This window comes from Pectinophora gossypiella, unplaced genomic scaffold (genome assembly GCF_024362695.1).
Source record: "Pectinophora gossypiella unplaced genomic scaffold, ilPecGoss1.1 Pgos_30, whole genome shotgun sequence".
In the NCBI taxonomy this organism is placed as follows: domain Eukaryota; kingdom Metazoa; phylum Arthropoda; class Insecta; order Lepidoptera; family Gelechiidae; genus Pectinophora; species Pectinophora gossypiella.
The window spans coordinates 1,410,525-1,482,613 of record NW_026063240.1 but is presented as its reverse complement, the minus strand read 5'-3'; the positions used below and the strand labels follow the sequence as shown (position 1 = coordinate 1,482,613).

General features: G+C 41.2%; 3 protein-coding genes across 3 annotated transcripts; 1 reads left to right on the top strand and 2 right to left on the bottom strand.

Moving 5' to 3' along the window:
• Positions 1–6,423: 6,423 nt before the first annotated feature.
• On the bottom strand, positions 6,424–11,437 carry LOC126380892 (WW domain-binding protein 11-like). The gene is made up of 5 exons (XM_050030472.1): positions 11,074–11,437; positions 10,585–10,782; positions 7,239–7,420; positions 6,669–6,727; positions 6,424–6,538 (listed from the first exon to the last, which is right to left on the bottom strand). Exons 1-5 carry the CDS (start codon positions 11,435–11,437, stop codon positions 6,424–6,426), a joined length of 918 nt encoding a protein of 305 aa, XP_049886429.1.
• A 20,754-nt stretch (positions 11,438–32,191) lies between these two features.
• Positions 32,192–33,862, top strand: LOC126380891 (uncharacterized). Its single transcript, XM_050030471.1, has 2 exons — positions 32,192–32,213; positions 33,210–33,862. The coding sequence occupies exons 1-2, from the start codon at positions 32,192–32,194 to the stop codon at positions 33,860–33,862; spliced, it is 675 nt and encodes a 224-aa protein (XP_049886428.1).
• A 17,015-nt stretch (positions 33,863–50,877) lies between these two features.
• LOC126380889 (uncharacterized) lies at positions 50,878–52,005 on the bottom strand. Its single transcript, XM_050030470.1, has 2 exons — positions 51,514–52,005; positions 50,878–51,399 (listed from the first exon to the last, which is right to left on the bottom strand). Exons 1-2 carry the CDS (start codon positions 52,003–52,005, stop codon positions 50,878–50,880), a joined length of 1,014 nt encoding a protein of 337 aa, XP_049886427.1.
• Between the last annotated feature and the right edge of the window lie 20,084 nt (positions 52,006–72,089).

Genomic DNA, 72,089 nt, shown 5'->3' with positions numbered 1-72,089 from the left:
GGTATAGTGCATCGTGCAAATCTACGAGCCAGCATGTTACACCGGACAGACAGCGACCTACGCTCTCTCTCGATGTCCGCGTTGTCACATAAGTCATCTGTGACCCAGTGACCCAGATACTTGAACTTGGTTACCCTATTCAACGTTGCGCCACAGAGAGTTATAGGTGACGTTAAAGAGTACGTCTTATTGCCAGATTTAAAAATCATGTACTCACTCTTAGTAGGGTTGTATCTGAGTCCATGGGCATCAGCATAACATTCACAGATGCTCAGGAGCCTCCGCAAACCACCGATCGACGGGCTCAACAGTACCATATCATCCGCGTAGCTAATGTTGTTAATTGGCATCCCGCCAATAGAGCAACCGACATTAGCACTGCTGAGCCCGCCGATCAACCGGTTCATGTACAAGTTGAAAAGGCGGGGCGAGGTTATCCCCCCCCTGCCTCACCCCGCACTCCAACCCGTACACGTCCGAGTGCTCCCCGGCCCATCTCACGCTGTTCTGCTGGTGACCGTACCAGTACCTGAACAACGATACTATTTCACCCGGTAACTGAGTCTCCTCGTGTAGCTTACTCCACAGCTTATCGTAATTTACTAAATCAAAAGCTTTTGAGAGATCAAGGTAACAAGCAAACACAGGAGTATTTCTAGACGTGTAGTACTGCACAGTCTGCTTGAGACAGAGGATGGCACTCTCGGTGGACAAACCTGGTGTAAAGCCAAATTGTGAGTCATGTACGTGCAGGTGTTCATCCAGCTGTTGGTCAAGCAGTCTGTCCAGCACCTTAGCTATAACAGTAGCGAGCGAGATAGGCCTGTAATTAGAGACGTCAGAGGCATCGCCTGTTTTGTTAAACAATATAATTATAATATATCAAAAATAAATGTTGCAGATAATTTTAATATAATAATTTAGAACAAAAGAAAATTATTAAAATGTTCGGGCCCATCGATAACCCTGCAGCGCCATCTGTGATTTCCTGCGGGTAAAATATAAAACAACGATATATCGCCAGAAACCACAAGATGTCGCTACAAGGCTCGTTGGTCCGAAATGCTTCGTTACAATACATACGAAGTTATGTATTGTGTATGCTTATATGCACATGTGATTCAGGTTGTGCATATTATGGCAATACGTTATATCTATATTGGTTTCTAATGTAATGTTTGTGTACACATGAAATTCAGGGTGTGTATACTCAGTCGTTACACATAAGTAATGTATCGGTACATTTGTGTGTGCACGTGATTCAGGGTGTACATCCATGTAACAATATGTATAAGTGTGTATATGGCATTTAAGTTGTACACGTTTACAAAATTCAGTCAGTTGCAAGAGTCAGTAAATAATTTACACACAGTTATTCAAATGTGAAAGAATACGTGTATGACTCTGGTCAAAAGAGATTTATAATACTTATAATATGCAATGTAAAGTACCTTATTTATAAAGCAATGTTAAGTTTAAAATTTATTATATCAGTAATTTTATCTTTGCATTTTTCCCATAACGAGAGGACTCGTTGTGATTAAGGATGGCCGAGCTGTAACCGTTAATTATTAATAGTACGTTAAGTCATTACTTATAACTATTATTCATAACCATTATTTGTAACTATTATTTGTAACAGTTATCTTGCTACGTTAAGGGTAGGTGGCGCCATCTGCGATGGCTATAAAAGTCCGTTACTGCGTATTTCGGATTGATTGTCGGTTGTGAACTTGTACGAATAACATACTTGCAGAAATTAATATAAAATACACCAAGATATCGTCTTTTACTTGCGACTTCATTTTACAATTGTAAACTGTCTGTCGTAATAAAGTGCTTGCTGGGAATAGACGTTTTTATTTAGCTCCTACATATCAATGGCGAACGAGGATAATAACGAATAATCAGTGTGCAGTGTAGTGAAAAGAAAGAAACGGGTAGTACCAAATAACAAAAACAATGGCAATGGGTCAAATCCGGGAATTTGATGTGCAGACCGGGAACTGGTCGTCTTACGTGGAGCGGCTCGAAATGTACTTCATTGCGAACAAAGTCCAAGATGACACAAAATTACCAGTATTAATCACAGTGATGGGAGAACGAGCTTACGATCTTTTAACTGCATTAGCAAGTCCAAATAAACCTACGACATTAAAATACACTTCTCATCAAAAAAATCGAAACACTTCCGTTTTCATTGTTTCTGTCCGAATTTAACACAAAAAAGAATTCATACGATGAAAAAAAATACATAAATGTATAGCTGGCAGTTTGGCCATTACAGTAATAAGCGAAAATTCTAAATTCAAAATTAGAATTTCATTTGTTTATCTTATAAACGAAATGAATCACTGTTTTGAGACAAATGTGTGTTTAGGGTTGGAGTACATTTAGCGTTTAAAAACTAAAAATTGGCGCCTATCCTTAAACTTTTTGTTTTTTATTTCAATACTGTGACTTTGGGACGTCTGAAAAAAGGTTTTTTTTCTAAAACGTATGGATACTTCGCCCACAGAAGCCGCCCAAGTTGTGGCATTGCTGGATTCTGGCCTTAGTCAGCGTGTTGTGGCTGCAAGACTGCATGTAAGCCTGTCATCTGTTCATAGAGTCTATAAACGTTATCGGGAGACTGGTTTGTTCACGCGCCGTTCAGGATCTGGCAGGAATCGGGTCACTTCTGAGCGAGATGATCGATTTATTGTAACAACTTCTTTAAGAAATCGACGCCTTAACGCTTTTCAACTGCAGCAGCGGCTTCGTGTTGTACGAAGGGTGGCTGTAAGTGACTCTACAATTAGAAGAAGGTTGAAGGATCGTGGACTGGTACCGCATAAGCCAGCAAATGGGCCGAAATTAACTGCAGACCATCGAAGAGCGCGCCTTAACTTTGCACGTGAGCACCTAAATTGGTCATACCTACAGAACCGCCACCATAGCTGACCTTTTCTTCAATGCAGCATTGTGCATAGCGTTCTCCGTCTCTTCTGTAGACCTTGTTCCTTCCGTCGTTACCATACAGCATAATTTTACACTCATCAGAAAAGAGAACTTTGCTCCACTGTAGGTATGACCAATTTAGGTGCTCACGTGCAAAGTTAAGGCGCGCTCTTCGATGTTCTGCAGTTAATTTCGGCCCATTTGCTGGCTTATGCGGTACCAGTCCACGATCCTTCAACCTTCTTCTAATTGTAGAGTCACTTACAGCCACCCTTCGTACAACACGAAGCCGCTGCTGCAGTTGAAAAGCGTTAAGGCGTCGATTTCTTAAAGAAGTTGTTACAATAAATCGATCATCTCGCTCAGAAGTGACCCGATTCCTGCCAGATCCTGAACGGCGCGTGAACAAACCAGTCTCCCGATAACGTTTATAGACTCTATGAACAGATGACAGGCTTAGATGCAGTCTTGCAGCCACAACACGCTGACTAAGGCCAGAATCCAGCAATGCCACAACTTGGGCGGCTTCTGTGGGCGAAGTATCCATACGTTTTAGAAAAAAACCTTTTTTCAGACGTCCCAAAGTCACAGTATTGAAATAAAAAACAAAAAGTTTAAGGATAGGCGCCAATTTTTAGTTTTTAAACGCTAAATGTACTCCAACCCTAAACACACATTTGTCTCAAAACAGTGATTCATTTCGTTTATAAGATAAACAAATGAAATTCTAATTTTGAATTTAGAATTTTCGCTTATTACTGTAATGGCCAAACTGCCAGCTATACATTTATGTATTTTTTTTCATCGTATGAATTCTTTTTTGTGTTAAATTCGGACAGAAACAATGAAAACGGAAGTGTTTCGATTTTTTTGATGAGAAGTGTATACTGCTGTGATTGAGTTATTACGCAAACATTTGGAACCGATACCGTCAAAGTGGGCGGAACGTTATAAGTACAGACAAAGAGTACAAAATGAAGGCGAACTCATCAGCAGTTATGTAGCGGAGTTAAGGAAATTGGCATATAATTGTGACTATGGTTCGGCTTTAGAAGATAACCTGTGTGAACAAATTATATTGGGAGTTCGTAGTGACGTCATCAGGCAAAGGTTAATAGCGGAGCAAGACTTAACTTATAGCAAATGTATTAGTTTGGCTAGTACTTTGGAGGCAGCGCAACGGGATGCGGCATTAGTGCAAACAAATAAAATTGATGTGACGTCACCAGTTATGAATCAGATGATTGACGGCTTGCATACAATGCGAATTGGACACCGGTCGAGAGGACGCGGCGGTAGCAATGCATATCGAGTACCGGCGGCGCCGCGCAATAACAATCGAGATTGCCGTTCATGCGGAGCGCGTGATCATTGGGCAAATGAGTGTAAGTTTAGAAACTACGTGTGTAGTAAGTGCGGAGTTATGGGGCACTTGCGGAGAGTGTGCAGGGGAAATATTCAAGCCGGAAATAAGGGCAGGAACGGAACGGGGCAACGAGTACCGAGCGAAGGAGCGACGCGAGCCCCACCCGGCACATATTACATGAAGGAGGACGGGCCGGACGAGGCCCGGTATCACGCGCAGACTGCGGAAGACGGCGGCAGCGACTACGAGGAGCCGGTGATGCAGATGTCACTGAGCCAATACAAGCCGGTTAGAATTCCTCTTTTAGTTGCGGGAAGGGAACTTTTAATGGAAATAGACACGGGTTCTGCGTTATCTTGTATAAGTAAACAAACATTTGAGACGTCTTATAGCGATTTGCCCAACCTTGTCTTTTTATAATGGAACCAAAGTTAGTCCGTTAGGATATGTAGAAACTGTAGTGTGTTATAATGGTTTGAAAAAAAAGTTGGATCTGTACGTAATCAATAACGGAACTACTACATTATTGGGACGGCAGTGGTTATCGGAATTAAATATAGAAATACCGAAATTTCATGTAAACAAAGTGGGTGAATCGGAATGTACTGATGATAACAATGACATATTTTCCAGATATGCTAAGTTGTTCGATGGAGGCCTGGGTCGGTTTACGGGCGGAAAGGCGACGCTGCACGTGCGGGAGGGAGCCGTGCCCGTGTACTGCCGGGCGCGGCCGCTGCCCTACGCGCTGCGCGAGCGCGTAGATGCCGAGTTGGACGGCATGCTGCGCGCCGGCGTCGTCGAGCCCGTCGACTGTTCCGACTGGGCAACGCCCCTCGTCATTGTCAGCAAGCTCGACGGAGCCATTCGGTTATGTGCCGATTATAAGGTGACTTTAAATCCTGTCTTATCTGTCGATAAATACCCGGTGCCTAAAATAGATGCTTTGTTTTCCAAGATAGGGCAAAGCAAGTATTTTAGCAAAATCGACCTCTCACAGGCGTATAATCAGATCGAGCTGGATGATACAAAGAAATATACAGTTATAAATACACACCGCGGTTTATTCATGTACAATCGCTTGGTATACGGTCTCGCATCGAGTCCGGGAATTTTCCAAAGATTTATGAGTAATATGTTCAATGATATACCAAATACAATAGTGTTTTTAGATGATGTATTAATAGCTACAAATTCGCGTACTGAACATTACGACATTTTACATAAAGTGTTGAACAGACTGTGTGAGTACGGGTTAAAGATAAAGCAAGAAAAATGTTCGTTTTTTGTTGAACAAGTGAAATATTTAGGATTCATTCTAAATAAAGATGGTATTAGTGCGGACCCGGAGAAAATACAGTCAATTTTACAAATGACTGTACCGAAAGATGTGTCGGAATTACGATCTTTTTTGGGGATGATAAACTTTTATGGTAGGTTCATAAAAAAATTAAGTATGCAGTTAAAATTATTGTATGCACTTTTGAAAAAGGAACAGTCTTGGCATTGGGGAAGGGAACATCAGGAGGAATTTGCAAATATTAAAAAGATGATAAGCGATACAATAATTTTAACGCATTTCGAGCAGTCGCAACCTCTGGTGGTGACATGTGATGCGAGCTCGCGCGGGCTGGGGGCCGTGCTGGCATAGCCCGACGCCGCGGGCAGCAAGTGCCCGGTCATGTGTGTGTCGCGCGCGCTCACTGCAGCCGAAACTAAGAAATTACCATTAAAGAAATTACCAATGAAGAAAGTAAGGATCTTCCCGAACAAACTTATTTACACTTCGCATCCGAGGCTTTACTGTTGGACTATAATAAGTTAAAATCAGAAACGACGCGCGATCCGATACTAAGTAGAGTATTGTACTATATTAGGGACGGTTGGCCACAGGAGCTAGGTATCAGGGAGTTACGACCATATTTCAATAGGAGAAATGAAATGTACGAGGAATTAGGGTGTGTTATGAGGGGGCATAGGGTTGTAATACCGAATGCCTGTGTCGCAAAGGTTCTGAAGGAACTACATGACTCCCACATGGGAATAATTAAAACGAAACAATTAGCACGCAGTTATGTATGGTGGGCCGGCATTGACGAGGCTATCGAGCGCGCATGTCACGCGTGTGACGTGTGCGCAGCCGCGGCCGCAGCGCCGCCCGCGCATGCGCCGCGCCCCTGGCCGTGGCCGGACCGCCCGTGGTCGCGGCTACACTTAGATTTCTTAGGACCCCTAAGAGGAAATACGTATCTAGTCACAGTTGACGCTTGTTCAAAGTGGATTGAAATAACGAAAGTGGGTTGTACTTCAGCAAACATTGTAATAAGTAAATTAAGAGAGATGTAGTCGCGATTCGGATTACCTAGACAGGTCGTGAGCGATAACGGCCCCCCCTTCACTAGCGAAGAGTTCAGTACGTTTCTGAGTAACAATGGCTTTGAACATATATTTTCAGCACCCTATCATCCTGCGTCAAATGGGGCGGCTGAAAACGCGGTAAAGATTTGTAATAGGGTTATTAAAAAGGCGTTATCTCAAGGACTAGACATCGAAATTGCACTTCATAGGTTTCTACTCATTTATAGAAATACCGATCACTGTACCACGGGAGAAAGTCCAGCGAAAATACTACAAGGTCGATCGTTACGAACGAGGCTAGACTGCTTGCGGCCGCAGCGCGAACGCCGAGTCCACGCCGCACAGGCGCAGCAGCAGGCGGCGGCTAGCGGGGGCGTACGATGTGTTGCGGAGGGGGCGCTAGTATGGTATCGTAACTATCGACCTGGGGGCGCAAAATGGTTGAAGGGAAAGGTAGTTCAGAAAATGGGTGAAACAGATTATCGATTGTTAGATTGTAATGGCACTGTAATACATAGGCATATCGATCAGATAAGACAAAGATTGGAAGCACAGTCGGAGCCCGATCACCAACCAGCGACACAACCCATACGCGGCTCTTTGTTGGTGTATCCGAGTGGTTCCGACGAGGCGGTTGTGTCGGAGCGGTCGGCGGACCCGCCGCCGGTGGCGGCGCGCAGTGACGGGCGATCGGCCGCGCTTGCAGTGCCCGGCGCGGCTCCTTCACGCCCGCCAGCGCAGCCGGTTGGACAGCCCCTATCGGGTATTGACGTAACGTCCAATGAGCGGCGCTATCCAACGCGTATACGTAGGCCGCCCTTACGATTTGGCTTCGAGATAGATTAAGTTTAGTTCTTAATTAGATATTACGGTAAATACCATTGTTTAGCATAAGTATATATACACTTCTCATCAAAAAAATCGAAACACTTCCGTTTTCATTGTTTCTGTCCGAATTTAACACAAAAAAGAATTCATACGATGAAAAAAAAATACATAAATGTATAGCTGGCAGTTTGGCCATTACAGTAATAAGCGAAAATTCTAAATTCAAAATTAGAATTTCATTTGTTTATCTTATAAACGAAATGAATCACTGTTTTGAGACAAATGTGTGTTTAGGGTTGGAGTACATTTAGCGTTTAAAAACTAAAAATTGGCGCCTATCCTTAAACTTTTTGTTTTTTATTTCAATACTGTGACTTTGGGACGTCTGAAAAAAGGTTTTTACTTATACTTCGCCCACAGAAGCCGCCCAAGTTGTGGCATTGCAGGATTCTGGCCTTAGTCAGCGTGTTGTGGCTGCAAGACTGCATCTAAGCCTGTCATCTGTTCATAGAGTCTATAAACGTTATCGGGAGACTGGTTTGTTCACGCGCCGTTCAGGATCTGGCAGGAATCGGGTCACTTCTGAGCGAGATGATCGATTTATTGTAACAACTTCTTTAAGAAATCGACGCCTTAACGCTTTTCAACTGCAGCAGCGGCTTCGTGTTGTACGAAGGGTGGCTGTAAGTGACTCTACAATTAGAAGAAGGTTGAAGGATCGTGGACTGGTACCGCATAAGCCAGCAAATGGGCCGAAATTAACTGCAGACCATCGAAGAGCGCGCCTTAACTTTGCACGTGAGCACCTAAATTGGTCATACCTACAGTGGAGCAAAGTTCTCTTTTCTGATGAGTGTAAAATTATGCTGTATGGTAACGACGGAAGGAACAAGGTCTACAGAAGAGACGGAGAACGCTATGCACAATGCTGCATTGAAGAAAAGGTCAGCTATGGTGGCGGTTCGTGGACGGTTTGGGGAGGAATCAGCGCCGACGGTAAGACAGAGCTTGCTTTCGTGTCTGGGCCACGTCTGCCTGCACTAAACTGTCATCGGTACGTCGAAGAGTGTCTCGAGCCTCATGTGATGCCCTATGCACATTTTATTGGCAACGGCTTCATATTCATGCACGACAATGCTAGGGCTCACACCGCGGGCGTCGTACGAGATTATCTTAACGAAGTCGATATCTCTATTATGGAATGGCCAGCAAGAAGCCCGGACATGAATCCCATTGAACATCTGTGGGATGAATTAAAGAGACGAATTCGAGCAAGAGATCCTGCCCCAGAAACACTTGGCCAGCTGCAAGATGCAATCCAAGAGGAATGGGACAATATACCACAGCATGTGATCGTGACTCTCATCCGATCGATGAAGAACCGTATGGAAGCAGTAATTAGAGCTCGGGGAGGGAATACAAGTTATTAAATAAACGTTTTTTAGCTTTTTTTTTCATTTACGTGTGTTGTTTTATCCATTTCCTTTATACTCCATACGGAATAAAAATGACTCATTTAACAAAATACGAAACCTATGAAAAATTCATTTAAATTTAGAACATTAACATTAAGATTTGATAAGCTCATATTACTCACTATTAAACGACATTTAACATTTATTCCTAAAAGTACACATTTTTCTGATAATCCTGACAAAACGTAAACTTGCAAGGTGTTTCGATTTTTTTGATGAGAAGTGTATAAGGGTGGAGGTGTAATGTAGGTAGTTTTAATTTAAATTTTTGCACATTTTTAAGTACTGGAAAACTAACCAACTGCCCACTGTGATCAGACTTAAAACAGTTAATCTGTTATCTTGGAAATCACAATTGCAAAAAAGGTTATCTAAACATGAGGCAGTTGTTTCTGTAATTCTAGTTGGCTCCATAAATATATTAAACAAACTAAACAAACTTAGAAATCTAGTAGTAATTGAATCTACTTCATATAAATCAACGTTAAAATCTCCACACACTATAATGGATTTATTACTTTTGGATATGACCTTCAGTACATTTTCCATCACTGATTCAAAAACTGTGAAGTTAGCACTGTATGGGGGTCTGTATACGGCTACAACAATATGTTTCTCTGTTTCTATACATGAAATCTCCATAGTGCCCTCTATCGAAAGTCCAGTAATATCTTTGCGTTCTTTATATTTTAAACTATTTCTGATAAAAATAAGGGAGCCACCACGTATTTTGATCTTTCGACAGAAAGCGCTAGCCAAACGATAATTGTCAAAACCGAATAACAATTCATAATACTTTAACCAATGCTCAGTAATACATAAAATGTCAATAAAAAATGTCTCTAAAAATAATTCTATGTCCAATTTTTTGCCAGAGAAGCCTTGAATATTTTGGTGAACTAGTTTTAATATTCCAAGCTTCTCTTTTGTCTTATTGTCTAGTTTAAAGATGAAGTACCATTCGTGGTACATGGCTGACCACCGTCAATAAAAGGTTTTGTACTGTAGAAGACAGTACAGTTAATAAGTTTACTGCCTGGTCTGGCAGAAATGTCTGTAATATAAAAAACTAGTACTGAACATATAATTTTTTTAAAGTACTTAGATAGATATATATTATATCTGTCGTTATTAAACAATTTTGAATAAACTTATTCAAATCTAAATAAATAATATTACTGTGATGACAGGTTCTGTTGTAAAGGTGTTGGTTGAGAGAAAAAATATAATTATTTTCCTCACTAGCTAATGAATTTGAGTATGGAAACGAACAAATAATTAAGTTTCAACACTCAACAGTCATTAGCGACCTATGATACTTAGTTAACTGCTGTTTTGTGAGCCCTGTACTATTGCCTACTAAAAGAATAACGGTAGTGTTCGCATCATATTTACACTGGAATAGTTTTGTGATAATTTGTGAATATGACGCGCCAGGCATGCACACATTAATAATGTCATGATCTAAAGAGTTTTTTAAAAGTGGTCCTAAACCTATGCCTATATCGTCCGAGAACACAACAGTCTTTTTCGTTAGACGCGGGACAAAGTCTTTCTGGGGCGCGACGTTGTCCGGCAATGCGGTCGCGACCTTTCCGGGCCCTCGCAGCGCCCCACCTGGCGGCGCAGCGGGCGGGGGCGCCGCAGGCGCTTGCGCCGCGGACGGCGGCACTGCCGCTGACGCCCCACGCCTCGAAGCTCCGCGGACTCTGATCCTCCGCGGCTCGGCTCCCGGCGGCACATCACCGGCCGGCGCGACACTCGGCAGCGCGGCACACGGCGGCTCGTTGTTGGGCGGTGCGGTGTCGCACATCACTGCGGACAGCGGCGCACCGTCGGGGTGCACGGCACCGCGTTTCGCAGCTCTTCGCGGTGTGGCCCTTGCCGGCGCAGCACTAGGCAACGCGGTAATAGGCGGCGCGGCTCTGCATGTCGCAACCCTACGCGATGTGGCCCTTGCCGGCGCAGCACTAGGCGACGCGGCACTGGGCGGCGCGGCTCTGCGTGACGCAGCCCTACGCGATGCAGCCCTGGCCGGCGCAGCAATAGACGACGCAGCACTGGGCGGCGCGGCTCTGCGTCTCGCAGCCCTACGGGGCGCGGTACCTCGCGGAGCGGTCTCGCGCAGCGTGGTACATGCGGCGCTAGTGGACGGTGAGGCTCCAGAAATTACGACCAACCCCCCGCGCTGCAAATCCTCGCTAGACTCGCTGCTTGTTTTGGCGCGGAGTGTTTCCAGCTCCAGGTTTCGGTCGTGCACCAGAGACTCAAGCCGTTCCGTATTAATAACCAGGGACTCTGTTGCCTTGATGTGTTCAGTGATTTCCTTCTGTGCATTCCCATATAGTTGCTGTAAACGTGCTAATTGGCGTTGGAGCTCACAATTTTCTTGTCTCAATTTATGTGTTTCTTCACAACCTTCATCATCATCACTATATTTATCACTCATTGAGGTGAGATCTATGGTCATGGACTCATTATTTTGGCAATTTTCTCCACGGACTAACTCATTGTATAACGCCATAGTTTGTTGTGACTCGTTGATGGAATGTTGGTCCTCATGAGCTTTTATTGTATTGTAGGCTATAGCAACCTGTTGCTCTAGTTCTCTGATACGATTTAGAGCAGCCTCATGGTTGTTTCGATATTCATCCTGTGAGTTGATCACGGATTGTAAGTAGTCCCGTTGGTGTTGCAAGTCCTTATACCGACCATCTAACTCGGTGAGCTCGTTCTTTAAAGACAGTATTCTATTATTAAACGGTTTTATTTAGCTCACCCCGTTTGTTTTATTCTTGGGTCAAATTTAGTAATTCAAATTTCACCCTCTTCCTGTCAACCGATTAATCTGAAATTTTGTATACACTTTGGATTTTGGTGACAATACAATTATGTTTATTCATTATCATTATAAATCCAAGATGGCGGCCGCTACAAAATGGCGGATAACGTAGGTTTTATCAATCCCATCAATATGGGTATCAAATGAAAGGGCTCAACAAGCAGAATACAATATACTAAAAAAAAATTAAATCCAAGATGGCGGCTGCTACAAAATGGCGGATAACGTAGGTTTTATCAATCCCATCAATATAGGTATCAAATGAAAGGGCTCAACAAGCAGAATACAATATACTAAAAAAAATTTAATCCAAGATGGCGGCCGCTACAAAATGGCGGATAACGTAGGTTTTATCAATCCTATCAATATGGGTATCAAATGAAAGTGCTCAACCAGTAGAATACAATGTACTATATAAAATTAAAATCCAAGATGGCGGCCTCTACAAAATGGCGGATAACTTAGGTTTTATCAATCCCATCAACATGGGTATCAAATGAAAGGTCTCAACAAGTAGAATACAATTTACTATGCAAAATTAAACGGTTTTATATTTAGCTCACCCCGTTTGTTTTATTTATTCTTGGGTCAAATTTAGTAATTCAAATTTCACCCTCTTCCTGTCAACCGATTAATCTGAAATTTTGTATACACTTTGGATTTTGGTGACAATACAATTATGTTTATTCATTATCATTATAAATCCAAGATGGCGGCCGCTACAAAATGGCGGATAACGTAGGTTTTATCAATCCCATCAATATGAGTATCAAATGAAAGGGCTCAACAAGCAGAATACAATATACTAAAAAAATTTAAATCCAAGATGGCAGCCGCTACAAAATGGCGGATAACGTAGGTTTTATCAATGCGTCGGATAACGTAGGTTTTATCAATCCCATCAATATGGGTATCAAATGAAAGGGCTCAACAAGCAGAATACAATATACTGAAAAAAAATTAAATCCAAGATGGCGGCCGCTACAAAATGGCGGATAACGTAGGTTTTATCAATCCTATCAATATGGGTATCAAATGAAAGTGCTCAACCAGTAGAATACAATGTACTGTATAAAATTAAAATCCAAGATGGCGGCCTCTACAAAATGGCGGATAAGTTAGGTTTTATCAATCCCATCAACATGAGTATCAAATGAAAGGTCTCAACAAGTAGAATATAATTTACTATGCAAAATTGAAATCTAAGATGGCCGCCGCTACCAAATGGCTTATAACAATTTTTTATCAATCCCACCAATATGGGTATCAAATAAAAGGGCTTGACAAGAAGAATACAGTGCACTATACAACCTCAATATTTAAGATGGGCGCAGCCACTAAATGGCGTATAATATTAAGATTAAAATTTAGAAATTGAATCTGGGATGACGGCTGAAAGAAGAATGTTGCCTTTAATACTATCATGGGCTTCTACAATACATAAAATGCAGGGCAGCACTGTGGATCACGCAGTCGTATACTTAGGTGCGAAACTGTTTGAAGAAGGTCAAGCCTACGTGGCTCTTAGTAGAGTAAGATCTTTGCAGGGACTACGTGATGATGATCTCTCCGACCGATTTCGGCCATGGCGACCACTTCGACTCCTAGTCTGCACGACGCTGATGCGCCCGAAGATGGCTTATGTAGCCTATCTTTACAGTGAACTCCCGCGCACAGTGAGGGCACGTGAGCCCACCGTTTTGGTAATTATAATGAATAGCGGCAGGGGGACGGGCCTTCAACTCATCACGTTTAGCGTCGAGGTCTGCCGTGCGCTGTTGCTCGAACTCGTGTACTCGCCTCATCACTAGCCTGCGCCATTCTGGGCGCTGTGCTGCCAAACCCTCCCATTGAGAAGGCTCTATGTCGCATCTTTTCATATGCCGCTTCAGAACATCTTTATACCTGAGGAGTTGTCCGCCATGTTTTCGCTTACCCTCCTCAAGCTCAGAATAAAAGATGCGCTTCGCCACTCTCTCCTCCGCCATACGTGTTACGTGACCACACCACCGAAGCTGCCGACGCATCAAATAGGCCTCAATACCACCGATATTGGCTCGTCGCAGCACTTCGGTGTTACGTATTCGGTCAGACCATCTGATCTTCATGATGGCACGTAGGCATTTTAGATGAAAATGATCCAGCGTTCGAATGTGGTGGCGATACACGCACCACGTCTCGCAGGAATATAGAAGGTTTGGCAGCACAACCGCCATGTATACACCTATTTTTGTGGCCAGCTTTAAGTCGTGCGAGCAGAAAACCTTGGAACGCAACTTCCCAAAGGCTGCAGCTGCAGCACTAATCCTATTACTGATCTCGGCATCAACATCGCACTTGAATGTTACAGTACTCCCCAGGTAACGGAACTTCTCCACCTGCTTCAACATATCCTCACCAAGCGTAATGGCCAGTGCCTCTTGACCATGTGTGTCTATAGACATTACTTCCGTCTTTTTGACACTGATCTTCAGGCCGAACTTACAGCATACTTGGTGAAAAACGGTCATTAGTTGTTGCAGGTCACCTGGGGATTCCGCAACGAAGCACAAGTCATCAGCATACATGATGTCGGTGATCAGTGCATACGAAACTTTAGTGCGCGCCCTAAGTCTGGCCAAATTGAAAAGATTGCCGTCAGTGCGGAAACGGATGCGGATTCCGACAGGGACAGTTTGCAGGACCTCCTTGACTACGACTGCAAAGTAGAGAGCAAACAGTGTGGGTGCCAGAACACACCCCTGCTTCACCCCACAGGTAACGGAAAAGAAGTCTGACTGTTCACCGTCAACAGTGACGCAGCATTGCATATCATCATGCAGGAGTCTTAAAAGGCCTACAAACTTCTCCGTGCACCCTAATTTCCTTAGCACTATCCAGAGAGCTTCACGAGGTACGCTATCGAAAGCTTTCTCCAAATCAATAAAACATAGATACAGCTGACGACCCTGTTCTCTACATTTTTCTAACAATTGACGCACTGAGAAAATAGCTTCACAAGTACCTCGGTCGGGCCGGAAGCCAAACTGGGTTTCGGGCAAAATCCTTTCTGACAAATCCTTCAGACGGTTTAAAAGAACTCTTGCAAAGACCTTTCCAGGGGCCGACAGAAGCGAAATACCGCGGTAAGAGCCGCAGTCAGAACGATCACCTTTGTTCTTGTAGAGGGCACTGATGCGAGACACTTTAAAATCATCCGGAACTCGCTCCTCCTCCCACATACGAACAAAAAGTTCCCAGATCACCTTAAGCAACTCGTCACCGCCCCGCCCGCTTGTTATGCTGCTGCCTGATTGCAGTGACAACCTCATCGCGCGAAAGGGGCTCATCTAGCTCGATAGCCACAGGGGACTGAGCAAGTGAGCTGATATAATGTAGATCAGCTGATCGATCTACGTTGAGCAAAGTATTGAAGTGTTCAGCCCAACGCCTTAGCACATCCTCCTTGCTTGTCAGCAACTGCACCCCGTCCATGGACCTCAGAGGCACCTTCGCTCGGAATGATGAGCCAATCAACTTACGCACTTCGCAGTAAAAGTCCCCAAGCTGGTTTGTGTCAGCGAGCCACTGTATATGACAAGATTTGTCCCGCCACCACTTGTCTTTAACATATCGAGACAGCCTACGCAGTTCAAGGTCACTCTCTTTTACCACCGCAACGCTTCCTCCTCGCCTACTGTGCTGTTGCAAGAGATTTCGATGTTTGTCGAGAGCTGCTCTGAGAATTGCATCATTCTCGTCAAACCAGTCTTCGTTATGTCGATTTTTTATACCCAGGACAACTGAAGCGGTTTCCATGAGATGAGAGGACAACGTTTTCCAGGCAGCAACGACATCACCTGTCTCGGTAACTGACAACAGCCTTTCGGACAAGGCTTCAGCATATTCTTCCTTAACCTCGCGATTATTCAGCCTTTCTACGTTTAAGAACGCAGGCTTTTTTACTTTAGATCTGCGTGGTCGACGGAGGCAAAGTCGTAACTTGGTGACAATAAGTCGGTGGTCAGTCCAGCAGTGCGCACCGCGCATGACGCGGGTGACTTGGACTTGACTAATGTCTCGTTGCCGCACGACAGCATAATCGATCAGATGCCAGTGTTTGGACTTTGGGTGCATCCATGTAGTCTTATGTTTGGCAGCAAGTCTGAACATAGTATTCGAAATTGCAAGCTGGTATTGAGCACAAAGACTGAGTAGCAACAGACCATTTTCGTTCATGTTGCCAACACCGTGTCTACCCAGAACTTCAGGCCAAGCCTCATAGTCCCGACCAACTCTGGCATTGAAATCGCCAAGCAGTAAGATCTGCTCTCTAGCGTTTATACTGTTAAGACATTGAGACAGTTCACCATAGAATTTGTCCTTAATATCATCAGACTTGTCTAGCGTAGGAGCGTAGACACTGATGACATTAAGGTAGTTGTCCTTGTCCAGGTGAAGGCGCAATGTGGTCACGCGGTCCGAGATGTGTACGGGATACTCCTCAAGACGCTTCACTAGTCGATTCTTGATGGCAAATCCGACACCTGAGCGTCGCGGTTCGGAGGAAGCGGTACCTTTCCAGAAGAAAGTGTATCCACCTCCATCTTCCGCCAACTCTCCTTCATCAGCAAGATGCGTTTCGCAGAGCGCAGCCACATCCACATCATAACGATGAAGTTCGCGAGCTATTATCGCGGTTTTCCGCTCAGGACAGGCGCCACCATCACGATCGATAAGCGTTCTCACGTTCCACTCGCCGAATGTCATAATGGATGTTTTCATATTTTTATTTTTTCGATTGTTACGTCGACCACGAATTATGTGATGCGATGGCAGCCGCGGTTACTACCACCATTCAAGTGGGGACGAGCATTTGTTTAGGGCACCTTTTCTAACCCCCTCTCCGGCTGAGCGGAGAAAGCAGTACCTCCCTGAATAGGGCTGCTTTGTCATCCCAGGTGCTGCCGGATCCGCATTGTCGCCCCAAATTTGCAATGCAGAAACGACCACGGTGTGTGCTCACACCCCCAGGACCGCCTATGTGTAGAAATCAGACAAAGCCTAGCCTGCATCAAGCCAGACCTCTCTACCTCATCCCATCGCCACAGGTCTTAACGTTATCGGAGTCGAGTAAGCGGAAGCGGTCAGGTACGCAGGATATATTAAGGTGCGCAGACGTTCGCGCAAAACGCAGGCGCACACACTCGTCTTACCCCTCCTTGCTTCAGTGGAACGGAAAACCGATACGACTGAAGGAGAGTCCAGATGATGTGTCTGGCCGACGATAACTATTTGCCCTCTATCGTCGCCCTAGGCCATCCACCTTGCCTTGCTGAGTCGCCAAGTCAGCCAAGCCCTTTTGCATATCTGCATTGGGCTGCCTTTCTCACCGAAACAGACTTTATGCGCTTTGCGCGAGGGAAGCGCATACGAAACTTGCCTACCGAAGCAGCAAGCCCCTCATCCAGGTTTAGCCCGTGCGCCGACACAGTTTGCCAGGGTGTGGCCGCTGCACGCATCACAGCTACTTGGAGCCACTGGAGAGAGTTTGTGGTCTAACAACGGAATTAACACATCTCTGTCACTTCCATAGAAGTCGGCTGGCAGAGATAGGCGTTATTAACCCACTACACCCCAGGGACTACGTATAGAGGAGTTGGACTGCAATAAACTAACGGGCACGAAACCTTGCAATAATGAAGCACTAAATGAATTAAACAGAATGCGAAATAAAAACTAAAAACTAGAAAATAAAAATAGGTAAAAAAACTTTTTAAGTTAAACGGTTTTATGTTAAACATACATTACAATGTTTAAGCTAAATGTACTAAAAACCAAAAAATAATAAAATAGATACAGTCGTGGGAATTATATGTAAACATATGCATAGACTAGACTAAAATAAAACCGTGGGGCACGTCAATTGTCTACAAATTATCGACTTAATGTGCGATAGAAGAATCGTTTAATTCGTCGTTAGGCAGGCCCGCAGACGGTGAGGAAATTACTTACTATTTTCTTGCTCATGGAATGATTGAGTGCGGGATAGTCCGCGAGTCTATATCGCCATATGCCAGTCCAATTGTTCTAGTACGCAAGAAAACCGGTGACATGCGACTCTGTGTAGACTATCGCGCACTCAATAGCAAAACCAAAAGGGACCACTATCCTTTGCCCAGAATAGCGGACCTTCTACACCAACTCTCGGGACAGTCCATTTTCACAACCCTTGATTTGGCTTCGGGCTGTCATCAGATACCCATCGCTGAAGAGTCTATAGAAAAGACCGCTTTCGTTACGCCGGATGGGCAATACGAATATACCCGTATGCCATTCGGCCTAGCGAATGCGCCTGCTGTCTTTCAACGATTAGTTCACAAAGTCCTGAATAAAGCAAAACTTAAGTATACCATTGTTTACATGGACGACATCTTGATACCATCTAGTACTGTTGAGGAAGGATTGAGTCGATTAGAGGAGGTTCTTATTGCTTTGCGGGATAGTGGACTTACCTTGAAGATGCCTAAGTGTCATTTCTTTAAGCAGTCTATTGACTTCCTGGGTTTTGAAATTAGTAGAGGAGAGATTAGGCCAGGCTCTATGAAAACACCTACGGAACTTTTATTCGGTAGGAAGGTACCTAATACATCACAAGGAGTTTTGAATGAGATAGTTGATGAAGTAGTCCGGAATGATATAGGCAGTGGGGTGACGGATAAGACCCTCGATGAAACTAGAAGCGAGGCAAGCGACGCCATTCGAAGGAACCAGGAAGCCAACGAAAGGAGGTTTGATAAGCATAGGAAGACGCCTACAAAATACAAGGAGGGTGATTTAGTAAGGGTCATCAGAGCTGTGCCATCTGGGTCAGGACAATCTACAGGGTGTAACGGAAGGGGGGTATCAAGCCGAAAGGGGACAAAACTATACCTTATGTAGATCTTATCTGCAAAATTTCAATTAAAAAAAAACACTTTTGATATTTTTTTCAATTTCAGTTAAAAAAATATTTTAATATTTCCAGCATGTAAAAAACACGGCACAGCACTATTGAGGTCACTGTTCTTAATCCACTCAAATATTGGCACTACACAAATCTCCTAGCGCGTCCTGGTCGCCTGGTACTCGTGGCGCTCGCACGGCCGCGATAGGTACGAAATTCGAGCGGGCGGCGGCTTTGGCGGCAACGTCAAAAGGAGTCGGCGGCCGATTGGAACAATCCGAGTCGGCGGCACGTCGGCGACTGTAACAAACAAGAATGACACTAAAGCATCTAATAATTGGAGTCATTTTGCTTTGACAACTATTCTCACATTATGTTATGACGTGTAAAATAAGTTAAAATTACCTACTTGTTTAGGTAAGGTATTTAATTTAATAGTAAATAGGAAAAAAAAGTGTGAAAGTGTGGGTAAGTAGGTAGGTAATTAATAATTAGACTTACGTTTTACAAGAAAGGTTCGAAATGTCGTCATCCCCGTTCGATCCACAGACCTGCCGCTTCATCTGTCCACAACACTTTCGAAGCAAAGTCTGGTGAGCTTTCCACTTGAACTCGGTACCATTCTCAGAATGCCACACGAGGTAAATAATCAGCAGGAATTAGCTCGGGCGTACGTTGCATGTGGTAAGGTTCGCGTGGTAGTCCTTGGGTTGGCTGCACGGTTAGTACGGCTTCTTCAAACTCCGGATCACGGGTCGCCGAGCGGCCAGTCTCGGATGACGCGTGGAAAGAGCCCGTTAAATGCAGTAGGCGATTGACCATTTTCCTGAAGCAATGCAGTGAAGGCAGTTGCCTGGCTTCATCAGCTGGTCTACCTTCTATGAATCGCTGATACAAGTTCCGTGCTTCACTTAAGTTGCCATCGCCGGCACCCACACACATCATCATTTCATAATAACCTACATTACTCAAAGACACCTCGAACTATCACTGATCACAGTTATCACAACAAATCCAAATTTCGAACTTCACTCCACAGATAGTAAACAAGCACTGACAAATAATACTTTCGTGTGCATGTTTCTATCTCTTTCGAATGCTAGTATCCTGGTACTTAAGGGTATGTTATTTCTTTGTGCGCAATAAAATATTTTTATGGTATTGTTTGAATGAATGAATGTATTGTATTTTATGAAAGTAGGTACGTATTTTACTTTGAACCTAGAAAAGTAAAAAAGTCGTTTATCTAATAAGGATCACCCGCGCTCACACTCTGGCACTAACACAGGATTGCCACGTTTCTTCGCAAATATCCCGCGCAATAGCAGAAGGCGAAATTAATCTGTCAATAATAAGACATACTATCACTCTGCCCGTATCCCTAATGGGGTGGGCAGAGTCACAAGAACATCCCATTAGCGGTACGAGCATGATAATTATTTATGTACCTATGTTATGATTACTTGTGGCTCTGTCTGCCCCATAAGAGATAAAGGCGTGATATTATGTATGTATGTTTGGTACGGGCATGTAGCGATACGAGCGTGTAGTGGTAAGTGAAATTCCGCAGTCTCTGCCTACTCCAATGGGAAAAAGGCGTGATGTTATTGTTCACTGTTGGACAATACACGACTACAATTTAGGAAGGAAAAAAAATACAAAAAAAAAATAATATTTTTTATCATGGTTAATGATAACTTTCCCTTAACAGCACCGCCATTTTTAATTTCGGGTGCACTAGGGCTTGCCGATCAAAAAATGACTATCGATAATCTATCCCGACCGAGAGTCGATCGATAGCAAGACTATTGATAACTCGGAAAGTGGGAACATTTTCGATTTTATTACCTAAGTGCAATACAATCGATAGTATCGTTGCGGATTAATAACAAACTATCGATAATTTTGCCCTCAGTCAGTAGTATTGCTACACTCCGATAGTATGGTTATTTTGAGTGGGCTGATTGTCTAAACTGAATTTCAATAACTCAAAAGTCCATGGATTTAGATTTTTTGAAAAGTTATTTTTTTATTTCTACCAATCAAAATCGTAGTTGAAAATGATTATGATCGATAATCGATACTGAACTATCGATAGTTTGAAACACTAGCGTGCCTTTTTCTATTCGCGAGCCCTGGCATCCTGGTACAGGGTATAAATCCCATTAACTGTCCCAATGCAATTTGCAATTCCGTGCTTCGGAAGGCACGGTTGGTCCCGGTGACTACTTACTCATGTAAGAAAGTAGTCATTACATGAGTCATGTCAGGGGCCTCTGGCGGCTCAATAGTTACCCTGACACAAGGGTTGATGAGGTTGGTAATCCACCTCACAACCCACACGATAGAAAAAGATTAAAAAAATACTGTTATGTGTTTTTAATTCCTTGTACGCAATAAAGTATTATTGTATTGTACGAAAGTACTTATTTTTTTTTCCATTTGGGATTACGGGCGTGAGTTTATGTATGTATGTATGTACTTATTTTAAGATTACTTTTACCATGTCATAGTAAAAGTAAAGTTATGTTAGGTAGGTACTTTACTTGAGAAATTAATTTTGTCTTTACTATGTTGTAAACGTAACATTAATGTCTCGTTAATAAGATACACAATCACTTGCAGCTGCTCGTATCCCTAATGGGGTGGGCAGAGCCATAAGTAATCAGAACATACTAACATAATATCACGCCCGTATCACTAAGGGGTAGGCAGTCACAACGGTACTTGAGAAATTTATTTTGCTTTTACTATGTTGTAAATCCCCAAGGAATTCTAACAAGCCTCTGACGTTGCCGGCCGCCTCAGGGAGGCACCCCGTCTGGCCAAGGTGCCGGACCCGGTAGTTGGCGGCTCCTTCACACTCCAGTAGCACATGGGCCGCTGTCTCGTCCATGCAGGTTCTGCACAGGGGCTTGTCGGTGACACCTAGTGTAAACAGATGTTTGTTGATATCACCGTGACCACACAGCTACACCTGCTACCTGCAGCTGTTACCTGTATTAGTGGAGACCTCTCCACATTTAGAATTCTTTTGGAGTGACAACTATTGATGTTGGGTAGTGCCATCTTAGCCTGCCTGCATTTATTTACGGTGGTTCATAGTCTGGTGTGTTTGTTCATTCCCAAATACCCTAATACCGAACTAGCTTTATTTGCGGATGATACAGCCATCTATTCTTCGTGCCGTGGTCGAGTTATGATGACCGGAATTCTCCAACGCGCCAATGCCTTGGGCAAGTAGTTTCGCAAATGGAGAATCAAGGTAAACCCGGAGAAAAGTGCAGCGGTGTACTTTTCAAAGGGCTATTATAATACGTCACGGTCACGCTGTCAACTTAAGTCATCAAGATGTCTGGCAAGCCGATCCCTTGGGAGGAGCAAGTCAAATATCTCGGCGTAGTCTTAGATAGACGTCTTACTTTCAAGGCCCATATCAAACGTGTGCACGATCGCGCCACGTTTGTAATGGGCCATGTTCATTGTCTCCTTAACAAGCGTAGTAAATTATCCCTTAGGAATCTACACGACTTGCATCCGTCCGATCATGACCTATGCAGGGGTAGTTTTCGCTCACGCGAGTCTCTCTCGAATCCACCGTCTACAGGAAATACAAAATCGTTCGTGGTTCCTTCGCAATGAAAATCTGCACATTGACCTAAGTCTGCCAACCATTATTGCCCAATGGCTCAAATTAGTTTTTTCGATTCTGCTCCGCACCAACCAAATCCCCTGGTAGTTGCGGCTTCCGAATACATCCCGCTTAGGAACGGTACTGAATAGCATCGGCGTCCGAAGTATGTAATACGATCCCGACGACCCGATTACTCTAGCCATAGAATCAGCCAATCAGCTCGCGACAACAAACATTTCAGGACCCCGATACCGACACCGCCGGCGTGGTCGACGACTTCCCTCAATCAGCGCTTATCGCTATCGACTTACTAGGGTCGTTTAATTCTTTCAAATATTTTTCCTCTCAGACGACGCCCTGAGCCGAGGTTCGCGCCCAACTGGGCACCCTCAGGCCTGTTGTCTTAAACGTTGTACCGGGTGAGAGCCTTCAGCGCTCCCCATTTGTCCGGCCAAGTAGTTAATGTCATTTGCGGCAAATCTTCGATAAGTCACGTCAAAAAAAGGTGTGTTTGTTGGCTGCTCTCGTTCGTAGCAGCGAGCGGACCTGTCCGAATGAGATCGGCAATATCGGTTCCGGACCGATGGCTGTTACCTCCCGTTCCCCTTCTGGCCAACTCGTCCGCCGCGTCGTTACCTCTTGAATCGCTGTGTCCTTTGATCCATTGTAAAGTGAGGTGTTAGTACTTGCACACCTTAGTCAGTGATTGGTGGTAACTGTGTATGAGTAGTAGTAGTTGTTTAGGGCCTGCAAAACTCTGAAAGTATTCTAATGAAACTGTCCCGTACCTAGCTAGCCATGAACGCATTCGCCGCTAGCGTGATGCCCATTTGACCTGGATGACGGTGTTAAGGGAGCCTGATATTACGTAATCATAAAATAAAGCATACTACACAAGGAGACGAGATGCATTGTAAAGTACATTTCTTTATCAACTATTAATGTAGGTAATCGACTACATTTTTGGACAAAACTTGTACAACAAAGTGACTCTGCCCACCTCAGTAGCGCAGTAAGTGTGATATTAGATATGTGTAATTACTTGTAGCTCTGTCTGGTCCATTAGGGATAAAGCCGTGATTTATGTATGTTCACATCTTGTTCTATCCTATTGGTTGTGCGGTGGATAACCAACCTCGTCAATCCTGGTGCGAGGGTTATTATGCCGCCAAATGCCCCTGAAATGGCTCATGTAACGATTACTTATTACAGCAGTAAGCAGTAACCGGGACCAAAGCCCATTGTTTTTTTAAATATTGTGTCTGGAAATCTTGGCCTCACAAGGATGAAACAAAACAATTTAAAAAATATTGATTAATATGGCCATCACTGGCACGTTTACCCTTTACTAGGGCAGGCATAAATAAAAGAGGTGGTAGCTGTTCACTCAAAAGTTAAATACCTTGAACAGATGATTGCTACGTAGTGTTGTGCAAATTTGAATTTATTACATGAAGACCTGGAATTCAATTGCTCATAACTAATGCAAATATGAATTTAGGCGGCCAATACTCTCGCATGTGATTTGTAGATAGTGACAGAGTAGGCACACTTCGGGTTGATACCCCCGTTCCGTTACACCCTGTATAAAGCTCGAACCTAAGTGTCAAGGTCCATACAAAATTAAGGCAGTTCTACCACATGATCGTTTCATTATAGAGGACACCCCACTTACTAGGAAGGGTAGGCGATATGAAGGTACAGTAGCGATCGATAAAATTTTCCCCTGGTTGAGTTATGGCGCTGATTATTCTTCTGGTGAGGAAAGTAGTGAAGAGGAATAGTGTAATTCATCTGACTTGCTTTACGTTCACTGGGTATCACGTTGGGTAGTATATATATCGTTATGTATATAGTAAGATGCTGAGTGATAATACTGAATGAAATATGGTGTCATAAGAGATGAACACAAAAAAAAGGGAGTGTCATTAGAGATGAACACCAATAAAGGGAGTGTCATTAGAGATGAACACCAATAAAGGGAGTGTCATTAGAGATGACTATGTCAAATGGAGCAATTATGTGATTGCCATTAGAAGTGGCATATATAATTTAAAAAGGTGATAATTTATACGAATTATGAATTATTCAATTTATTTGTGAAACCGATTGATCGTAGATATCATAAGTATTATTATTTTATCTAAAATGTTTTATTATACAGGGTGTAACGGAAGGGGGGTATCAAGCCGAAAGGGGACAAAACTATACCTTATGTAGATCTTATCTGCAAAATTTCAATTAAAAAAAAACACTTTTGATATTTTTTTCAATTTCAGTTAAAAAAATATTTTAATATTTCCAGCATGTAAAAAACACGGCACAGCACTATTGAGGTCACTGTTCTTAATCCACTCAAATATTGGCACTACACAAATCTCCTAGCGCGTCCTGGTCGCCTGGTAATCGCGGCGCTCGCACGGCCGCGATAGGTACGAAATTCGAGCGGGCGGCGGCTTTGGCGGCAACGTCAAAAGGAGTCGGCGGCCGATTGGAACAATCCGAGTCGGCGGCACGTCGGCGACTGTAACAAACAAGAATGACACTAAAGCATCTAATAATTGGAGTCATTTTGCTTTGACAACTATTCTCACATTATTTTATGACGTGTAAAATAAGTTAAAATTACCTACTTGTTTAGGTAAGGTATTTAATTTAATAGTAAATAGGAAAAAAAAGTGTGAAAGTGTGGGTAAGTAGGTAGGTAATTAATAATTAGACTTACGTTTTACAAGAAAGGTTCGAAATGTCGTCATCCCCGTTCGATGCACAGACCTGCCGCTTCATCTGTCCACAACACTTTCGAAGCAAAGTCTGGTGAGCTTTCCACTTGAACTCGGTACCATTCTCAGAATGCCACACGAGGTAAATAATCAGCAGGAATTAGCTCGGGCGTACGTTGCATGTGGTAAGGTTCGCGTGGTAGTCCTTGGGTTGGCTGCACGGCTAGTACGGCTTCTTCAAACTCCGGATCACGGGTCGCCGAGCGGCCAGTCTCGGATGACGCGTGGAAAGAGCCCGTTAAATGCAGTAGGCGATTGACCATTTTCCTGAAGCAATGCAGTGAAGGCAGTTGCCTGGCTTCATCAGCTGGTCTACCTTCTATGAATCGCTGATACAAGTTCCGTGCTTCACTTAAGTTGCCATCGCCGGCACCCACACACATCATCATTTCATAATAACCTACATTACTCAAAGACACCTCGAACTATCACTGATCACAGTTATCACAACAAATCCAAATTTCGAACTTCACTCCACAGATAGTAAACAAGCACTGACAAATAATACTTTCGTGTGCATGTTTCTATCTCTTTCGAATGCTAGTATCCTGGTACTTAAGGGTATGTTATTTCTTTGTGCGCAATAAAATATTTTTATGGTATTGTTTGAATGAATGAATGTATTGTATTTTATGAAAGTAGGTACGTATTTTACTTTGAACCTAGAAAAGTAAAAAAGTCGTTTATCTAATAAGGATCACCCGCGCTCACACTCTGGCACTAACACAGGATTGCCACGTTTCTTCGCAAATATCCCGCGCAATAGCAGAAGGCGAAATTAATCTGTCAATAATAAGACATACTATCACTCTGCCCGTATCCCTAATGGGGTGGGCAGAGTCACAAGAACATCCCATTAGCGGTACGAGCATGATAATTATTTATGTACCTATGTTATGATTACTTGTGGCTCTGTCTGCCCCATAAGAGATAAAGGCGTGATATTATGTATGTATGTTTGGTACGGGCATGTAGCGATACGAGCGTGTAGTGGTAAGTGAAATTCCGCAGTCTCTGCCTACTCCAATGGGAAAAAGGCGTGATGTTATTGTTCACTGTTGGACAATACACGACTACAATTTAGGAAGGAAAAAAAATACAAAAAAAAAATAATATTTTTTATCATGGTTAATGATAACTTTCCCTTAACAGCACCGCCATTTTTAATTTCGGGTGCACTAGGGCTTGCCGATCAAAAAATGACTATCGATAATCTATCCCGACCGAGAGTCGATCGATAGCAAGACTATTGATAACTCGGAAAGTGGGAACATTTTCGATTTTATTACCTAAGTGCAATACAATCGATAGTATCGTTGCGGATTAATAACAAACTATCGATAATTTTGCCCTCAGTCAGTAGTATTGCTACACTCCGATAGTATGGTTATTTTGAGTGGGCTGATTGTCTAAACTGAATTTCAATAACTCAAAAGTCCATGGATTTAGATTTTTTGAAAAGCTATTTTTTTATTTCTACCAATCAAAATCGTAGTTGAAAATGATTATGATCGATAATCGATACTGAACTATCGATAGTTTGAAACACTAGCGTGCCTTTTTCTATTCGCGAGCCCTGGCATCCTGGTACAGGGTATAAATCCCATTAACTGTCCCAATGCAATTTGCAATTCCGTGCTTCGGAAGGCACGGTTGGTCCCGGTGACTACTTACTCATGTAAGAAAGTAGTCATTACATGAGTCATGTCAGGGGCCTCTGGCGGCTCAATAGTTACCCTGACACAAGGGTTGATGAGGTTGGTAATCCACCTCACAACCCACACGATAGAAAAAGATTTAAAAAAATACTGTTATGTGTTTTTAATTCCTTGTACGCAATAAAGTATTATTGTATTGTACGAAAGTACTTATTTTAAGATTACTTTTACCATGTCATAGTAAAAGTAAAGTTATGTTAGGTAGGTACTTTACTTGAGAAATTGATTTTGTCTTTACTATGTTGTAAACGTAACATTAATGTCTCGTTAATAAGATACACAATCACTTGCAGCTGCTCGTATCCCTAATGGGGTGGGCAGAGCCATAAGTAATCAGAACATACTAACATAATATCACGCCCGTATCACTAAGGGGTAGGCAGTCACAACGGTACTTGAGAAATTTATTTTGCTTTTACTATGTTGTAAATCCCCAAGGAATTCTAAGAAGCCTCTGACGTTGCCGGCCGCCTCAGGGAGGCACCCCGTCTGGCCAAGGTGCCGGACCCGGTAGTTGGCGGCTCCTTCACACTCCAGTAGCACATGGGCCGCTGTCTCGTCCATGCAGGTTCTGCACAGGGGCTTGTCGGTGACACCTAGTGTAAACAGATGTTTGTTGATATCACCGTGACCACACAGCTACACCTGCTACCTGCAGCTGTTACCTGTATTAGTGGAGACCTCTTCACATTTAGAATTCTTTTGGAGAGACAACTATTGATGTTGGGTAGTGCCATCTTAGCCTGCCTGCATTTATTTACGGTGGTTCATAGTCTGGTGTGTTTGTTCATTCCCAAATACCCTAATACCGAACTAGCTTTATTTGCGGATGATACAGCCATCTATTCTTCGTGCCGTGGTCGAGTTATGATGACCGGAATTCTCCAACGCGCCAATGCCTTGGGCAAGTAGTTTCGCAAATGGAGAATCAAGGTAAACCCGGAGAAAAGTGCAGCGGTGTACTTTTCAAAGGGCTATTATAATACGTCACGGTCACGCTGTCAAATTAAGTCATCAAGATGTCTGGCAAGCCGATCCCTTGGGAGGAGCAAGTCAAATATCTCGGCGTAGTCTTAGATAGACGTCTTACTTTCAAGGCCCATATCAAACGTGTGCGCGATCGCGCCACGTTTGTAATGGGCCGTGTTCATTGTCTCCTTAACAAGCGTAGTAAATTATCCCTTTGGAATCTACACGACTTGCATCCGTCCGATCATGACCTATGCAGGGGTAGTTTTCGCTCACGCGAGTCTCTCTCAAATCCACCGTCTACAGGAAATACAAAATCGTTCGTGGTTCCATCGCAATGAAAATCTGCACATTGACCTAAGTCTGCCAACCATTGCCCAATAGCTCAAATTAGTTTTTTCGATTCTGCTCCGCACCAACCAAGTCCCCTGGTAGTTGCGGCTTCCGAATACATCCCGCTTAGGAACGGTACTGAATAGCATCGGCGTCCAAAGTATGTTTAGCGTTAGGAGTAGGTATTCGCTAATATAGTGCGACGTTGACGGCGGGTTGAAATAAAATTCCGTTATAACGATCACACACTAAAAGTTTATTGCACACGATACAAGACACGGCACAATAGGCAAAAGCACAGAAGGAAAGTAAGAGAACGACTAGAAGAGTTAAGCACAGAAATATAGACAAACATAAAGTGTTACGAGCGTAAGCGCGAGTGTTCTACGTAGCATACAAAGCGTCATGCACATTCGACAGCGGTGTAGCATAGACTGGTTCGCTGCAGCGGCCGGCGCGCGCGCGCCGCGCTCCAAGTGGAAGGAGGCGGTACGCGGCGCGCGGGCGGCGCGCAACCTGCCCAACTAGTTTAGCGCGCGGCGCGTAAATATCTACTAACAAAACTCGGTACGCTTGTCCGTTTGTAAATTGATTTTATACATAGCCAAATTATTATTTTAACATTTACTTTATAATTTTGATATTTTACCATAATAGTTTAATTATATAAAACTATGTATATTTTATTCTTACTATTCGTACATTGTAAAATATATATGTATATGTTTATTTTAACAATTCTAATATATTAATTTATATAAACAAATATAAAATGTAATGCACATATTGAATAGTGGAATTCCAGTTATTCCAGACAAAGGACAGATTTGGAATTCCATACCTTTCATGTGGGATTGTGAAATCGCCACATATGTAATACGATCCCGACGACCCGATTACTCTAGCCATAGAATCAGCCAATCAGCTCGCGACAACAAACATTTCAGGACCCCGATACCGACACCGCCGGCGTGGTCGACGACTTCCCTCAATCAGCGCTTATCGCTATCGACTTACTAGGGTCGTTTAATTCTTTCAAATATTTTTCCTCTCAGACGACGGCCTGAGCCGAGGTTCGCGCCCAACTGGGCACCCTCAGGCCTGTTGTCTTAAACGTTGTACCGGGTGAGAGCCTTCAGCGCTCCCCATTTGTCCGGCAAAGTAGTTAATGTCATTTGCGGCAAAACTTCGATAAGTCACGTCAAAAAAAGGTGTGTTTGTTGGCTGCTCTCGTTCGTAGCAGCGAGCGGACCTGTCCGAATGAGATCGGCAATATCGGTTCCGGACCGATGGCTGTTACCTCCCGTTCCCCTTCTGGCCAACTCGTCCGCCGCGTCGTTACCTCTTGAATCACTGTGTCCTTTGATCCATTGTAAAGTGAGGTGTTAGTATTTGCACACCTTAGTCAGTGATTGGTGGTAACTGTGTATGAGTAGTAGTAGTTGTTTAGGGCCTGCAAAACTCTGAAAGTATTCTAATGAAACTGTCCCGTACCTAGCTAGCCATGAACGCATTCGCCGCTAGCGTGATGCCCATTTGACCTGGATGACGGTGTTAAGGGAGCCTGATATTACGTAATCATAAAATAAAGCATACTACACAAGGAGACGAGATGCATTGTAAAGTACATTTCTTTATCAACTATTAATGTAGGTAATCGACTACATTTTTGGACAAAACTTGTACAACAAAGTGACTCTGCCCACCTCAGTAGCGCAGTAAGTGTGATATTAGATATGTGTAATTACTTGTAGCTCTGTCTGGTCCATTAGGGATAAAGCCGTGATTTATGTATGTTCACATCTTGTTCTATCCTATTGGTTGTGAGGTGGATAACCAACCTCGTCAATCCTGGTGCGAGGGTTATTATTGAGCCGCCAAATGCCCCTGACATGGCTCATGTAACGACTACTTATTACATCAGTAAGCAGTAACCGGGACCAATGCCCATTGTTTTTTTAACTATTGTGTCTGGAAATCTTGGCCTCACAAGGATGAAACAAAACAATTTAAAAAATATTGATTAATATGGCCATCACTGGCACGTTTACCCTTTACTAGGGCAGGCATAAATAAAAGAGGTGGTAGCTGTTCACTCAAAAGTTAAATACCTTGAACAGCTGATTGCTACGTAGTGTTGTGCAAATTTGAATTTATTACATGAAGACCTGGAATTCAATTGCTCATAACTAATGCAAATATGAATTTAGGCGGCCAATACTCTCGCATGTGATTTGTAGATAGTGACAGAGTAGGCACACTTCGGGTTGATACCCCCGTTCCGTTACACCCTGTATTTAAGACTTAAATTAATATGTCATTGTTAACGACAAAAAAATGTTTTGATTTTATAAAGAGTACTTCTATCTTTTCTGAAATACTTATGCAATTGATCAAATAAGCCAAATTTGACACTAAATTAAAAAAAAGGGTTAATATAGGGTAGGTACTTACGCTACGTTCTGAATTTTACCATTTACATGTCAATAAACGTTACCCAGTGTGTGAACTGATTCAAATATAATATGTATATTTTTTTAATTGAATCCCAAGCAAACATTTATGTAAACCACGATTATAATTATGTAATTAATTTCGTATATGTATAATTGTGTAAAGTAAATGACTAGTAAATAACATAACATAACAAATACTTTATTGCACATAAGTAATAAATAAAGAGGATAAAAACATAAAAGTACTTAATATTAATTGCTGGTAAAACGCGAGGACTCGTTTTGGGAAGGGTGGCCGACTGTAACAGTAATAGCTAGTATTTATGATATCTGCTACCTTAATACTAGTTCCATATTATATTTTGGACACTGGCAACACTGTGAGCATTAGTATGACGGTTAATCATGGCGCGAAGGGCATAAAAAAAGACGCTCATCCATCCCAGAACGGGCATTCTATCGTTATCGCTAGCTGGAGTGTGCTGGACGTACAGACTAGATGGCCAACCTGAAGCTGACCAAGGCCCATGAACGCCCTACACCGAGGGGGTGCTGATCGCCGCAACAGGGAAATAAAAATGCTTCTTACAAATCTTCAAATTCTGAGGAGCGAGGCACCGCAGGAGAGCCCGGAGACGTCGAGTATGCGCGCGCGATAGGAACCAACTAACACGATTTCTTGAAAATGACATCCTTATATACGAATGACGTACCTACTCTACTCCTAGTTGTGCCTCACTTCTCTGTTCTTTATTTTCATTATAAGATCGACATATTTCCTCTTACAATTATTTTTCTAATAAGAATATGCAAACAAAAACTATCCTAAATCGATGATCCTTATCTTTCCTAATTAATATACATTATAAATAGCATTTCTCTTTTAAATTGTCTTACTAATCCAGAATTTTCATGACTATTTGGGGTGAAGTCCCTTAAAAATGGATCATTTTCCCAATGTATTTCTTTAGGTAAATGAAAAACACGAACAAGACAAGTTTTATTTAAAATTGCATACTTAAAACTACATATGACAATATTATTTCAAGTAATCAAGTATAGAAAACAATAATTATCCAACAAAAACCTTACATCTCTAAGTAAAAATGACACCAAAATAGCACAAAAACAAAACTTACTAAATCATTTTCCTCCAATCACGAGTTCTGTAGTCTGTCCTGCTCTTTAGGTCCTTTTCTATCACAATTCTTTGTCTCTATTACGCATTGCGTCTCACTCTAACATACACATTAAATGAAGATAACAAGGTTTCCTAACAAAATTTCACTTTTGATCGTCTATTAATATAAATTACACTATAATGTCATTCACTAAGAAGAAAAAAGTCAATCATCGCGAACATGGAGTATAGACCTAAGTCGAATCTATGCTGGTCGAGTGCACCACTAGTTGTAATACTATATTGTGAAAGTTACCAAGTGTATTTACAAATAAACGGTCGAGTTGTAAACTGATCTTTGAATCTTCGCACTGTCCCTACTGAAGGTTTCACCTTAACCAAAAACTTTATTCGAACATACATTACGAAAAATCAACGCCCAAGATGGAGATTCCAGAGTTCACCGGTAACTACAACCAGTGGGTGTCTTTTCGTGACCTATTTCTCGAAACTATTCATAACAACCCCTTACTCACAGTCACAGAAAATGCAGCACTTGAAGTCGAAGTTAAAAGACGAACCAGAAAAGCTAATTCAACACTTAAACATTAGCGCCGAAAACTATGAGTCAGCGTGGAAAATCATCGAACACCGCTACGAAAATAAGAGGCTTCTATTTTCATCCTACATAAATACGCTCCTCAACTTATCGGCTATTCAACAACCTTCGGCTCAAAGCATCAAGAAACTGACATGACACACTCTTAGAGTGTTTAAATGGATTACATAATCTCGGTCTCGATACTACAACTTGGGACCCCCTCATAGTCCATTTACTGCTGTCAAAATTGGATTCCGCTACATACGCCGACTACATACATGATTTGCGGAGCCCGAGGGACTTACCTAATTTAAATGAATTTACCTATCGATTTTTTAGAATCTAAGTTCATGGCTTATGAGGCTCTTAGACAAAATCAACAGCAACAAAAACCCATACAGAAACCGCAACAACGATTTAATTTCAATAACTATAATAACGAACAAAGGTCGGTGAACTATAAGAAGCCTGAAAAGTGGACAAAATCATATCATGCAATGGTACGAAACTGCCCACTATGCAAAAGGGATCACATTCTTATGCATTGCAAAATATTTTTGAATATGGATGTCAAAAACAAAAACGCAACTGTCGCTAAATTGCAAATATTCAAAAACTGCCTATTTAGTCACGGCAACAAACAATGTACATCAAGCAAAAAATGCAAAGAATGTAATAAGAGCCACCATACACAACTTCACGATGATACAAAGAGTCAACAATCTGTAAACAATGAACCACCATCAACTTCAAAGGTCTCCAATCACGTTAACTCGGATGATCAGGAAGTTTTACTTACTACCGTCCAGGTAAAGGTGAAGAACTTAGAAGGAAACTATATTACAGTGCGTGCACTCTTAGATCAAGGGTCACAAGTTTCCCTCATAAACGAAAACGCCTCACAGCGATTGAGACTTCCAAGACGCAAAGTAAACGCCGTCGTCTCTGGAGTCGGAACCGCGCTCGGCAACTGCAAGGGCCTCATAACAATAGAATGCAAGTCGATACATTCCGACTTCGCATTTGAAACCGAGGCTCTTGTTATGAAAAAACTTATAAATAACTTACCAAATTCTACACTTCAATCTACAACGTGGGACTATCTACAAAACTTAAAGCTGGCGGATCCGGAGTACAACGTACCCGGGCCGATTGATATACTGCTCAGCGCAGACATCTACTCGAAGATAATTGATGAGGGTGTACTGCGACGCCACCCCAACTCTCCAGTGGCGCAACTTACGAAACTCGGATGGATTTTAAGCGGAAACGTCAAAACATTGAACTGCCTAGTTACGCTAAATGAACTAGATACGCTAACTAAGTTCTGGAAAACCGAAGATATCACCAACCAGGACCAACTAACGGACACTGAAAACTTCTGTGAACAGCGATATAAAGAAACAACTGAACGATTAACTACCGGCCAATACGTCGTAAAAATGCCGCTCAAACGCGACATTGCCGAAAAACTAGGAAAAACAAAACCGCAGGCTATTGCTCAATTTATGTAACTGGAGAGAAAAATGAGCAAAAATACACACTTTGCACAACTTTATAAAAGTTTCATTGAAGAATACATACTACTAGGACACATGAAACCAGCTGAAACAACTACAAACACTCGATTTGAAGCCTATCTACCTCATCACGGTGTGTTACGAGAGGAATCGACTACTACAAAACTACGTGCGGTCTTTAACGCATCGATGCCAAGTAGTACTAAATACAGCCTTAACGACTTAATGGAAAAGGGCCCAAACCTCCAAAAGGACATAACCGTGACCGGGTTTATAGTTACGCTTGATTTTTCTATAAATTCCCTTGTTTCTAAGTAAGCACTCTTTGCGTTTTCGTAATAACGACCGGAGAAGTATTCGTGGTCTTGAGGTAAAAGCTCCTTAAGCTTACCGTGGTTAGAGACTTACCGTGGTTAGAGACATAATCCTCCCAGTACAAGTCCAAGGTCGTGAGACGTCTCTTGATGTTCTCAGGGGTCTTGCGACTTGCACCATCCTTTTTAAAGTTTATTAAAACTTTCTTGATACCATCTTCTAAAATTGCTTGATTTTCAAGTATGTTTTCCATGGTGAAAACTTGTTTTCCTTGATTAAGCTTGATATACTCACTTGATTGAGTGTTATTATTCACTTGTTTGAATTGTAATTGAATATTCACTTGATTGAATCTCGATTAATATTTCAATTTTTACTAATCCCTGGCGTTGGGTATTAGTCTTGATCACTTGATAGTATAGGTACCTACTTGATAGCCTTGATGCTTTTACGTGCTTGATAAGCCTTGATGCTTTTACGTGCTTGATAAGCCTTGATGCTCTTAATAAACTTGATACTTGATGTACTTGTTATCACTTGCACTGATTCTTGATAATTTGCGAGTTCTTTTCTTGTATCACAAACTTCACAAAACTTGATAAAGTGGATATAATCCTCTTGTCTTGCTGATTGCTATGTCCACTGTGTCCTGGGATGACATTTGCGCCTTCTCAATCCAGCCGGTGAGACCCGCTGGTGGGAGGCCGGCTGAACCGATTCGCTATCACTCTGCACACGCGAACACCTCGTGTTTGCTCGAAGGACCAAAAAGATGTACAGTCTCTTGCTAGACTTGTATGATCTTTTGATGATAAGATGATAATCTTGATAAACTGATGTGGAGGCAAAATGAGAACAATCTTGATAGCGTAAAAAGTGCGTTTTATTGATTACTTTCTTGTTAAAGTTAATTACACTAATACGCGAGTACACACTACCTTGATGAGTCGTGAACTAATTATACAATTGCGTAAAAGGTAAAATAGCTGACGCGGGACATGTGCGGTTGCAAACCGTACAATGCTTATAATGACGTGGCGCACGTACAAGTATGCTCTAACTGTGGATATTGAGAAAATGTTCCGAGCTATATTTTTACATCAAGAGCACCAGTCCTTACAAAAGATCATTTGGAGGTCATCACCACACGACCCTATCCAGGAGTGGCAACTATGTACCGTAACCTATGGGATGAAGGCCGCTCCCTTTCTCGCAATGCTAACGTTACAGCAGCTGGCTGATGACGAAGGTCACTCATTCCCAATTGCGGAACGCGTACTACGAAATCAGTTCTACATGGATGACGTCATCACCGGTAGCAACACTATTGAAGGCGCAAAGGCATTGCAAAAAGATCTTTACGAACTACTACAGAAAGGCGGGTTCACATTACGCAAGTGGGCAAGTAACGAACCCGAAGTACTACAAGGCTTAACTGAAAAACAAAAAGACTCGCAACATGTACTTAACTTCCGACATGACGAGTCTACGAAAACCCTGGGACTTGGATGGAATACAAAAGAAGACGTCTTTTAACTTGACTTTACCGTCACATAATAGGGCAAAATACACCAAAAGAATGGTACTGTCTGAAATCAGTAAGATCTACGACCCTCTCGGCTGGATAGCACCTGTAACGCAAAACTATTGTTCCAGAAGGTCTGGACTAACAACATTCAATGGGATGAAGCTGTTCCCAACGACATTGCAAAGGATTGGGAAACAATTCGCAATGATTTAACAAGCATAACTCAAATATCTATTCCACGTTGGATCAACGAAACCACATGTAATACGATAGAATTGCACGGATTTTGCGATTCCAGCGAAAAAGCGTATGCGGGTGTCGTATACAGCCGCGTGATGACGAAAGGCGGAACTTACGTCATCACCCTACTCGCTGCTAAAACTAAAGTTGCCCCTCTAAAAAACAAGGCAACATTACCACGTCTTGAACTCTGTGGAGCACTTCTCCTTGCAAAACTGATGGAAAAGGTAAAAATCTCCATCGGCAACAATACTCGTACATTCTGCTGGACAGACTCACAAGTTGTACTGGCCTGGTTACAGGGATCAAACAACAAATGGGATAAATATATAACGAGTCGAACGATCCAGATAAATAACATAGTACCAGCAACATATTGGCGCTATGTTAACACAAAGAATAACGCAGCTGATTGTGCCACTAGGGGCCTACTACCGTCGCAACTACTTACTTTCAACTTGTGGTGGGAAGGACCTCAGTGGCTGAAGACTTACAGGGAAGAAGAAAACACACAAGAAACATTTGTTACAGATATCGATAAAACTTTTAAATGTTGTCTAACAAAAACACAAAATATCACAGCCGGAGAAATAACTAAACAGCTGATTGAAAGGTGCGGAACATTAATGCGCGTCATACGATCGCTCGCATTCGTCCTACGTTGCAAAAATATACTATGTAATAAAATACGCACGGCTGTAGTAAACTTGACATTGAATGAATTGGATGACGAAACTACGCTCCTTATCAAGTCGACACAACAGGAATACTTTCATGACGACATAGAAAGTATAAAAAGGGAGGGGCGTGTGACATCTAAAAGCAAACTTTTGAACTTAACACCATTTCTAGACAACAGTGGCGTTCTTCGTGTTGGCGGGCGCTTACAACTGTCTTCCCTACAAGAAGAAGCCAAACATCCTGCGATACTACCCCATGACGGGCGTCTCATGAAGCTTATCATTGAACATGATCACAAGCAGACCCTTCACGGAGGAGCTAGGCTTACGTTAGCACAAACACGTCAGCAATATTGGATTATTGGTGGGAATAGAGCCGCTAAAGCTGTTGTTAGATGTTGCGTTAGATGTCACCGATTTAAAATTACAAAAAGCGAACAGATCATGGGGAACTTACCCTCTGTAAGAATTATTACTCCCTCAAGACCATTTACTCATACTGGTGTTGATTTTACAGGTTACATCGATGTAAAGTTAAACCGAGGAAGAGGGGTGAAATGTAACAAGGGCTACATAGCCATCTTCATTTATATGGCAACCAAAGCTGTACACATTGAACTTGTTTCAGACCTCAGCTCTCCGAATTTCATTACAGCACTCAGTAGGTGTGGTCACAAACAAAGGGCCGAGGTAATCCACGCCGGTAAATGTGAAAGGATCACTGTAATTGACTCTCTCTGGGGGTAAGGCTGGAGTAGGTGGGAGCTTGTAGGGTCCACCACCATGTTTCGTACATTGTAGACATCTTCTGATCACTTTTTGCACCTGAGACTTCCCCTGGGGTATCCAGTAACGTTCACGAATGATACTCAGAGTGTGAGCTGCGCCAACATGATAATTTTTCTCATGAGTTTCTGATATGATCCTCTTTGTAAACTCACTATCTCTTGGCAACAAAACTGGGTACCTCATGTCGTAATTCCACGTTAGTCATACGTCCTCGACACCTGAGTACACCGTCTACATCCAAGAAAAGATCAAAATTTCTTGAAAGATGTGTCCTCTTACCTGCCAGTTCTTCTGGAAAGTGTTCGGCTTGAAGTTTCTTTATGTCTATGACAGTTTCATTATGCCATGTGGATTCAGGTTTGTGTCCAGATACAGAATTTCATCAAAAGGGAGGAAGCAGTTTGCTAGAATTCATCCAGCCCAGTACTACGAGGCTATCAGTCCACAGATATTGCTTTTCGATATTATAATCTATGTTATGTTTGATATATGTCAACATTCTGCTTCCAATCAGGAATCCTAGGAGTTCCAATCGTGGAATCTTCAATTCATTTTTGTCCTCGATTCTGGATATACGTGACTTAGCTGTAGGCTACTCACCTACTTCATAATAATATATTTACATTTTATGTACAATACATAAATTCTATAATAATTATAATATATTACCTATTTTATAAAACATTATCTTACTTATAATAATATTATGATTTATATATAAATATACATAAAATACACAATACAATAAACAGTTACAACAACACAAATATATACGACAATATAATGTATAATATATTTATAATATAGTATCGTAATACAAGTAGAATAGCGTTTACATACGATATTCATCCTAACATCAGCTGATCGTCCGGCCGCACCTGTTGCCGTACATCAGTGGAAACTTCGAGGCGAAACTAGTTTCTTTGTTCTCACCTCGGGCGTAGCTGTGTGACGTCAGGCCGGTCGATTCGCGGCGCCGGCGCAGACTGCGTAGCGCCAGTCAGATACCTATCTCGACGCGAAGCGCACGCTGCTTGAGCTTAAAATTTCCTTTGTTCTCGCTACGTTGTTAATTTTTGCTGTATCTTCTGTGCTGTTCTCTAGTGTTCGTGCTACGCTTTGCCTATCTTTCCGTTACTGTTCTCCTTCTTTCTGTGTGCGTTGTGTGTATATTTGTTGTATAATTTATCGTGTGGAGTATTGTATTACACGGACTTCTACCCCGTAAGGATTATTTATTTCCGACTGAATACCTACGCCGAGCACACTCACAACTGGAATAAAGGTATTTACTACGCATATTTCCATATAGCCATCATGAAGGACACTATCACTTGGTGTCTACTTTCACTTCTAATGTACACAACACAGCTAAATGCATTTTTTGAAGCATCTTTGAAGGCATGTATCTGGTATCTTGTATTAGGAGAATCGGTTCCTACATATCTTGGAAGCTCTACATCCTGCACTCGACGTAGAACGTCTAGGTTATCTTTCAGCACTTGTTTCAGGTTATCGGGCAGCTCTACGTCCCATTTCAGCTTAAGTTTGCAGATATCTTGAAACAGTATCTTCATAGGTAGTACTAAAGGGCATACAAATCCAAGAGGATCGTAGATTCTAGCCATATCACGAAGTACTGTCCTCTTGGTACTGGTTAACGGATCTTGTTGAAAATAGTCTTCAGATACCTTCAGTTTCAGAGTATCCCTCTTCACATTCCAAGAAAGTCCAAGTACCTTTACTAGTTCTTGCCGATCTGCTTGATGTACTCTTGGAATAGTACTCATGAGCTCTTCATCATTGGAGATCCAATCTCTGATATTCATACCCAGCTGTATAAATGACTGTCTTGTCTGTTCATAAATTTGTCTAGCTTCATGAACAGTATCAGCACTAGTAACAAGATTATCCACATAGCATTTGTCCGCTATGTTTCTCAGCAGATCTCCTGATGTTGACTGGGCCATATGATGTCTGATTGTAGCGGTGAGCAACATAGGACTGCATATAATTCCAAAAGGAATGCGACAGAATCGTAAATACATCAGGTTATCATCGGTTGGTTCTTTGTTTAATTCTTTGATCCATAAGAATCTTGTCACATCACGATCTTCATCTTGGAACCCGACTTGCAAGAATGCTTTTTCAACGTCAGCCATCACTCCTATTTTCTTCATCCTGAATTTAAGCAACAATGCTGTCATATCTTCAAGGAAAGAAGGCCCGCTGTAGAGACATTCATTGAAACTTTTCTGACCTGATGTCTTCGCTGAAGCATCATAAACAAGTCTTCCCTTTTTTTTCCTTTTTGTTTGACCATATGATGTGGAAGATAATGAATCAGCTGATCGGATCCCTGGTTCTGTTTTGGATCAATTTCTTCTATTATTCCAGACTGTAGTTGGTCCTTCAATATGGAGTCATATTCATGAAGTGTTTCATCCATCTTCTTTAGCATGCTCTTTAGTTTACCAATTGCAAGACCAAAGTTGGAAGATAATTCAGGAGGATACTGGATCCAAGGCCATTTTACGTGGTAACGAACATTGTGATACTGGACAGTGTCCATGAAGTGTTTCACAGCTTCTTCTTGTCTTGTAGCCTTAGGATTGTCCATTATACCAATACTTTCTAGGGACCATAGGAAGTTGACATCAACACTTCTTAGTGGTAGGTCAGGTTCTGCGAAGTATGGACAACTTGGTACATGACATTGACAATATGTGGTCACAGTCAGGGCAGAAGTCTCTTCTTCAACGTTGGTGTTGCCTGAGAGAATCCAGCCAAAGTCAGTATTGATCAAAAACAGTTTTGGAGACATTTCTATTTTCCCATCTCTCATGAATGAGCTGTAGTAATCATTTCCAACAAGAAGATGTATGTCATCACCAGCAGATCCATCATCGGCAGGTATGTCAATTGATTTGTTTACATATTTTGCAATAGGAACCTTTTCTGTTATCCGATCAACAATATTCACATGTATTTTCTTATGATTCCCTCTCTTGGTTTCTATTATGATTTCAGAAAGCGGACTTGATGTCTCTTTGGGACTAGTAGCACCAAATGAAAGAAAGAAATAAAATATTTATTTCCATATTGGACGCCACATTTACAAACTTACATTACAGAAATAAAAAAAAATAGAAAAAAAAACAAAGACAAAAAGACAAATAATACAGACATTAAATACACAATGGAGGCGCTCAAAATAAAAAAAGGATCTCCCTCAGCATAATGCCGTGACACGTGCTTAGCACGGGCCGCGGCGCTGGTATTATGGGAGACCTATCGAACGTGAGCCACGGACACACCAAACTCAATTACGTACCTACTTATATACAATAAAGAAAACATACTATGATACTTACATAGATTATAATGCATTACTTTTACTTGATATTATAGATATATATTCCTATTAAAAATACATATGCAAAATCCATACTTCCATACTAATATTATAAATGCGAAAGTAACTCTGTCTGTCTGTCTGTCTGTCTGTCTGTCTGTCTGTTACTCTTTCACGCCTAAACGGCTCAACGGATTTTGATGAAATTTGGTATGGTGATAGATGATAACCTAGAAATGGTCATAGGCTATAAATAATCACGCCATCGTTCTTAGGGGGTAGGCAGTTGGCAGATAACTAAATTGATTTAGTGATTTGTAGTCGTTTTTGTTGGGACTTTTGCTCTTTCACGTCTAAACGGCTGAACGGATTTTAATGAAATTTAGTAAGGTAATAGTTGGTTATCTACAAACGGTTGTACGATCAAATTGATCACGTCATCGTACTTAGGGGGTAGGAAGTAGGCAGAAAACTGAATTGAGTTAGTGATTTTTTTATGGTTTTTGCTGGGAGTTTTGTCTATCATGCCTAAACGGCTCAACGGATTTTGATGAAATTTAGTTAGCTGATAGATAGTAATCTAGAAAAGGATATGGCCTATTAATATTTATGCTATCGTACTTAAGGCGTAGGCAGTAGACAGAAAACTAGGTTAGTGATTTTTAATTGTTTGTTTTAAAAGTTGATCATTCACGCCTTAACGTCTGAACGGAATTTTATAAGACTTGGTTAATTTAAAGATAGGATCTTAGGCACGGACACAGGCTACTTTTTATGGCGGGAAAATACCTCATTCCCGCGGAAATCTAGATTTCGTGATCGTGTCAAGAAGCGCATGACGCCATAGCTACTGGAATGATTTCGATGTTTTTTTTTAAACTGAGTGACCTCAAGTTAGTATTTGATCACTTTTCTAACTTAGAGGGTAGGTAGGCGCCATAATTTAGGGAATTTATGATAAAATTTTGATGCAACTGTCTTTATTAAACAGGTATATCTCATTCCTACAGGAACCTACACATAGCTATAGCTAGCTATCTATTAACATTAAAACTCTTTCTAGAATCACATTACGCCAATTAATTGATCTGATTTGTATAAGTTTTTTATTCAACTGACTGTTACATTACATACAGATAAAATCTAATTACTTACACCACATAATTAATATAGTACTACATGACTAGCTACGCTCTAAACTTGAGGAGGTAATTCGATAGACATTTATACGAACTTTAAGCCCAGTAATCAATCATAGTAATAAGGTAATACTCATTTTAGACAAAGAAAGGGATAGGTAATCAGTTCGTCAACGAAATTATAACACCTACACTTAGTTTGTTTACTATTTAACGAGGGAAAATAATCTATACTTATAATAAATCTGTAGAGAGGTCAATTCTGTACATTAAATATTTTTTCAAAATAACTATCAGAGGGTGATAAGTGATCGATACTGATGCCAAAAATGCAATCAGTAAAATTTTTGTCTGTCTGTCTGTCTGTCTGTCTGTCTGTATGTTCCTTATAGAAACAAAAACTACTGGACGGATTTTAATGAAACTTGGTACAATTATTCTTCACACTCCTGGACAGGTCATAGTATACTTTTCATCACGCTACAATCAATAGGAGCAGAGTAGTGAAGGGAAATCCTTTTGTATGAAAAACCTAAACCACTCAAGTTAGACGTTTGAAATTTGGCATGCAGGTACCTTAGATACCGTAGAGGTGCACTAAGAAAGGAATTCCCGAAATTCCTACGGGAACGGGAATTAGCGGGAAAATCCTTTTGTATGAAAAATCTAAACCACTCAAGTTAGACTTTTGAAATTTGGCATGCAGGTACCTTAGATAACGTAGAGGAGCACTAAGAAAGGAATTCCCGAAATTCCCACGGGAACGGGAATTAGCGGAAAAATATTTTTGTATGAAAAATCTAAACCATTCAAGTTAGATGTTTGAAATTTGTCATGCAGTTACCTTAGATACCGTAGAGGTGTACTAAGAAAGGAATTCCCGAAATTCCCACGGGAACGGGAATTAGCGGGAAAATCCTTTTGTATGAAAAATCTAAACCACTCAAGTTAGACGTTTGAAATTTGGCATGCAGGTACCATAGGTACCGTAGAGGTGCACTAAGAAAGGAATTCCCAAAATTCTCACAGGAACGGGAATTAGCGGGAAATACCTTTTGTATGAAAAATCTAAACCACTCAAGTTAGACATTTGAAATTTAGCATGCAGATACCTTAGGTACCGTGGAGGTGCACTAAGAAAGGAATTCCCGAAATTCTCACGAGAACGGGAATTAGCGGGAAAATCCTTTTGTATGAAAAATCTAAACCACTCAAGTTAGACGTTTGAAATTTGTCATGCAGGTACCTTAGGTACCTTGGAGGTGCACTAAGAAAGGAATTCCCGAAATTCCCACGGGAACGGGAATTGACGGGAAAATCCTTTTGTATGAAAAATCTAAACCATTCAAGTAAGATGTTTAAAATTTGGCACGCAGGTACCTTAGACACCGTAGAGGTATACTAAGAAAGGAATTCCCGAAATTCCCACGGGAACAGGAATTAGCGGGAAAATCCTTTTGTATGAAAAATCTAAACCACTCAAGTTAGACGTTTGAAATTTGGCATGCAGGTACTTTAGTAAACTTAAAGCTTAGTTGCAACAGGATATTACAAAATTCCCACGGGAACGGTAGTTAGCGGGAAAAAACATTTGTATGAAAAAATCAAATCTAAATAAAAGGAGAAACTGACTGACTCAGTGACTGACATATCAACGCATAGCCTGAACGGCTAAATGTAGGCATTTGAAATTTGGAAGGGACATAGCTTAGGTACCGTAGAGGTGCACTAAGAAAGGAATTCCCGGAATTCCCACGGGAACGGAAATTAGCGGGAAAATCCTTTTGTATGAAAAATCTAAACCGCTTAAGTTAGACGCTTGAAATTTGGCATGCAGGTACTTTAGTTAACTTAAACCTTAGTTGCAACAGGATATTGCAAAATTCCCACGGAAACGGGAGTTAGCGGGAAAAAAACATTTGTATGAAAAAATCGAAACCGCGTAAGATAGATGTTTTCAATTCAATTCAATTAAATTATTTATTGCATTCCATGTAGTACAATGGGGTGTTACATAGGCATAGGAACTAAAACATGGACCCTGTAGGGCACAGCAACGTTGAAGGGAAGAGAGGAAGTGTGTATTAAAATTAAAACTCAATGAACAATCAATTAAAAAAAAATCAATTCAATCAATTGATTCAATCTAGCATGCATGCATACCTTAGTAAATATAAAGTTTATTTTTGGCTGTATTTTGAAAAATGAGAGTTATTGGGAAAAAAATTGTATGAAAAAATCTAAACTGCATAAGTTAGATGCTTGAAATTTGATATGCACTCCCACACACACAAAGATCTCTCTCTTAATAACACGCCACGCGGACGAAGTCGCGGGCAAAAGCTAGTGAATAAATAAAACTTACTTATAATAACAAAACTACTAATGAAAAGAATACATTATAATAGGTAAATTATGGAGACGTGTAACTGTGTAGTGTGAGTGTATGTACAACGTTGCTATTTGTGCAAATCTCAGCCTCTCAGCGTTCAACATGCGCGAAAGAAAAGTGCGACTATCTCGTTCTGCCATGAGCCGCTCGGCGCGGCGCTCGCTTCATACTGGCTACGGCAGTCACCGGTGACGCGTCCGCGCATCAACCGCAACTCAAAAACTCAAAAACAACCTCACTTTCGACAAAACAGATCATTCATTGATAATAATATTGGACAACAAACAATACATTCAATAATAATTATTAATAATAGGATTCAATTAATATTAATAGTACCTAATCGTCAGCAAACCGAACACAAACAAAAGAGTTAGACCAGTCCGCATCCGTTAATGCTTGGAATGTAACCGCTGATGCCTCGCGTGTCGAACCTATTGGGTAAGTCATTGAGAATTACTTAATATGGCATAGAATAGAACATAATATGTGTGTGTGTGTGTATGTTTATAACTATTAAAACATATTTGATCACGTCGGGCTCCTTTGACAATGCAAAAGATATTTTTTGTACATTGTTTTGAATGAACCTAACGTTTTCAGACAACGTATCGGCGGCGGCGGATCGTTCCAGCATTTGGATGCGGCGAACCTGAAACTCCCGCGGAAGGCGACATTACGATGGGGCGGCACAATCAGGGCATATTCCCATGACCGCGTCTTGTACGACTGCACATCGCGGGCCCACGTCAGTTTTTCAGCGAGATACGACGGCGTGCGGTACTTCACCAAACCAAACAAGAGACACCCCAGGTGCAGTTCGCTGCGAGGTTTCATTTTCAATATATTAGCACTATTCAAATATGGGGTGACATGAGTGCGTGGAGGTATTTTGAAACAAAACCTGGCGCATGCATTCTGCACTCGCTGTATCAGTCTTTGAGTTCGCGCAAGAAGGCGCGGCCCATAAACTATGTCCATATAATTAAACTTTGAAAGTATTAGCGAGTCACACAGCCTTATTCGAATGTTGGTACTTAAAGAATCCCTAATTTGATACAGCACTTTTAATCTATAAAAACAATTACTAGCAACATTACCGATATGAGCTTCAAATCTGAGTTCATCGTCCATCAACAATCCCAAATTGCGAGCCACGTTAACCCTCTCCACAACTTCTCCTCTAATATTCACTCGCAAATCATTTTCACTTATTTTAAGAATCTGATTTCTGGATCCCAATATCATAAACTTGCTTTTGTTCCCGTTTAGAACTAATGAATTGTCTTCCGACCAAGTGGCTATGCTTTCTAGATCTTTAATAGATGTATAAATTAATAAATGTATAAATTATTATTATTATTATTATTTATTTATTATTATTAAGCCTTATGTATAACATTAGTTTAAATGCAATGTCCTGCAAAATTGCATAAGCAATTTGTCTGCAGGATCACAGTCTCGCTCACTTGGTTAAATTACAATAATTAAGAATTAAAAAATAGGTAAGTACGTGCTAAATTAAATCTACTAAATATTTTTTTAACTTATTTTCAAACATTTTTGTCTCATTTTTAATGTTCTCAGGCAAACTGTTGATGAGATAAGGTATGCGCTTACATAGGGTCCTATCCCCATAATAATTGTATACTCTCGGAACAACCAGTTTGCCTGAGGCCATTGATCTAGTATTATACTTATTAACTATTTTATTTACTGTTACAGATACATTTGGTTTATTGTGATTAAGTATTAATAATAAATATTTATGTTTCAAACTGACAGGTAGAATTTTGCAAATTTTGAATAGCATTCTATAGTTATCTTTACATTTATTTTTAGTTTTTTTATTAACAAGGAGTTTTAAAAATCTAATTTGCATATTTTCTAGCTTTTCTATATTCGTTTTGGTTGTAAGACCATAACAGTTAAGAGCATAACCTAAGATAGAATCGACTAATGATTTGTATAAACACTTTAAGGTACTAGTAGGAACTTTATAGCTTAAATGGTAGAACTTACCCAATAATATTTTTAATCCATACTAATATTATAAATGCGAAAGTAACTCTGTCTGTCTGTCTGTCTGTCTGTCTGTCTGTCTGTTACTCTTTCACGCCTAAACGGCTCAACGGATTTTGATGAAATTTGGTATGGTGATAGATGATAACCTAGAAATGGTCATAGGCTATAAATAATCACGCCATCGTTCTTAGGGGGTAGGCAGTTGGCAGATAACTAAATTGATTTAGTGATTTGTAGTCGTTTTTGTTGGGACTTTTGCTCTTTCACGTCTAAACGGCTGAACGGATTTTAATGAAATTTTGTAAGGTAATAGTTGGTTATCTACAAACGGTTGTACGATCAAATTGATCACGTCATCGTACTTAGGGGGTAGGAAGTAGGCAGAAAACTGAATTGAGTTAGTGATTTTTTTATGGTTTTTGCTGGGAGTTTTGTCTATCATGCCTAAACGGCTCAACGGATTTTGATGAAATTTAGTTAGCTGATAGATAGTAATCTAGAAAAGGATATGGCCTATTAATATTTATGCTATCGTACTTAAGGCGTAGGCAGTAGACAGAAAACTAGGTTAGTGATTTTTAATTGTTTGTTTTAAAAGTTTGCCTCATTCACGCCTTAACGTCTGAACGGAATTTTATAAGACTTGGTTAATTTAAAGATAGGATCTTAGGCACGGACACAGGCTACTTTTTATGGCGGGAAAATACCTCATTCCCGCGGAAATCTAGATTTCGTGATCGTGTCAAGAAGCGCATGACGCCATAGCTACTGGAATGATTTCGATGTTTTTTTTTAAACTGAGTGACCTCAAGTTAGTATTTGATCACTTTTCTAACTTAGAGGGTAGGTAGGCGCCATAATTTAGGGAATTTATGATAAAATTTTGATGCAACTGTCTTTATTAAACAGGTATATCTCATTCCTACAGGAACCTACACATAGCTATAGCTAGCTATCTATTAACATTAAAACTCTTTCTAGAATCACATTACGCCAATTAATTGATCTGATTTGTATAAGTTTTTTATTCAACTGACTGTTACATTACATACAGATAAAATCTAATTACTTACACCACATAATTAATATAGTACTACATGACTAGCTACGCTCTAAACTTGAGGAGGTAATTCGATAGACATTTATACGAACTTTAAGCCCAGTAATCAATCATAGTAATAAGGTAATACTCATTTTAGACAAAGAAAGGGATAGGTAATCAGTTCGTCAACGAAATTATAACACCTACACTTAGTTTGTTTACTATTTAACGAGGGAAAATAATCTATACTTATAATAAATCTGTAGAGAGGTCAATTCTGTACATTAAATATTTTTTCAAAATAACTATCAGAGGGTGATAAGTGATCGATACTGATGCCAAAAATGCAATCAGTAAAATTTTTGTCTGTCTGTCTGTCTGTCTGTCTGTCTGTATGTTCCTTATAGAAACAAAAACTACTGGACGGATTTTAATGAAACTTGGTACAATTATTCTTCACACTCCTGGACAGGTCATAGTATACTTTTCATCACGCTACAATCAATAGGAGCAGAGTAGTGAAGGGAAATCCTTTTGTATGAAAAACCTAAACCACTCAAGTTAGACGTTTGAAATTTGGCATGCAGGTACCTTAGATACCGTAGAGGTGCACTAAGAAAGGAATTCCCGAAATTCCTACGGGAACGGGAATTAGCGGGAAAATCCTTTTGTATGAAAAATCTAAACCACTCAAGTTAGACTTTTGAAATTTGGCATGCAGGTACCTTAGATAACGTAGAGGAGCACTAAGAAAGGAATTCCCGAAATTCCCACGGGAACGGGAATTAGCGGAAAAATATTTTTGTATGAAAAATCTAAACCATTCAAGTTAGATGTTTGAAATTTGTCATGCAGTTACCTTAGATACCGTAGAGGTGTACTAAGAAAGGAATTCCCGAAATTCCCACGGGAACGGGAATTAGCGGGAAAATCCTTTTGTATGAAAAATCTAAACCACTCAAGTTAGACGTTTGAAATTTGGCATGCAGGTACCATAGGTACCGTAGAGGTGCACTAAGAAAGGAATTCCCAAAATTCTCACAGGAACGGGAATTAGCGGGAAATACCTTTTGTATGAAAAATCTAAACCACTCAAGTTAGACATTTGAAATTTAGCATGCAGATACCTTAGGTACCGTGGAGGTGCACTAAGAAAGGAATTCCCGAAATTCTCACGAGAACGGGAATTAGCGGGAAAATCCTTTTGTATGAAAAATCTAAACCACTCAAGTTAGACGTTTGAAATTTGTCATGCAGGTACCTTAGGTACCTTGGAGGTGCACTAAGAAAGGAATTCCCGAAATTCCCACGGGAACGGGAATTGACGGGAAAATCCTTTTGTATGAAAAATCTAAACCATTCAAGTAAGATGTTTAAAATTTGGCACGCAGGTACCTTAGACACCGTAGAGGTATACTAAGAAAGGAATTCCCGAAATTCCCACGGGAACAGGAATTAGCGGGAAAATCCTTTTGTATGAAAAATCTAAACCACTCAAGTTAGACGTTTGAAATTTGGCATGCAGGTACTTTAGTAAACTTAAAGCTTAGTTGCAACAGGATATTACAAAATTCCCACGGGAACGGTAGTTAGCGGGAAAAAACATTTGTATGAAAAAATCAAATCTAAATAAAAGGAGAAACTGACTGACTCAGTGACTGACATATCAACGCATAGCCTGAACGGCTAAATGTAGGCATTTGAAATTTGGAAGGGACATAGCTTAGGTACCGTAGAGGTGCACTAAGAAAGGAATTCCCGGAATTCCCACGGGAACGGAAATTAGCGGGAAAATCCTTTTGTATGAAAAATCTAAACCGCTTAAGTTAGACGCTTGAAATTTGGCATGCAGGTACTTTAGTTAACTTAAACCTTAGTTGCAACAGGATATTGCAAAATTCCCACGGAAACGGGAGTTAGCGGGAAAAAAACATTTGTATGAAAAAATCGAAACCGCGTAAGATAGATGTTTTCAATTCAATTCAATTAAATTATTTATTGCATTCCATGTAGTACAATGGGGTGTTACATAGGCATAGGAACTAAAACATGGACCCTGTAGGGCACAGCAACGTTGAAGGGAAGAGAGGAAGTGTGTATTAAAATTAAAACTCAATGAACAATCAATTAAAAAAAAATCAATTCAATCAATTGATTCAATCTAGCATGCATGCATACCTTAGTAAATATAAAGTTTATTTTTGGCTGTATTTTGAAAAATGAGAGTTATTGGGAAAAAAATTGTATGAAAAAATCTAAACTGCATAAGTTAGATGCTTGAAATTTGATATGCACTCCCACACACACAAAGATCTCTCTCTTAATAACACGCCACGCGGACGAAGTCGCGGGCAAAAGCTAGTTTACTATAAATATAGTTGACGTGATCAGACCAAGAAAAATGTTCATCAACTTTCATTCCCAAATAAGTGACACATTTAACACGTTCTATTGGTTTACAAGTACAATTGGTTCTACTATTATGAAAACATGTAAAAGTATGAGTATACATAAGATGAGGTGTTTGTTTGAGTGGCAAGTATGGCGAGTGTATTATTAGAAGCTTAGTTTTATCGGAATTGAGGACTATTCCATTGTCATGGGACCATTTGACAACCGCGTCCACATCCATCTGAACAAGACGGCAGGTCTCCTCGATGTCAGTGCCGGCACGCAGAGCACACAGGTCGTCCGCGAACATATGCGCAGTGCAGTGCTGCAGCACTCCGCACAGGCTATTAACGTGCATCAAGTAGCACACAGGTCCGCATCCGGACCCTTGGGGCACCCCGCACCGGACCGCTTTCTCGTCACTATACGTGTCACCCAATCTAACTTTATAAGAGCGCGAGGTGAGATAATCGCGGAACCATTTGTTCAGCGGTTCTCCCACTCCACACTCTTCCATTGCGTTCAATAATGTACTCGTTTCTAAAGTGTCAAACGCTTTTTTAAAATCGAAAAATACTGTCACTACAAACTGTTTATTCGCTAAATAACCGTTAATCTCATCAGTAAAATTAGACAATAGAGTGCTAGTGCTTTTACCTTTTTGGAAGCCATGCTGACAAGAACTTAGTATGTTATTGTTTTGAAGATAATTGCCAAGTTGGTTGATTATACATTTTTCCATAATTTTATCAATACTTGATAAAATTGCAATAGGTCTATAATTAGAGAAAGTTTTATGGTTTTAATAGTAAATCTTCTTTATCACTAATCAAATCAAGTTCATTTGCAATCTTCTTTGTAATATAACTCCTTTGGCTACCGCTATCAAGGAGCAGGCGCCCCTTTAACTGCTTTGATGGGTTGTTTGGATTTCTTATATTTCCCACTGCCGTCTGCAAATATGTAAAATTAGATAAGTTGCAGATCGTGTTCGAATGATTTAAAGAAAAATCATTACAATCCTCACCTTGATCCGCAGACTGTGGGCAAAAAATCTTCAAATGATTGTTGCTGCACCGAAAACAGGATATTTTCTTACTGCAGTCCTTAGTTTTATGTTGCTTTGATAGACAATTTACGACATCTGCCAGCCTCTCTAATTTTATCTTGTCTTGCTTTGATTGTTTTAACTCGCCGACAGTCTTCACTCTTGTGGTTTAACAGGTCACAAAACAGACAAGGTCTATCTCTCTTCTGCCTCTTAGTAGGTAGAGAATGCGAGTTGTCATTGTCATTGCTAAATCTTTTTGTGCCCTTTCGTATATAGTTCATAGGTTCCTTTTTTGACTTCAATGTTTGAACCTTCGTATGAAGAGCCTCTGTTGTAACACCTATAGTTATCTTCTCATCAAGTTCTTGCATAGTCCCTGCCATTCCAGACTTTTCCATAGCTGATATAACCAATTCTAGTGTTTCTCGTACCTGTGCCACAGTCGGTTCTTTTCCCACACGAAGGTTGACTTGATACATGACCTGATCCGGGAATTTCTCATTAATAGTCACTCTGAGGTGGTTTCCTTCTATATTTTCACCAAGAGTCTTCAACACCCTCAGGTGGGTTTCAATAGCATCTAGCTAGTATCGGCACTCTTGGAAATTATACTTGGCTGGAGGTAATGTTGACAAGAACTTATAATGTGCGTCTATCACTCGAGACTTAGCTCCAAATCTTTCCTTAAGTATTCTTACCGCAACTGAGTAGTTATCATTAGTAATGGTGAGCCCTGCTATAGCTTTCAAGGCCTCTCCTTTAAGACATCCATACAGATATGAAAATTTATTTGCCTCGGGCAAGGGCTTGAGGTCTATGTTTGCCTCGAATTTGTCCCAGAACTCAAACCATTTTGTCATATTCCCATCGAACTTTAAGAGTTCAAGCTTAGGCAATTTAGTGCTGCAGTAAGAGGTGGTTGGTGTATTTTGCAAAGTCAATATGGTATCCTTACATCTAAGCTGTACATCCATACAGTCTTTGATTACATCTTCATCTATGGATTTTGATGTAGTCAAATAGAACTTGCTTTCTGTATCCAGTTTGTCTGCTAGGTCCTTCAATTCGGATGCGTACTGTTTAATCCTAGATTCTAGTATGCCAGTTGTACATTCGGTTTCTATGGCGTCCAACCTCATCGCTAGGCGGTCGCGACGTTCTTTCAAACGGTGCCTAAGTGAATTTTCCATCGTGCTACACACATTTGGCTTCGACGATTCGTTTAAAGGTATATATACCTTGGATCCCTTGAAGCCCCAGAACTTTTCCTATTGCGACCGATGAATCTCTAACGTCGTTGACGCGGTTTTCGACGGTTACCATAAAATATTATACTATCTCTAAATAGAAACTCGCCCTTTACGTTCGTCAACACTTAATCAGAGCAAAATTCACAAAATTATTCACTTCACAATTGTAGAAAACAACTAGCCGGAAAATTTTCACAAGTGACAAGAAAAAGCGAGCGGCGTTACTTTTTTATAGTGTTGTCAATTTATCGACATTTTTAAATTTATAATAACTGGTTTTCAAATGTCATCGTTAAAACCAACCATCATGTAGACATATTATTATGCCTTACTTTTGAATATAGAAACAAAAACTGTAACGGACAAACGTTGCGAATTCGGAACAATGGAAATTATCATCGCGACTTATGAGAACTATATGCCTTTAGATACTATGCGATTAAACAACGCAACAACTTGGATTTAGTTTTAATTTCTAAATTCTGTTACCTATATTATAATAAGTATTTCCACTTAAATAAATCAAAAATAACATAATACTATTATGTATCAACATTAATCATTCGAGCACAGAAATTAATCCGATCGAATTATATCGACAGAAAAAAATAAACGGAAGTGTGTTCGGCACTATTTTCCATAGACAACAAAACCACTTCTGCCAACACAACCACCCAACGAAAAAATAAAGGTGGCTATACATCATCCAACTAAATTACAAAAACGGTAAAAAATAAAACAAAACAGATTTACTTCAAAATAATTTAGTATATAATAACTTTATATTTATTAAATAAAAACACAATTTGATAATTGCGTTAAAGCCTGAAAAAATAAAAACAGGCATACATTTTTTCCGCAGCATCTCCACCATTTTTGTAGCAACTTCTGTACTTTACTTGAGCTGTAGGCCTGGATCAAGTACAGAATAACGTCTACTACAAAGATATACCATGACAAAACGCCCCACGCTTTCCCCAGGCTGTATGCTCTGGGTTCCGTATGGAGACGCATTGTCAATAACATCATTTATAGCGCGTTTAGGTACACATAAATCAATAATGCCATAAAACTTGTAACCATGAGTTGACCGTAAGATAAGTATTCTACTCTTAATCTGCTTCGCTAATTCCAACCAAGCCCAGTGTCCACACGCGTGGTATAACCTATGGTATAAGCCTAACGGTCGACAGACTGCTCCTGTGGTGTCCCTGTTGTTGCTATGCTGAGCAACAACACTTCCTTGACACCGGCGGACGCAGGGGCATAATGCCCCCACGGTGACCTCCTCCGACCCCTTAGTCACGCCCCTGTCTCCATCGAACCTTGACGACCGTTATCATTTTCCAACATGCATCCTTGGCTCCCTGGCTGGTAGCTCGAGTTACGCAACAGCCTACGCACTCCCCGCCACTTATCTTAGCCAGGGAGTCTCCTGCATATTCTACGTTGGTCTGTTTCCTTTAGCACGAGCTGACATGATTTATGGAAAGCGGCATTTCCTCATAGTTACATGTCTTATAGTTAAAATAGTCTACCAGGGGTTAAAACACTCACCCAATTCCAACGCTGAGGGTCTTACATTATAATTTCATCCACCGCGTAGTCTCCGTAAGTTGACTGTCGAAATACGTCACTTACCGTCATTAACTACCCGCCACTTAACAAATAAAGGTTTACTTACTTACTTACTTACTTACTTAAAGTGCACACACAGCCAAAAATCTGTCAAGTCCATGTCAAAGTCATATTGTCAAGTCAATTCTAGAGTTGCCACAGAACAATATCAGTAGTGTGCACTTACCATATGGCTAATGTCCTCGCATTTAGCGACAGATGGCTACGTCAGAGTGGTGACACTCAAAACTCGAGACTACATTTAAACGTCCAGTTACAAAGTTATCTCCACTTCCAAAGAATGAGTATAAAAAACAACTCTTACAAAACGAAACTGTTGATACGTCACATGACGCCACGGCCCACGTCACGAGTGCCGCGTCACAACAAACTCAGCTGCGTAGCAACGATCATGTTACTACTAATGTGTTTCGTAACTAAAACACATTCCACCCCGATATCCGACTTTAAACAGAGGCCAATAGAAAACAATCGCCCTATATTCTATGATGAAATAGGTGAACTGCAGATGATTCACGACGAGTGGACTATGTTGATTTACTTCAACATTTCTACTTACTGGCAAGGAACAGAGCATATTACGAAATATGTAAACAACTTGAACATTTTTTGTAAACGAATGGAACAGCAACCCTGCGCTCCGGTGATTGCTCAACTGAAACATGAACTTCAACAATTAGATGCCTACAATAAACTTCTGCTGAGACCACACTTGGATCGCAAAAGAAGAGGTCTCATCAATGGAATCGGAAGCATAGCTAGATCTCTTTTCGGCGTTCTAGATGAAGAGTTTGCCGAAAAGTATCATCAAGACATCTACAACATACAAGCCAATGAAAACTTCTTATTAGATTTGATTAAGAATCAAACTAGTGTTATCGAAGCGGAAAACGATATCATAAAGAGCAATGAGAAGTTTATGAAACGACAATTTGAAGCTATTCATGAATACATCAAGAGAACTGATGACAGTCTAACGAAGATAAGCTACAAAGTCGAAATTATGGCTACAATGAACGATTTTAATGCCGCATCTCTTACAGCTGCATTAATACTTACCAACCTCACTAACAACTAAGCAAGCACCATAGGCTTTATGGGAAGCATCACTGAATCCTATTAGAATAATTTGTGTAGGAACATCAGAAAAATAAAACCTGGGAATGTGAATGGACTTTAAATCATGAAGTTGGCTCATTAACTTTAGCCAAGTTTCTAATAAATCATTAGGTAACAGAGTCCCAATCAATGTTATTCTTCCAAATGTTCTGCATGAGTGTCTTAGCTAAAATAGTAGTAGGGGCTAGCAAACCCAGAGGATCAAATATTTGGGCAATTTGAGATAAGATATTTCTTTTAATACAAGGGGTATTCTCTGTGAAGTTAGGTATACAAATATTAAGTGTATCTTGTGACGGAAGCCACTGTAAGCCGAGAGTTTTGACCGATTCATGAAGAGTAAAACTGTAAGTGTTGTTTTCATCTAGTAAAGTGTTGTTTTGACTTGAGAAATCTAAGCTCAATATGTGTGTGTATAAATGTGAGGGTGGTTAGTAGACCACTTATGAAGCTGAAAACCTGCTGTCCCTAATAAGTCAGTAAGCTCAGTACATAATTGGATACATTGCTCTATTGATTGAGCGCCACATAAGTAGTCGTCCATGTATGAACTAGACTTTATACAGTCTGATGCATATGGGTGAGTGTCAGTGTGTCTGTAAGTCCAGTATAGTGCGACAAGCAAGGTAAGGTGCACTTTTGATACCGTAGGTGACAGTATCTAACTCTAAACATTGCAATTGTTCAGACTTTGAATTTCGCCATAAAATTCTTTGTAAAGGTGTATGTTGTGGATTAATTCTGATATTTCTGAACATTTTAACAATATCACAAGAAAAAGCATATTTGTATAGTCTGAATCTTAATATGATATCAAAAATGTTATTATAAATGTTAGGACCTTCATAAAGCACATCATTAAGTGACAAGCCACTGGAAGATTTAGCACTTGCATTGAAAACAGTACGCATCTTTGTAGATGCACTATCTGGCTTAAGTACTGGTAAGTGAGGTACATAATATGCATGTGAGTCAGTAGGAGAGAAGCTGTCGATGTAGTGCGCAGGGCCAAGGTCAATAAATTCATTGATAAATGACTTATATTGAGTATAGAGGTCCTTAGTAAGCCTTGATTCCAGTTTAAGTAGGCAGTGATAAGCGGTATTAAATGAATTACCTAATTCATTTACTTTGTCTGCCTGTAAAGGCAAATCCACAGTATATCTACCAGTATTATCCTGTGTAGTGATTAAGGTGTACAAATCCTCACAGTATTTGTCTTCAGGAGAGATTAACTTTTGTGTAGACAGTACTTCCTCCTGTTCCCAGAAAGATTGGAGAATGCCATCTGTGGGAGTAGATGATAAATGCATGCTAACAGGTGTAGTGCAGTCAGAAGTAACCTCACTAGAATCAGGAATGTAAGAACCTGATACAACCCATCCTAGGGTAGTTTCAATTAAGAAAGGTAAGCATGAACCAAGTTTTATACGTCCTGTCAGTAGTATGGAGTAGAAGAGCTCAGCTCCAATAAGCAAGTCAATTGAGCTTGGTATGAAAAAAGTAGGGTCAGCAAGTGTGTGTGCTTGTTTAGTTGGTATGTGCCAGGTATGTGTAGGTATATAGTTGTGTGGTAGCGGCACTGCTATATTATCTAACACTATGAATGTGAGATCAGCCTTGTAGTAAGTATAACGTGAAGAAATACTAATATATTGGGTGTTACCTACGCCACTAATATTACAAATATCACCTTTACATGCAATCTGAAGCATGGATGCCAGTCTGTGGGTAGCAATGTTGACCTCGCTTCCTGCGTCCAGGAGAGCTCGAGCGTTTATCCACTTTCCGGAGATTGGGTTTTTAAAAAAACAATTATTTAATTAAAAATATGTTTACTGTAAGATATCCACTTATAGATTGAATACAATTAATAATTAAATGAATAATGAGGTAAATGCTCAATCAGCAGTCTGCATGTTTGATGTCGGTGCAGCGCCAGCGATTACCAGGCCTTTGGGCATGGTAACTCTTCCTTCCTTAAGATAGAAGCACGTCCCGTTGCTTCCAGATGGGGTCTCCATTGAAGTCGGTTCAGGGGTTACTTTCCTTTCTCTATTCCAGCTTGATAGTTTTCTGATTAATATTGCTGTTCCAATGATGTACAGGATTATCGTAGTCCAGCTTGGTGTTGACATCATTAAAGGCCAATTTATTTTGTAGTCGATGTCGCTTCTCAGGTCATCTGCTTTGTTAATGAGTTGATGGATGCTGTCGAATGATATATCTTCTAGTTGCAGCTCATAGTTAATCTTCTCAGGTGGTATATTTTCTGCTTTAGGTAGCGGTATGACGTCTTGAGTGAACACGGTATTGATATGTGTTTGTAAAGTGGTATTCATTTTAATATCATTGTCAATATTATTGACTTTGCATTGTGTCAGAGACAAGCGCCATCTAGCGAAAACGGGATGTAACCTTTTTTATCATAAAACAAAAGAAAAACAATAAAAAAACAAAATATAGTAACAAGAACGACGCCGTTTCATTTTCCCGCTCCTTATATTTAATTTATTTTATACAACCAAAATATATTCATATTATTTACCTATTTCTTCATGGTGACCTACTGGAGTCAGCGGAGTGAGTGGAAATTCAATTACGTCGAAGATTCTCGACAAAATACCAATCGTCGCGCGTCGTTCTGTGTTCAACAAATTTCAAGATTTTTACCAAACTAATTACCAAATTGGACGGAGTGAGTGGCAAATCTAATACCTACATCGAAGATTCTCGATAGAAGATACCCACCGTGCTTCGTACCACAACGAACAACGAGGAACTTGAGGAACAACTTGACGTTCTGGAATGTTCTACCGAACCAAAGTATCGAATAAAACCAACGCCTATTTAGGTAAGTGGCTGGCTGAAAGGTTAATTTAACGCATTAATACCTATTTGTGTGTTCATATTTATGTATTGGGCATAGCGAGTTTGATATTTTCTATAACCTCTCTTACTACCTATTTAATAATGTTTACTTTCTTACCTGTAAACTCATATTATTGTTTTTCAATTTAAGATGGCTTCTGACGACGACTATGAGGATTCTTATCCCGTCGCAGAGGAGAAGGTCCTTAAGGATTTAATAAAAAAGAGGGGCATAGAAAAATGTAAATTAACACTTTTCAAAAAAATTCTAGCAAAATTGGACCCCAAGTCTTTATCAGCAGAAAATTACCTAGATCTCGAATTACGAGTAGAGAAACTGTCTTTATTAATCACAAAATTTGAAAGTTTACAGGATAAAATTGAAACTCTGACTACAAACATTGATCAGGAACTCGTAGAACGGGAATCATTAGAGAATGGCTTCTACGAGTCCATGGCCAAGGCAAAGGGGTATTTACGAGGGCATACCCAGGCTTCATCCAACACCACACAAGGTGACACCTCACAGGCAATGCTCACATCCGAACTTGTTGATATCAAGTTCCCTGAAATTTCTTTACCAACATTCACCGGTAATGTAACTGAGTGGATTGAATTCAGAGACACCTTCGATTCTCTAATTAATTAATCCAATCTAAGGGTTATTCAAAAATTTAAATACCTACGAAGCTGCCTGAAGGATAGTGCCTTAGAGGTCATAGGCTCACTGGAGTATTCTGAGAGTAACTATACTATAGCATGGCAACTATTGTGTGAACGATTTAATAATCCCAAAGTGCTTGTCTATAACCATTTAAGAGCTCTTTTCAAGAATGATACAGTTGCAACTAATGCTACAGCTTTAAGAAGCTTAGCCGATAACATAACAAAACATTTAAGAACGCTAAAGTCACTCGAGGTTTCCATTGAAAGCTGGGATATATTAGTGATATTTTTTCTGTCGCAAAAGCTTGATGCTAACATGCAGCAAAAGTGGGAGGAAAGGATTAACACTCGTGAACTTCCAACTTTACAGGACTTCAAGTCATTTTTACGTGCTCAAGCTGACCTGCATGAGGCGTTAGGCCGAGCCGGGGCCGGTTAATGTGCGCCGCTGCCTACTTGGTCGCGGAAGGCTTTGGTGACCACGTCCTCCCCAGGTCCCAGTTCGAAGGTACCATTTCATAATACCTACCGTAATCAATGCCCTCACTGTAAAGAAAGTCATTACTTAAACCAGTGCTCTAAATTCTTAGCCCTAAACCCACAGTCACGCATTCGTGTAGTAAAACAGTTAGGCCTCTGCGCAAACTGCTTAGGTTCTAACCACATACTGCCAAACTGCAAAGCCACACACTGTCGAGCCTGTAAAGGAAAACATCACACTTTACTACACATAACTCAAACAAACAATACTCCACAGTTATCAACTTTAAACCCAGAGCCTATAAAAGCTCATATCGAAGGCAATTCAAGCCAGTCTGTTAATTTATTTACCAATCAACAAGTAACAAATACTATGTTGAATCCTAATGACGCGAAACTAACGTCACATAAAAATGTTGTTCTGTCGACCGCACAGATCAATGTAGTGGATAACAATAACCAATTGCATACGATGCGAGCTTTGTTAGACTCAGGCTCACAGTCGAATTATATAACCGAAAACGCCTATACCAAATTGAACTTACCTACTCAACAAGTAAATATGGAGGTTATTGGCTTCAACGAAAATGTAACCAAAATTAATCAATTGTGTAACCTAACACTACATTCGATGGACAATACCTATACAACCGATTTGTCTTGCTTTATTGTCCCTAACATTTGTAGCTTACCTTCATACTTACCAAGTGCTCAGCACCCAAATATACCAAAACGTTTCAACCTAGCCGACGTTTCATTTTATGACGGAGGTGAAATTAATATTATAATTGGATGCGAATTATTTTACAAACTTCTATGTATCGGGCAACACCGTCTGGGCGAGGGGTTACCGATACTGCAAAGAACCCGATTAGGATGGGTGGTTTCAGGGTGCATTTCTGTATTGAAACAACCATCTCAAGTGAGGTGTAATTTTGTTATGAATTCAAACAATATTCTGAACGAAAGTGACTGTTTCCATGGAAAGAAATTACCACATGATGATAAAAACCCAGTGTTTACCCAGTGTGAGAAAAGTTTTGCTACACACACAAGAACGTCTGTAAATTTGTCGTTTCACTACCATTGCAGGAACCAGTCACATCTCTTGGTTTATCTAGACCAATCGTATATAAAAGATTTAAAACACTTGAATCTTAATTTGAAAAGGAACCAATGTTTAAACAAAAGTATGTTGAATTCATGAAAGAATTTAAGTCGTCAGGGCATATGATGGAGAAACCCACTTCTGAGACCTGCAATTACTTACCACACCACGCAGTGCCGATATAGAAAAAATGTATAGGAATATACACTTCTCATCAAAAAAATCGAAACACCTTGCAAGTTTACGTTTTGTCAGGATTATCAGAAAAATGTGTACATTTAGGAATAAATGTTAAATGTCGTTTAATAGTGAGTAATATGAGCTTATCAAATCTTAATGTTAATGTTCTAAATTTAAATGAATTTTTCATAGGTTTCGTATTTTGTTAAATGAGTCATTTTTATTCCGTATGGAGTATAAAGGAAATGGATAAAACAACACACGTAAATGAAAAAAAAAGCTAAAAAACGTTTATTTAATAACTTGTATTCCCTCCTCGAGCTCTAATTACTGCTTCCATACGGTTCTTCATCGATCGGATGAGAGTCACGATCACATGCTGTGGTATATTGTCCCATTCCTCTTGGATTGCATCTTGCAGCTGGCTAAGTGTTTCTGGGGCAGGATCTCTTGCTCGAATTCGTCTCTTTAATTCATCCCACAGATGTTCAATGGGATTCATGTCCGGGCTTCTTGCTGGCCATTCCATAATAGAGATATCGACTTCGTTAAGATAATCTCGTACGACGCCAGCGATGTGAGCCCTAGCATTGTCGTGCATGAATATGAAGCCGTTGCCAATAAAATGTGCATAGGGCATCACATGAGGCTCGAGACACTCTTCGACGTACCGATGACAGTTTAGTGCAGGCAGACGTGGCCCAGACACGAAAGCAAGCTCTGTCTTACCGTCGGCGCTGATTCCTCCCCAAACCGTCCACGAACCGCCACCATAGCTGACCTTTTCTTCAATGCAGCATTGTGCATAGCGTTCTCCGTCTCTTCTGTAGACCTTGTTCCTTCCGTCGTTACCATACAGCATAATTTTACACTCATCAGAAAAGAGAACTTTGCTCCACTGTAGGTATGACCAATTTAGGTGCTCACGTGCAAAGTTAAGGCGCGCTCTTCGATGGTCTGCAGTTAATTTCGGCCCATTTGCTGGCTTATGCGGTACCAGTCCACGATCCTTCAATCTTCTTCTAATTGTAGAGTCACTTACAGCCACCCTTCGTACAACACGAAGCCACTGCTGCAGTTGAAAAGCGTTAAGGCGTCGATTTCTTAAAGAAGTTGTTACAATAAATCGATCATCTCGCTCAGAAGTGACCCGATTCCTGCCAGATCCTGAACGGCGCGTGAACAAACCAGTCTCCCGATAACGTTTATAGACTCTATGAACAGATGACAGGCTTAGATGCAGTCTTGCAGCCACAACACGCTGACTAAGGCCAGAATCCAGCAATGCCACAACTTGGGCGGCTTCTGTGGGCGAAGTATCCATACGTTTTAGAAAAAAAACCTTTTTTCAGACGTCCCAAAGTCACAGTATTGAAATAAAAAACAAAAAGTTTAAGGATAGGCGCCAATTTTTAGTTTTTAAACGCTAAATGTACTCCAACCCTAAACACACATTTGTCTCAAAACAGTGATTCATTTCGTTTATAAGATAAACAAATGAAATTCTAATTTTGAATTTAGAATTTTCGCTTATTACTGTAATGGCCAAACTGCCAGCTATACATTTATGTATTTTTTTTCATCGTATGAATTCTTTTTTGTGTTAAATTCGGACAGAAACAATGAAAACGGAAGTGTTTCGATTTTTTTGATGAGAAGTGTATATATTAACCCAGCACAACAAAATTTACAGTGCATACTGTGGCGGGAAAACCCGACGAACCCGCTGATTACCTACAAGTTAACTACGCTCAGTTTCGGATTGAAGTGTGCTCCTTACCTTGCAACTCGATGCTTACAGCAGCTGGCGGAAGAGAACAAACACTTGTACCCGACCGCGGCCACAGTCATCACTTCTGATTTCTATATGGATGACTTATTATACGGGGGCGATAACGAGCTTCAAGTAGCGAAAACAGCTGTAGAAGTCGATAACATTTTACGAAAAGCAAAATTTAACCTACGAAAATGGAAATCAAATTCCCAAACTATATTAGAAAACATTGATAACTCGACACTCACACCTACCAATGACACGTTAACTACACTAGGTTCACAGACACACAAGGTGTTAGGGCTTGCCTGGTCTAATAACGAAGACACTATACAGTACGCTTTGCAAGAAACATCAGTACCAGTTAATCTAACTAAAAGAAAAATATTGTCCACAGCCTCTGCTTGCTATCTTTGACCCACTGGGTTTACTAGGACCCATTATTGTTATTGCTAAGTGTTTTGTACAACGATTATGGAAGTTAAAAATCGGTTGGGACGAGGCACTTCCCAGCGATTTATTTTACGAATGGTCTTCATTCTATAATAGACTACATGCACTAAATTCATTAGTAATTCCACGTCATGTTTTTATCAAAGATTATGTCATTATCGAGCTGCACGGTTTTTGTGATAGTTCACTAATAGCCTACGGAGCCGCAATCTATATGCGCTCTATAGATAGTTATGGCAACATACTTGTTTGTTTACTATGTGCGAAGTCTAGGGTTGCACGAAACGAAACAATACCAAAGTTAGAATTGCGTGCATGTACATTATTAGCAACCCTATACAATAAGGTGCATAATGCCCTTAAGATGGAAATACCAAGTAAATATTTTTGGTCAGATTCAAATGTAGCATTGGCTTGGATAAATTCACAGTCGACTAAACTATCTACCTTTATAAAAAAAATAGGTAAAAAAACTTTTTAAGTTAAACGGTTTTATGTTAAACATACATTACAATGTTTAAGCTAAATGTACTAAAAACCAAAAAATAATAAAATAGATACAGTCGTGGGAATTATAAACATATGCATAGACTAGACTAAAATAAAACCGTGGGGCACGTCAATTGTCTACAAATTATCGACTTAATGTGCGATAGAAGAATCGTTTAATTCGTCGTTAGGCAGTTGGCCCGCAGACGGTGAGGAAATTACTTACTATTTTCTTGCTCATGGAAATTCCAATAGTTTTACACTCCATGTAAATAAAAGAGATGTTTCAACTAGTTTATTGTTGGATATTCACACTGCTGGCTGGCGAGGAATCGTTTCACTGCTCGTAGTTTGTCTTTAATCGACAAAACATAATGATAAAAGTACTACTCGCTCACCACTATGAAACCCTAAAACTCGCTTATAATCGAGCTTGCTAGCTTGTTTCCACATTCTAGCCCTACTTATCACACGTCCATCGTTGTCGGTTGAACAACTGCCTAATTATAGTGTAACATTACAAAACAAACATTTTAATCAACGATTGTAGACAATTGACGTGCCCCACGGTTTTATTTTAGTCTAGTCTATGCATATGTTTATAATTCCCACGACTGTATCTATTTTATTATTTTTTGGTTTTTAGTACATTTAGCTTAAACATTGCAATGTATGTTTAACATAAAACCGTTTAACTTAAAAAGTTTTTTTACCTATTTTTATTTTCTAGTTTTTAGTTTTTATTTCGCATTCTGTTTAATTCATTTAGTGCTTCATTATTGCAAGGTTTCGTGCCCGTTAGTTTATTGCAGTCCAACTCCTCTATACGTAGTCCCTGGGGTGTAGTGGGTTAATAACGCCTATCTCTGCCAGCCGACTTCTATGGAAGTGACAGAGATGTGTTAATTCCGTTGTTAGACCACAAACTCTCTCCAGTGGCTCCAAGTAGCTGTGATGCGTGCAGCGGCCACACCCTGGCAAACTGTGTCGGCGCACGGGCTAAACCTGGATGAGGGGCTTGCTGCTTCGGTAGGCAAGTTTCGTATGCGCTTCCCTCGCGCAAAGCGCATAAAGTCTGTTTCGGTGAGAAAGGCAGCCCAATGCAGATATGCAAAAGGGCTTGGCTGACTTGGCGACTCAGCAAGGCAAGGTGGATGGCCTAGGGCGACGATAGAGGGCAAATAGTTATCGTCGGCCAGACACATCATCTGGACTCTCATTCAGTCGTATCGGTTTTCCGTTCCACTGAAGCAAGGAGGGGTAAGACGAGTGTGTGCGCCTGCGTTTTGCGCGAACGTCTGTGCACCTTAATATATCCTGCGTACCTGACCGCTTCCGCTTACTCGACTCCGATAACGTTAAGACCTGTGGCGATGGGATGAGGTAGAGAGGTCTGGCTTGATGCAGGCTAGGCTTTGTCTGATTTCTACACATAGGCGGTCCTGGGGGTGTGAGCACACACCGTGGTCGTTTCTGCATTGCAAATTTGGGGCGACAATGCGGATCCGGCAGCACCTGGGATGACAAAGCAGCCCTATTCAGGGAGGTACTGCTTTCTCCGCTCAGCCGGAGAGGGGGTTAGAAAAGGTGCCCTAAACAAATGCTCGTCCCCACTTGAATGGTGGTAGTAACCGCGGCTGCCATCGCATCACATAATTCGTGGTCGACGTAACAATCGAAAAAATAAAAATATGAAAACATCCATTATGACATTCGGCGAGTGGAACGTGAGAACGCTTATCGATCGTGATGGTGGCGCCTGTCCTGAGCGGAAAACCGCGATAATAGCTCGCGAACTTCATCGTTATGATGTGGATGTGGCTGCGCTCTGCGAAACGCATCTTGCTGATGAAGGAGAGTTGGCGGAAGATGGAGGTGGATACACTTTCTTCTGGAAAGGTACCGCTTCCTCCGAATCGCGACGCTCAGGTGTCGGATTTGCCATCAAGAATCGACTAGTGAAGCGTCTTGAGGAGTATCCCGTACACATCTCGGACCGCGTGACCACATTGCGCCTTCACCTGGACAAGGACAACTACCTTAATGTCATCAGTGTCTACGCTCCTACGCTAGACAAGTCTGATGATATTAAGGACAAATTCTATGGTGAACTGTCTCAATGTCTTAACAGTATAAACGCTAGAGAGCAGATCTTACTGCTTGGCGATTTCAATGCCAGAGTTGGTCGGGACTATGAGGCTTGGCCTGAAGTTCTGGGTAGACACGGTGTTGGCAATATGAACGAAAATGGTCTGTTGCTACTCAGTCTTTGTGCTCAATACCAGCTTGCAATTTCGAATACTATGTTCAGACTTGCTGCCAAACATAAGACTACATGGATGCACCCAAAGTCCAAACACTGGCATCTGATCGATTATGCTGTCGTGCGGCAACGAGACATTAGTCAAGTCCAAGTCACCCGCGTCATGCGCGGTGCGCACTGCTGGACTGACCACCGACTTATTGTCACCAAGTTACGACTTTGCCTCCGTCGACCACGCAGATCTAAAGTAAAAAAGCCTGCGTTCTTAAACGTAGAAAGGCTGAATAATCGCGAGGTTAAGGAAGAATATGCTGAAGCCTTGTCCGAAAGGCTGTTGTCAGTTACCGAGACAGGTGATGTCGTTGCTGCCTGGAAAACGTTGTCCTCTCATCTCATGGAAACCGCTTCAGTTGTCCTGGGTATAAAAAATCGACATAACGAAGACTGGTTTGACGAGAATGATGCAATTCTCAGAGCAGCTCTCGACAAACATCGAAATCTCTTGCAACAGCACAGTAGGCGAGGAGGAAGCGTTGCGGTGGTAAAAGAGAGTGACCTTGAACTGCGTAGGCTGTCTCGATATGTTAAAGACAAGTGGTGGCGGGACAAATCTTGTCATATACAGTGGCTCGCTGACACAAACCAGCTTGGGGACTTTTACTGCGAAGTGCGTAAGTTGATTGGCTCATCATTCCGAGCGAAGGTGCCTCTGAGGTCCATGGACGGGGTGCAGTTGCTGACAAGCAAGGAGGATGTGCTAAGGCGTTGGGCTGAACACTTCAATACTTTGCTCAACGTAGATCGATCAGCTGATCTACATTATATCAGCTCACTTGCTCAGTCCCCTGTGGCTATCGAGCTAGATGAGCCCCTTTCGCGCGATGAGGTTGTCACTGCAATCAGGCAGCAGCATAACAAGCGGGCGGTTGGCATTGACCTCATACCGGGAGAGTTGCTTAAGTATGGCGGTGACGAGTTGCTTAAGGTGATCTGGGAACTTTTTGTTCGTATGTGGGAGGAGGAGCGAGTTCCGGATGATTTTAAAGTGTCTCGCATCAGTGCCCTCTACAAGAACAAAGGTGATCGTTCTGACTGCGGCTCTTACCGCGGTATTTCGCTTCTGTCGGCCCCTGGAAAGGTCTTTGCAAGAGTTCTTTTAAACCGTCTGAAGGATTTGTCAGAAAGGATTTTGCCCGAAACCCAGTTTGGCTTCCGGCCCGACCGAGGTACTTGTGAAGCTATTTTCTCAGTGCGTCAATTGTTAGAAAAATGTAGAGAACAGGGTCGTCAGCTGTATCTATGTTTTATTGATTTGGAGAAAGCTTTCGATAGCGTACCTCGTGAAGCTCTCTGGATAGTGCTAAGGAAATTAGGGTGCACGGAGAAGTTTGTAGGCCTTTTAAGACTCCTGCATGATGATATGCAATGCTGCGTCACTGTTGACGGTGAACAGTCAGACTTCTTTTCCGTTACCTGTGGGGTGAAGCAGGGGTGTGTTCTGGCACCCACACTGTTTGCTCTCTACTTTGCAGTCGTAGTCAAGGAGGTCCTGCAAACTGTCCCTGTCGGAATCCGCATCCGTTTCCGCACTGACGGCAATCTTTTCAATTTGGCCAGACTTAGGGCGCGCACTAAAGTTTCGTATGCACTGATCACCGACATCATGTATGCTGATGACTTGTGCTTCGTTGCGGAATCCCCAGGTGACCTGCAACAACTAATGACCGTTTTTCACCAAGTATGCTGTAAGTTCGGCCTGAAGATCAGTGTCAAAAAGACGGAAGTAATGTCTATAGACACACATGGTCAAGAGGCACTGGCCATTACGCTTGGTGAGGATATGTTGAAGCAGGTGGAGAAGTTCCGTTACCTGGGGAGTACTGTAACATTCAAGTGCGATGTTGATGCCGAGATCAGTAATAGGATTAGTGCTGCAGCTGCAGCCTTTGGGAAGTTGCGTTCCAAGGTTTTCTGCTCGCACGACTTAAAGCTGGCCACAAAAATAGGTGTATACATGGCGGTTGTGCTGCCAAACCTTCTATATTCCTGCGAGACGTGGTGCGTGTATCGCCACCACATTCGAACGCTGGATCATTTTCATCTAAAATGCCTACGTGCCATCATGAAGATCAGATGGTCTGACCGAATACGTAACACCGAAGTGCTGCGACGAGCCAATATCGGTGGTATTGAGGCCTATTTGATGCGTCGGCAGCTTCGGTGGTGTGGTCACGTAACACGTATGGCGGAGGAGAGAGTGGCGAAGCGCATCTTTTATTCTGAGCTTGAGGAGGGTAAGCGAAAACATGGCGGACAACTCCTCAGGTATAAAGATGTTCTGAAGCGGCATATGAAAAGATGCGACATAGAGCCTTCTCAATGGGAGGGTTTGGCAGCACAGCGCCCAGAATGGCGCAGGCTAGTGATGAGGCGAGTACACGAGTTCGAGCAACAGCGCACGGCAGACCTCGACGCTAAACGTGATGAGTTGAAGGCCCGTCCCCCTGCCGCTATTCATTATAATTACCAAAACGGTGGGCTCACGTGCCCTCACTGTGCGCGGGAGTTCACTGTAAAGATAGGCTACATAAGCCATCTTCGGGCGCATCAGCGTCGTGCAGACTAGGAGTCGAAGTGGTCGCCATGGCCGAAATCGGTCGGAGAGATCATCATCACGTAGTCCCTGCAAAGATCTTACTCTACTAAGAGCCACGTAGGCTTGACCTTCTTCAAACAGTTTCGCACCTAAGTATACGACTGCGTGATCCACAGTGCTGCCCTGCATTTTATGTATTGTAGAAGCCCATGATAGTATTAAAGGCAACATTCTTCTTTCAGCCGTCAACCCAGATTCAATTTCTAAATTTTAATCTTAATATTATACGCCATTTAGTGGCTGCGCCCATCTTAAATATTGAGGTTGTATAGTGCACTGTATTCTTCTTGTCAAGCCCTTTTATTTGATACCCATATTGGTGGGATTGATAAAAAATTGTTATAAGCCATTTGGTAGCGGCGGCCATCTTAGATTTCAATTTTGCATAGTAAATTGTATTCTACTTGTTGAGACCTTTCATTTGATAGTCATGTTGATGGGATTGATAAAACCTAACTTATCCGCCATTTTGTAGAGGCCGCCATCTTGGATTTTAATTTTATACAGGGTGTAACGGAACGGGGGTATCAACCCGAAGTGTGCCTACTCTGTCACTATCTACAAATCACATGCGAGAGTATTGGCCGCCTAAATTCATATTTGCATTAGTTATGAGCAATTGAATTCCAGGTCTTCATGTAATAAATTCAAATTTGCACAACACTACGTAGCAATCAGCTGTTCAAGGTATTTAACTTTTGAGTGAACAGCTACCACCTCTTTTATTTATGCCTGCCCTAGTAAAGGGTAAACGTGCCAGTGATGGCCATATTAATCAATATTTTTTAAATTGTTTTGTTTCATCCTTGTGAGGCCAAGATTTCCAGACACAATAGTTAAAAAAACAATGGGCATTGGTCCCGGTTACTGCTTACTGATGTAATAAGTAGTCGTTACATGAGCCATGTCAGGGGCATTTGGCGGCTCAATAATAACCCTCGCACCAGGATTGACGAGGTTGGTTATCCACCTCACAACCAATAGGATAGAACAAGATGTGAACATACATAAATCACGGCTTTATCCCTAATGGACCAGACAGAGCTACAAGTAATTACACATATCTAATATCACACTTACTGCGCTACTGAGGTGGGCAGAGTCACTTTGTTGTACAAGTTTTGTCCAAAAATGTAGTCGATTACCTACATTAATAGTTGATAAAGAAATGTACTTTACAATGCATCTCGTCTCCTTGTGTAGTATGCTTTATTTTATGATTACGTAATATCAGGCTCCCTTAACACCGTCATCCAGGTCAAATGGGCATCACGCTAGCGGCGAATGCGTTCATGGCTAGCTAGGTACGGGACAGTTTCATTAGAATACTTTCAGAGTTTTGCAGGCCCTAAACAACTACTACTACTCATACACAGTTACCACCAATCACTGACTAAGGTGTGCAAATACTAACACCTCACTTTACAATGGATCAAAGGACACAGTGATTCAAGAGGTAACGACACGGCGGACGAGTTGGCCAGAAGGGGAACGGGAGGTAACAGCCATCGGTCCGGAACCGATATTGCCGATCTCATTCGGACAGGTCCGCTCGCTGCTACGAACGAGAGCAGCCAACAAACACACCTTTTTTTGACGTGACTTATCGAAGTTTTGCCGCAAATGACATTAACTACTTTGCCGGACAAATGGGGAGCGCTGAAGGCTCTCACCCGGTACAACGTTTAAGACAACAGGCCTGAGGGTGCCCAGTTGGGCGCGAACCTCGGCTCAGGGCGTCGTCTGAGAGGAAAAATATTTGAAAGAATTAAACGACCCTAGTAAGTCGATAGCGATAAGCGCTGATTGAGGGAAGTCGTCGACCACGCCGGCGGTGTCGGTATCGGGGTCCTGAAATGTTTGTTGTCGCGAGCTGATTGGCTGATTCTATGGCTAGAGTAATCGGGTCGTCGGGATCGTATTACATACTTTGGACGCCGATGCTATTCAGTACCGTTCCTAAGCGGGATGTATTCGGAAGCCGCAACTACCAGGGGATTTGGTTGGTGCGGAGCAGAATCGAAAAAACTAATTTGAGCCATTGGGCAATGGTTGGCAGACTTAGGTCAATGTGCAGATTTTCATTGCGATGGAACCACGAACGATTTTGTATTTCCTGTAGACGGTGGATTTGAGAGAGACTCGCGTGAGCGAAAACTACCCCTGCATAGGTCATGATCGGACGGATGCAAGTCGTGTAGATTCCAAAGGGATAATTTACTACGCTTGTTAAGGAGACAATGAACACGGCCCATTACAAACGTGGCGCGATCGCGCACACGTTTGATATGGGCCTTGAAAGTAAGACGTCTATCTAAGACTACGCCGAGATATTTGACTTGCTCCTCCCAAGGGATCGGCTTGCCAGACATCTTGATGACTTAAGTTGACAGCGTGACCGTGACGTATTATAATAGCCCTTTGAAAAGTACACCGCTGCACTTTTCTCCGGGTTTACCTTGATTCTCCATTTGCGAAACTACTTGCCCAAGGCATTGGCGCGTTGGAGAATTCCGGTCATCATAACTCGACCACGGCACGAAGAATAGATGGCTGTATCATCCGCAAATAAAGCTAGTTCGGTATTAGGGTATTTGGGAATGAACAAACACACCAGACTATGAACCACCGTAAATAAATGCAGGCAGGCTAAGATGGCACTACCCAACATCAATAGTTGTCTCTCCAAAAGAATTCTAAATGTGAAGAGGTCTCCACTAATACAGGTAACAGCTGCAGGTAGCAGGTGTAGCTGTGTGGTCACGGTGATATCAACAAACATCTGTTTACACTAGGTGTCACCGACAAGCCCCTGTGCAGAACCTGCATGGACGAGACAGCGGCCCATGTGCTACTGGAGTGTGAAGGAGCCGCCAACTACCGGGTCCGGCACCTTGGCCAGACGGGGTGCCTCCCTGAGGCGGCCGGCAACGTCAGAGGCTTCTTAGAATTCCTTGGGGATTTACAACATAGTAAAAGCAAAATAAATTTCTCAAGTACCGTTGTGACTGCCTACCCCTTAGTGATACGGGCGTGATATTATGTTAGTATGTTCTGATTACTTATGGCTCTGCCCACCCCATTAGGGATACGAGCAGCTGCAAGTGATTGTGTATCTTATTAACGAGACATTAATGTTACGTTTACAACATAGTAAAGACAAAATCAATTTCTCAAGTAAAGTACCTACCTAAAATAACTTTACTTTTACTGTGACATGGTAAAAGTAATCTATACTTATAATAAATCTGTAGAGAGGTCAATTCTGTACATTAAATATTTTTTCAAAATAACTATCAGGGGATGATAAGTGATCGATACTGATGCCAAAAATGCAATCAGTAAAATTTTTGTCTGTCTGTCTGTCTGTCTGTCTGTCTGTCTGTCTGTCTGTCTGTCTGTCTGTCTGTCTGTCTGTCTGTCTGTCTGTCTGTATGTTCCTTATAGAAACAAAAACTACTGGACGGATTTTAATGAAACTTGGTACAATTATTCTTCACACTCCTGGACAGGTCATAGTATACTTTTCATCACGCTACAATCAATAGGAGCAGAGTAGTGAAGGGAAATCCTTTTGTATGAAAAATCTAAACTACTCAAGTTAGACGTTTGAAATTTGGCATGCAGGTACCTTAGATACCGTAGAGGTGCAATAAGAAAGGAATTCCCGAAATTCCCACGGGAACGGGAATTAGCGGAAAAATATTTTTGTATGAAAAATCTAAACCATTCAAGTTAGATGTTTGAAATTTGTCATGCAGGTACCATAGATACCGTAGAGGTGTACTAAGAAAGGAATTCCCGAAATTCCCACGGGAACGGGAATTAGCGGGAAAATCCTTTTGTATGAAAAATCTAAACCACTCAAGTTAGACGTTTGAAATTTGGCATGCAGGTACCATAGGTACCGTAGAGGTGCACTAAGAAAGGAATTCCCAAAATTCTCACGGGAACAGGAATTAGCGGGAAAGAAATACCTTTTGTATGAAAAATCTAAACCACTCAAGTTAGACATTTGAAATTTAGCATGCAGATACCTTAGGTACCGTGGAGGTGCACTAAGAAAGGAATTCCCGAAATTCTCACGAGAACGGGAATTAGCGGGAAAATCCTTTTGTATGAAAAATCTAAACCACTCAAGTTAGACGTTTGAAATTTGTCATGCAGGTACCTTAGGTACCGTGGAGGTGCACTAAGAAAGGAATTCCCGAAATTCCCACGGGAACGGGAATTAACGGGAAAATCCTTTTGTATGAAAAATCTAAACCATTCAAGTAAGATGTTTAAAATTCGGCACGCAGGTACCTTAGACACCGTAGAGGTGTAC

Coding starts and splice junctions, on each gene's coding strand:
- LOC126380892 (XM_050030472.1), bottom strand. CDS start 11,437: ATGACCATAGATCTCACCTCAATGAGTGATAAATATAGTGATGATGAT. Junction 10,783..11,073: donor GCGCGAGACCGCTCCGCGAG/GTACCGCGCCCC, acceptor CGCTGTCCGCAG/TGATGTGCGACACCGCACCG. Junction 6,728..7,238: donor GCGTATGGGTTGTGTCGCTG/GTTGGTGATCGG, acceptor ATTGTTACTCAG/AAACGTACTGAACTCTTCGC.
- LOC126380891 (XM_050030471.1), top strand. CDS start 32,192: ATGGAGATTCCAGAGTTCACCG. Junction 32,214..33,209: donor GGAGATTCCAGAGTTCACCG/GTAACTACAACC, acceptor GTGCACTCTTAG/ATCAAGGGTCACAAGTTTCC.
- LOC126380889 (XM_050030470.1), bottom strand. CDS start 52,005: ATGGAAAATTCACTTAGGCACCGTTTGAAAGAACGTCGCGACCGCCTA. Junction 51,400..51,513: donor ATGATAACTACTCAGTTGCG/GTAAGAATACTT, acceptor TGCCGATACTAG/CTAGATGCTATTGAAACCCA.